At 44.1% G+C, this 70,368-nt stretch overlaps 7 protein-coding genes across 9 annotated transcripts in view; 4 read left to right on the forward strand and 3 right to left on the reverse strand.

Moving 5' to 3' along the window:
- The first annotated feature begins 6,673 nt into the window (after positions 1–6,673).
- On the forward strand, positions 6,674–13,444 carry LOC311116744 (recoverin-like). The gene is made up of 3 exons (XM_084157445.1): positions 6,674–7,205; positions 11,480–11,591; positions 13,000–13,444. Exons 1-3 carry the CDS (start codon positions 6,825–6,827, stop codon positions 13,086–13,088), a joined length of 582 nt encoding a protein of 193 aa, XP_084013571.1. The 5' UTR covers positions 6,674–6,824; the 3' UTR covers positions 13,089–13,444.
- A 6,340-nt stretch (positions 13,445–19,784) lies between these two features.
- LOC311108979 (germ cell-specific gene 1-like protein) lies at positions 19,785–23,624 on the reverse strand (the record flags this gene model as incomplete). Its single annotated transcript, XM_084151760.1, has 6 exons — positions 19,785–20,163; positions 20,267–20,378; positions 20,607–20,759; positions 21,136–21,183; positions 21,268–21,450; positions 23,429–23,624. The coding sequence occupies 6 exons, from the start codon at positions 23,622–23,624 to the stop codon at positions 19,785–19,787; spliced, it is 1,071 nt and encodes a 356-aa protein (XP_084007886.1).
- A 2,924-nt stretch (positions 23,625–26,548) lies between these two features.
- LOC311112399 (ubiquitin-like protein ATG12) lies at positions 26,549–29,852 on the reverse strand (the record flags this gene model as incomplete). Its single annotated transcript, XM_084155507.1, has 4 exons — positions 26,549–26,773; positions 27,543–27,605; positions 29,008–29,144; positions 29,750–29,852. The coding sequence occupies 4 exons, from the start codon at positions 29,850–29,852 to the stop codon at positions 26,714–26,716; spliced, it is 363 nt and encodes a 120-aa protein (XP_084011633.1). The 3' UTR covers positions 26,549–26,713.
- Positions 29,853–29,915: 63 nt separating this feature from the next.
- On the forward strand, positions 29,916–32,152 carry LOC311112390 (isochorismatase domain-containing protein 2-like). Its single transcript, XM_084155498.1, has 7 exons — positions 29,916–30,071; positions 30,251–30,346; positions 30,780–30,904; positions 31,084–31,296; positions 31,476–31,546; positions 31,676–31,793; positions 31,991–32,152. Coding segments are annotated over exons 2-7 (594 nt in total). The 5' UTR covers positions 29,916–30,071; positions 30,251–30,345; the 3' UTR covers positions 32,057–32,152.
- Positions 32,153–33,080: 928 nt separating this feature from the next.
- On the forward strand, positions 33,081–37,285 carry LOC311112868 (forkhead box protein J2-like). Of its 2 annotated transcripts, none has more exons than XM_084156006.1 (9): positions 33,081–33,346; positions 33,587–34,033; positions 34,142–34,216; positions 34,450–34,683; positions 34,780–35,212; positions 35,333–35,473; positions 35,641–35,742; positions 35,881–36,231; positions 36,767–37,285. In XM_084156006.1, the coding sequence occupies exons 2-9, from the start codon at positions 33,713–33,715 to the stop codon at positions 36,868–36,870; spliced, it is 1,761 nt and encodes a 586-aa protein (XP_084012132.1). In that variant the 5' UTR covers positions 33,081–33,346; positions 33,587–33,712; the 3' UTR covers positions 36,871–37,285. The 2 variants fall into 2 exon arrangements, with proteins under 2 accessions (XP_084012132.1, XP_084012133.1); XM_084156007.1 differs by having other exon boundaries at positions 33,263–33,346; positions 33,590–34,033; positions 36,767–36,960.
- Positions 37,286–37,433: 148 nt separating this feature from the next.
- On the reverse strand, positions 37,434–51,722 carry LOC311127018 (epsin-1-like). Of its 2 annotated transcripts, XM_084158756.1 has the most exons (13): positions 51,681–51,722; positions 49,384–49,505; positions 48,708–48,810; positions 47,592–47,750; positions 45,278–45,406; positions 44,772–44,892; positions 44,354–44,514; positions 42,803–42,874; positions 41,372–41,455; positions 40,535–40,829; positions 39,830–39,988; positions 39,398–39,631; positions 37,434–39,258 (listed from the first exon to the last, which is right to left on the reverse strand). In XM_084158756.1, the coding sequence occupies exons 3-13, from the start codon at positions 48,774–48,776 to the stop codon at positions 38,801–38,803; spliced, it is 1,941 nt and encodes a 646-aa protein (XP_084014882.1). In that variant the 5' UTR covers positions 48,777–48,810; positions 49,384–49,505; positions 51,681–51,722; the 3' UTR covers positions 37,434–38,800. The 2 variants fall into 2 exon arrangements, with proteins under 2 accessions (XP_084014882.1, XP_084014881.1); XM_084158755.1 differs by lacking the exon at positions 49,384–49,505 and having other exon boundaries at positions 51,282–51,710.
- Positions 51,723–62,790: 11,068 nt separating this feature from the next.
- The window catches only part of LOC311107856 (serine/threonine-protein kinase SBK2-like), a gene marked incomplete at both ends in the record, with an annotated part of 7,783 nt that continues 205 nt past the window's right edge, over positions 62,791–70,368 (forward strand). The window contains 4 exons of the mRNA XM_084150422.1: positions 62,791–62,826; positions 67,036–67,180; positions 68,780–68,982; positions 69,773–70,368. The exon at positions 69,773–70,368 is cut by the window's right edge and continues 205 nt beyond it. Of these exons, the coding sequence (XP_084006548.1) occupies positions 62,791–62,826; positions 67,036–67,180; positions 68,780–68,982; positions 69,773–70,368 (980 nt within the window). The remainder of the gene's footprint in view (positions 62,827–67,035; positions 67,181–68,779; positions 68,983–69,772) is intronic.

Here is a 70,368-nt window from a genome sequence, read left to right on the forward strand (position 1 = left end):
AAATTGGACACCTTCTTACAAAGCAACTGTATTGATGACACAGAGGTTGTTGATTCTGCTCTTTACAAGTCGTTGATAGTCTACTCCCTTTTCGCCCCAAGTCTTTAGTGTCACATTCCTGATGGAAACAAAATAACACTAGAGCTTACATTAACATAAACACTGACAACACACTGGTGCTGGGTAAGTCTGAGGTGGAAATTCAGCATTAGAGCTGTTACTGTAACCGTTAGTTACAGCAGATGCCTTTACTATCACAAAAAGTGGGTATATCCAGGTCAGGAATCTAACACTGGGCCTGTGGGTATGTCCAGGTCAGGAATCTAACACTGGGCCTGTGGGTATCTCCAGGTCAGGAATCGAACACTGGGCCTGTGGGCAACTTCTATCTGGAGAAGCTCAGAGAATAAAGGTCAGAGGCCAGGGATTGTTTTTGTGAGGAGGGTGGTGTAGTAATTCTCTGAGTGATGGGGGTGATGGTAATTGGCTCAGACTGGAGCAGGGCGGGGTATTGGTAATGCAATAAACAAGCTCACTGGGTATATTTATAGAGAAGAGAAAATCCTCCTTTGACAGAGTTAGATAGGAACAGGTAAGAATCAGAAGTAAGGGTTCATTGGGAGAGGAGAAAGAGGGATGGTTATAGATGGCCTACAGTATAGGCATAGGAGGAACACATTGTCAACTCACACATCCACCTCAAAATAACAAAAGTTATCTCTGGCATACTGTTATTTTACCAACCTTTGTGATTATTGAAGCAATTTGGGTTCGTCCCAACCCAAATATGTAAAAGGTTGTTCTACAAAGAGTGCAGTTTATGTCCTTGTGACATCATGTGTACATTTTGATAAAAACACTCAATTTAACAATTGGGTTACATACTGCTGTAACTAAACTAAACCATGGTTAAAAATTTCAATAGTAATGTGTTTTCATTCAAATAAATTAGTTGTTTTCTCTGAAAATCCCAATTTTGGCATGTCCCACGTCATGTTTTTCCGACTTCTAGGAAGATTTTAACCCAATTAACCCCAACATTTCCCCAAGTTTTCACCATCATTGTAAAGTCCTGGTTATTTTGATGCTTTGACAAAGTCATTTCAGAAGATTATTATTTATTTAATGTGATTAGTGAATAATTTACATTTATCCTCCATTATAAGGTCAACCCTGTTACGTGAACTGAACTCTTGTTTTAATATGGTGAAACTATTCATTTTTTTATTCAAAGAAACATTGAACATTATATAGTCAAATCATAGTGTAAAAGCAGATGAGCTGGTTCTACTCTGTTTGGCCATTTTCTGGTGTTTTGTGGTGGAAAACTGAGCGAGTTGAGCATAACACATCAACCCTCTTACCCATAGATAAGCTATATTTTTTTTGTGAAGCTTGCATTCAATTGCCCCTCACTATTGCACAAAACAAGCTTCCATTCCCCATGTCACAAGCGGAGTTATGGCTGATTTAAGAAAAAAATCGTTAGGGTAGGACATGTAAACCTCTATATGGTGTTCCAATAGCGAAGTTGCATGGGATATGGTTAGAAGGAGCATGGTGTCTGCAACGCTAGAGTTGGACTTGTGGAGTTGTTACCCATTCGTCACATAGTGGATGTGTGGGTTAATTGTAAGTCCATTTGGACAATTGCTTACCTTATTACTTATAGCACAGGCACAAATAAATGTGTGAGGAGGAAAGGGGGTAGGAGAAGGACACAAACTACACTACCACAAGAAAAATAGAGACTCCGGCGGACCTGCTCTAACTTGGAGGCAAGGCCCTGGCTACTTTTCAGCTGGCTTTTACAGTGCATTCGGAAAGTATTCAGACCTCTTGACTTTTTCCACATTTTGTTATGTTACAGCCTTATTCTGAAATTGATTAAATTGTTTTTTTCCCTCATCAATCTACACATAATACCCCATAATGACAAAGCAAAAATAGTTTTTTATACATTTTGGCAAATTACAGCCTTGAGTCTTCTTGGGTATGACGCTACGAGCTTGGCACACCTGTATTTGGGGAGTTTCTCCCATTCTTCTCTGCAGATCCTCTCACGGCTCTGGAGCAGGTTTTCATCAAGGATCTCTCTGTAATTTGCTCCGTTCATCTTTCCCTCGATCCTGCCTCTGAAAGACATCCCCACAGCATGATGTTGCCACCACCATGCTTCACCGTCGGGATGGTGCCAGGTTTCCTCCAGATGTGACGTTTGGCATTCAGGCCAAAGAGTTCAATCTTGTTTTCATCAGACCAGAGAATCTTGTTTGTTATGGTCTGAGAGCCCTTTAGGTGCCTTTTGGCAAACTCCAAGCGGGCTGTCATGTGCCTTTTACTGAGGAGTGGCTTCCGTCTGGCCACTCTACCATAAAGGCCTGATCGTTGGAGTGCTGCAGAGTTGGTTGTCCTTCTGGAAGATTCTCCCATCTCTACAGAGGAACTCTGGAGATCTGTCAGAGTGACCATTGGGTTCTTGGTCACCTCCCTGACCAAGGCCCTTCTCCCCCGATTGTTCAGCCACCTCTAGGAAGAGTCTTGGTGGTTCCAAACTTCTTCCATTTAAGAATGATGGAGGCCACTGTGTTCTTGGGGACCTTCAATGCTGCAGAATTTTTTTGGTACCCTTCCCCAGATCTGTGCCTTGACGCAATTTGCTCTGACATGCACTGGCAACTGTGGGACCTTATATAGACAGGTGTGTGCCTTTCCAAATCATGTCCAATGAATTGAATTTACCACAGGTGGACTCCAATCAAGTTGTAGAAACATCTCAAGGATGATCAATGGATGCAGGATGCACCTGACCTCAATTTTGATTCTAATAGCAAAGGGTCTGAATACTTATGTAAATAAGGTATCTGTTTTTTTGTTTTAATACATTTGAAAAAATTCTAAAAACCTGCTTTCGCTTTGTCATTATGAGGTATTGTGTGTAGATTGATGAGGATTTGTATTTATTTAATCAATTTTAGAATATGGCTGTAACGTAATAAAATGTGGAAAAAGTCAAGGGGTCTGAATACTTTACCAATGCACGGTACATAACAATGGCTAACTGTGAACTTTAACACCTTCTCACAAAGCAACAGTCTTGAATGATGCAGAGGTTGTTGATTCTAGTCTTAAGTGTCACACTCCTGAGTGGTATACTATGAAGCAAGCTAGATCTAGGGTTTTCTAAAGCTAGCCAGCTTCAGTTAGCTTCACATTCCAGCTCAGGCTTTATCTGTACTGCGATGGTGAATATGTCTCGTCCGCCTGCTGCTAACTCTAGCAGGCTTGTAACTGTGTTTGCATGTCACACATGACTAGTCGAACGCCAAACCCTTTATTGAGACAATGCTGACATCAATGCATGGGCGAAGTGCCATATTTTCATTTGTGCCGAAATCTAAATTCATCAGGCTGTGGTGTGAAATAGGCTTGTTGAAGTGCAGTCTTTATTTTATTACCTATCATTAATGCAGTCTTTGGTGTGCTTATCAATGCACGAGAACCTTTTTTCCCACTGCTATCGATTAAATAATTTTATTGTCATACAAATGTTTACTGTGCATGAAATTTCAAATGCACTCTGTCAGTACTAAATGTGTAATTTGATAGGTATTTTAACATTAAAAAATTGTAACAAAAAACTTTTGATTAAATATTTTGTTAAAATCAGTCATCTTCCTCAAATGAAGGGGATGATGACGCAATCATTGCGAGAGGGAGGGAATCTGATTTAATTGGTACTCAACTCGCAGCTCAGACGCATCATTCAGGAGAAATAGAGTTAGCCTGCACCGGAGCAGGTTAGTTTTGAAGGATTTGTTGCCATAGAAATGTACCTGGCTAAAAGTTGAGCCACTTTCGTGGTACCGGTTATCCCGAGTTGAACTCAGAGTTGACCAAAGTTACCTAGATAACGCCTCAAACCTGATTCGTAGTATAGGGCTCTGATGGAAACACAATAACACTAGACCCCACATTAACATAAAACACTGACGGCCCACTGGTGAGAGGGTAAGTCTCAATGCAAAAGCACCATAAGGGACTTACAGTGCGTTACAGCAATACTTCTGTCAAAACAAACACTAAGAGACTTAGGTTTACACTGTAGAGACAAAACAAAGGCATGATGAGAGACAAGCTAGAGAGAGGAGGAGTTTGAGATAAACATCTAGGAGCCGAGCTTCCTGGAAAATGATGTGCAGGATGGAGAGAAAGGGACAAGGTGGAGGAGACAGAGGGGACAGAAGGGAAGGGGACAAGGTGGAAGAGACAGAGGGGACAGAAGGGAAGGAGACAAGGTGGAGGACAGGAAGCAGAGAAGGTGTACAGAGGGGAAGGATGAGGGGACAGAATAAAACAAGTGAAGGGGACAGGAGCAGGGAGGAGATGGATAGGATGGAGTAGCAGAGAACGAAAGGGGAAGAGGTGAAGGAAGGAAGGGGACAGAGAGGTGAAGGAGGGAAGGGGACAGAGACAGAGAGGTGAAGGAGGGAAGGGGACAGAGACAGAGAGGTGAAGGAGGGAAGGGGACAGAGACAGAGAGGTGAAGGAGGAAAGGGACAGAGACAGAGAGGTGAAGGAGGAAAGGGACAGAGACAGAGAGGTGAAGGAGGAAAGGGACAGAAACAGAGAGGTGAAGGAGGAAAGGGACAGAAACAGAGAGGTGAAGGAGAAAAGGGACAGAAACAGAGAGGTGAAGGAGAAAAGGGGGCAGAGACGAGGTGAAGGAGGGAAGTTGGGCAGAGACGGGGTGAAGGAGACAGAGACGGAGAGGTGACGGAGGGAAGGGGACAGAGACAGAGAGGTGAAGGAGGGAAGGGGACAGAGACGGGGTGAAGGAGGGAAGGGGACAGAGATGGGGTGAAGGAGGGAAGGGGACAGAGACGGGGTGAAGGAGGGAAGGGGACAGAGACAGAGAGGTGAAGGAGGGAAGGGGACAGAGACGGGGTGAAGGAGGAAGGGGACAGAGATGGGGTGAAGGAGGGAAGGGGACAGAGACGGGGTGAAGGAGGGAAGTTGGGCAGAGACGGGGTGAAGGAGACAGAGACGGCGAGGTGAAGGAGGGAAGGGGACAGAGACAGAGGTGAAGGAGGGAAGGGGACAGAGACAGAGAGGTGAAGGAGGGAAGGGGACAGAGACGGGGTGAAGGAGGGAAGGGGACAGAGATGGGGTGAAGGAGGGAAGGGGACAGAGACGGGGTGAAGGAGGGAAGGGGACAGAGACGGGGTGAAGGAGGGAAGGGGACAGAGACGGGGTGAAGGAGGGAAGGGGACAGAGACGGGGTGAAGGAGGGAAGGGGACAGAGACGGGGTGAAGGAGGGAAGGGGACAGAGACAGGGTGAAGGAGGGAAGGGGACAGAGACGGGGTGAAGGAGACAGAGACGTGAAGGAGGGAAGGGGACAGAGACGGAGAGGTGAAGGAGGGAAGGGGACAGAGACAGGGTGTAGGAGGGAAGGGGACAGAGACGGGGTGAAGGAGGGAAGGGGACAGAGACGGGGTGAAGGAGACAGAGACGTGAAGGAGGGAAGGGGACAGAGACGGAGAGGTGAAGGAGGGAAGGGGACAGAGACGGGGTGAAGGAGGGAAGGGGACAGACGGGGTGAAGGAGGGAAGGGGACAGAGACAGGGTGAAGGAGACAGAGACAGAGAGGTGAAGGAGGGAAGGGGACAGAGACGGGGTGAAGGAGGGAAGGGGACAGAGACGGGGTGAAGGAGGGAAGGGGAGAGAGAGGTGAAGGAGGGAAGGAGACAGAGACGGAGAGGTGAAGGAAGGAAGTGGCCAGGGGCAGAGCTGAACTTCCTATAAAAGGCCTGGACAGACCTGTACAGATGGCTGGTTTAGAATTAGAAGGACCTGCTCAGCTAAACCCATTTAAGTGCCTTTACTAGAACATAGAGACCCAAAACCTTAATCAACTACCGCTTACTTGAATAGTCTTAAAATAGAGAATAGTCATTTACTAGTGTGACAAATCAGACTTTTGTCCTCCACCATGATGTTTGAAACCGGTGTGAGACTTATTTTTTGCTTTACATCAGACTATAAACTGGTTCAGACAACTTCAGCTTTTGCTCAACACATGAATACAGCACTCGTTGTTACAACTAACAATCTTATACGGTGTCTGTATTGGGTCTAGGGTCCAGTGTTTCACCTGGCTAGGTCATGTGGTAACCAAGCAAAGACAAATCCTTTCAAATAAATCCTGCATTGATTTCAATTGGGCAAGATTAGGATTTGGCTATTATTGAGAATGATAACAGGGCCTTGGCAAGAGAGATGGTTTGGCAAAAGATAAAATGGAAACTACGAAGTTAATTTGAGTGAAAAGCTCAGCCACCTTAAATCCTGCATTAACTTAATTAACTCAGTCGCCAAAGGTAGCAGTCTAATTCCACCCCCCTCATCCCTCCCTCTATCTATCTATCTACGTCACCCATCAGAATGACATCAGTCCATCCCTAACACATCACTTCATACTCTCTCTACTGCTGACACGGGTAGGTCATGTCTCTTTGCTCTGCCTCCCTCTCTGTTCTTTCTCCCTGATAGTGAAGGGTTTTGTTGATGTATGGTTCCTAGTGGTACACTGGGTAACACTCCAGTCATTGTAGAGATCTGATTGTGCTGTGCTTGTTGGACAATATCTATTTGTAACTATTTCAGGAATCATTTGGACTGGACAGCTGAGTCAACGGAAGGAAAGGAAGAGCCACAGTACCAGAGGATTTTACCCAAACAAAAGACGGATCAGTGACTCAAAAAGGCCCTACTTCAGAGAGCCTTCGACAATAACAGAGAGACACAGTACAGTCTACTACGATGGGGAACGCCAAGAGTAGTGCTATTTCAAAGGAGATCCTGGAGGACCTGAAGCTCAACACCAAGTTCACGGAGAACGAGCTGTGCCAGTGGTACGAGAACTTCCAGAAGCAGTGTCCCACTGGACGCATATCGCCAGAGGAGTTCGAGAGGATCTACGAGCGCTTCTTCCCCGATAGCGAAGCCAAGACCTACGCTCAGCATGTGTTCCGTTCGTTCGACACCAACGAGGACGGCACTCTGGACTTCAAGGAATACATCATTGCACTGCACATGACCTCCAGCGGGAAGACGACGAGGAAGCTGGAGTGGGCCTTCTCACTATTCGACGTGGACAAGAACGGATACATCACCAAGACAGAAGTGGAAGTCATCTGCCAGGTGAGTGATCAAGAAAAGATTCTAACCCTTAACTATTAAGGGGCAAGAGAAGATATCCAACCCCAAACCACTGGGTACGGGAACCTTCTTACAACAATCAATGATGGTGAGGATAATTTTGAAGATGGGACAAGGAGGAATTGTGGATATAGGCATACAAAGGAGCAGATTTTTCTAGCATTTACAGTATGTAGCATGGGAAAAGTGGGTCACCTACAAATTGACAACAAAAAAAACAAGCCATAACATTTTGTGATGCTTTTTTAGGAGAACAAATGGTGGTCTTCTGGGAATATGACTTTTCTCAAATGTAGGTCCTGTCTATATATTATATATCATCAGAAATCAGTCTGTGGTCAAAAGTGATCGTCTTTTCCTCGGTATGTAGGTCCCAGTCCTAATCATCAATTAGCTAATGTAGAGCTCTTGCCCATTTCAGCCACCCAATCCTTCCTGATAATCCACGAGATTAATGATTTAGCATCCAGAAAATGTAGGCAACTGTACTTACTGTGGTCCCCATGTTTCTGTACTTATTCAGGGGCTAAAGTATGTAGTCTGTAGATAATCAACTAAGTAACACATCCCCAGTTATGGCTGCGTTTAGACAGGCAGCCCAATTCTGATATTTTTTTCACTAATTGGTCTTTTGACCAATCAGATCAGCTCTGAAAAAGAGCTGACGTGAAAAGATCTAATGTGATTGGTCAAAAGAACAATTAGTGTAAAAAAGGTTATAATTGGGCTGCCTGTGTGAACACAGCCCATGTTGCCTAGAACAGGGTTTCTCAATTTAACCCACTGTATGCAGTTTATTTTTTTGCTTACCAATTACTCCCATTAACAAGGCTTAGTTGAATTGGCAGACCACCATTTGTCTCAAAATAGTATTTCTAAAATAGTTTACTCTCAACGTCATTTAGCTCATTGGTTCTAAGCTGAGTTATTAATTAGTATCTTAGGCAGCGTTTACACAGGCAGTCCAATTCTGATCTTTTTCCCACTAATTTGTCTTTTGACCAAACGCATCAGATCTTTTCACAGCAGATCTTTTTCAGAGCTGATTTGATTGGTTGAAAGACCAATTAGTGGAAAAAATATCAGAATTGGGCTGCTTGTGTAAACGCAGCCGAAGTGATGCCGAGCTGGAGTGAAATCCAGCATACCCAGTGGGTGCCCTGGCCCTGGCCCAGAATCAATGTTGAACAACACTGGCCAAGACCAACAGTCATTTCCATTAGCCTTTTTCTATCCCAGCTGATAGATAAGTAGAAGTGTAGCAGTGGCTGTGGGAACGGTGCAGTTGGAGGGAGGGATGGAGGCGGGAGGGAGGGATGGAGAGGTAAATAGTGTCCAGTACCTTTGCCCTGAGGTGAGCCTGCGTCTGTCTGTCTGTCCCTGGCAGATTGCCAATGAGCATGTATTGCACCACCCCTCCCCCAGTGTTAGTGTACCGTACTGGCACCAAAATGTGTTTATTCTCTGTCAAGATTATAATTGTCAGGGCAACGGGGAACTGGCTGTACTATATAGGCTGTACTGAATAGCCTGCCAAGCCAACCCTCCTCTGGTAAAAGTTGGCTTTAGGCACAGATCTAGGATCATTTCACCCAATTCCAATCTTGGATTAGGCCTAGGGGGTAAAACACTAAATTAACCTTAGGAAATACTCAGCCTAAACCAAACAGGGCAGAGGGAGGGAGGGAGGGAGGGAGGGGGGGAAGAAAAAGGAGGAGGACATCTTGGCGATAATCCACGTTAATCTGGGTGTTTTAAGTGTGAGAGATGAGTGGTTCCTGTCTCTATGTGGGACAAAGCTTTAAGGCCTGACTCTAAAGTGCACAGTCACTCCCATTCCCATTCTGTTACACTCAGATGGCCCCCGATTGACTATTGACTTTATTGTGGATAATTTACACCATAGGTCTATAATCTGTTATTACAGTAGATTTATTAGATTTTGATTGTCATTGCAAAATCACATAATTTTGAAATAGCACTTGATTGGCTAAATAACCCATGATATGTGTGCAATACAAACTGCAGGTCATTCCTTTATGCAGGTGCCTTCACCTGCCTTACAAACCAAAAGAGCAGTAACTGCCTGCTTTATCACGTGGACAAATATCCTGCCTCCACTGTGTTGTGTTTGCAGTAACTGGAAAAAGTTACAGTGAAACCAAGGGAAAAAAGCAGTAACTGCAATCACTCAAGTCAGTTACTGTGTTTTACCTTGGCTTCACTGAGCTTTGGGCTGCAGTTACTGCTACAGTACATGACACTGTATGACATACAAATACACTAAATAGCCAAAGGTATGTGGACACGTGCTCGTCAAACATCTCATTCCAAAATCATGGGCATTAATATGGAGTTGGACCCCCCTTTTGCTGCTATAACAGCCTCCACGCTTCTGGGAAGGCTTTCAACTAGATGTTGGAACATTGCTGCGGGGAATTGCTTTCATTCAGCCACAAGAGCATTAGTGAGGTCGGGCACTGATGTTGGTGCTCGATGGGGTTGAAGTCAGGGCTCTGTGCAAGCCAGTCGATTTCTTCCACACTGATCTTGACAAACCATTTCTGTATGGACCTCGCTATGTGCACAGGGGCATTGTCATGCTGAAACAGGAAAGGGCCTTCCCCAAACTGTTGCCACAAAGTTGGAAGCACAGAATCGTCTAGAATGTCATTGTATGCTGTAGCGTTATGATTTCCCTTCACTGGAACTAAGGGGCCTCGCCCGAACCATGAAAAATAGCCCCAGGCCATTATTCCTCCATCACTCCAGAGTCCAATGGCGGCGAGCTTTACACCACTCCAGCCGATGCTTGGCATTGCGCATGGTGATCTTAGGCTTGTGTGCGGCTGCTCGGCCATGGAAACCCATTTCATGAAGCTTCCGACAAACAGTTATTGTGCTGACGTTGCTTCCAGAGGCAGTTTTGAACTCGGTAGTGAGTGTTGCAAAATTTTTACATGCTACATGCTTCAGCACTCAGCAGTCCCGTTCTGTGAGCTTGCGTGGCCTACCACTTCGCGGCTGAGCCCTTGTTGCTCCTAGACGTTTGCACTTCACAATAACAGCACTTACAGTTGACCGGGGCAGCTCTACAGGGCAGACATTTTACGAACTGACTTGTTGGAAAAGTGGCATCCTATGACGGTGCCACGTTAAAAGTTACTGAGCTCTTCAGTACGGGCCATTCTACTGCCAATGTTTGTCTATAGAGATTGCATGGCTCTGTGCTCGATTTTATACACCTGTCAGCAACAGGTGTGGCTGAAATAGCCGAATCCACTAATTTGAAGGGGTGACCACATTCTTTTGGCCATGTAGTGTGTCTATGAACAAGTTTGTGTAAAAAATGAATTGTCATGGAAACATATTCCAGTGGGCGTACCAAGCAAGAAGTAAATCTATGAACACAAGTTTGTGTAAAAAATGAATTGTCATGGAAACGTATTCCAGGCAAGAAGGCTGAACCCTGTCTAGGGCCAAAGGTAATGTCAGAGGTCAGGGTCAATATGAATACAAAATAACCTCATAGTAAGACAACATATAACCACAACTCCAATTATCTGCCTACAATTAATTTAGGCAATTTAAAGTCATTTTTCTCAGTTTCACTCTATAAGCAGTTACTGCTCTTTTGCTTGGTAGGGCAGAACACATCTCTGACTATCTCAGAGAGCTGAATATGATGTGTCCCAGGAAGTTTTCTAAACATCCATTCAATAAAGTAGGTCAAACGTTTATCTTTAAATAGTTTATCTTTAAATAATGTGGGCAATTGATGTAGTTCCATATATAATGTAAGTGAAAGTGAATCTTAGAAAAGACAAGACAAGCTAACTTGTAAATAATGACGCACAGGAGTGGTCAAATGGGTTTCTCTAGTGGTCAAGTTGGTTCCCTTCAGACGTGTTGTAAAAAACATGTATTGGGATGCCCAACACACACACAGACCCATGTTAAGGCTATGATGAGAGGCTGCAGGCACCAACTAAGTGATACATGTGAACTGTAGCAGATCATATGCCATATACAGTATTCTGAACTTGTAGATATGTAAAAGAAGTCTTTGCAATCTTCCTTTATCTGTTCCCCTACTCTCTCTCTCTCTCTCTCTCTCTCTCTCCTCTCTCTCTCCTGTCGATCTCGCTCTCTCTCTCTCTCTCTCTCTCTCTCTCTCTCTCTCTCTCTCTCTCTCTCTCTCTCTCTCTCTCTCTCTCTCTCTCTTCTCTCTCTCTCTCTCTCTCTCTCTCTCTCAGGCCATCTTTAACCTAATCCCCAAGGAAGATCTGCCCAAGTTACCGGCCGACGAGAATACACCAGAGAAGAGAGCCAACAAACTGTGGGGATTCTTTGAGAAACCAGACAACGGTAAGAGACAAACAAACACGCATGCACGCACACACACACACACACACACACACACACACAGGTTCACAGCAGGTTGTTGTGACTTGTGTTGTTGTGGTAATGAAAGGAAAGGTTTTATGTCATTATGTTCTTTGCTCAGCAGCTGTTTCTCCTGTAGGACGTCCGTCCAGCGTACACAGATTACGTTCTTCACCATGTGATCTCTTACAGGAGAGTTGCCCTTTGGTTTAAGGACATACACCCACCACCCACCTGGGGATTCATTCCCTACCAAAACATTGCTTTTTCCACAGAAAATGTTTAATCTTATTGAGCCAAATGCAAAGACATACAGTATGTACTGTTGAAGAACTACTGACAAATGGTATGTACAGTACACATACAGTACAGTGTGGTACACAACAATCCCCCTGAGGAAGATTACAGGGTCAAACACTAATCAGCTGTGAAGTAGTAGGCTACATTTTACAACTTCTCTCTCTCTCTGTCTCCCTATATTTATTTTTCTCTCTCTCTCTCTCTCTCTCTCTCTCTCTCTCTCTCTCTCTCTCTCTCTCTCTCTCTCCCTTTATTTATTTATTTATTTATTTCTCTCTCTCTCTCTCTCTCTCTCTCTCTCTCTCTCTCTCTCTCTCTCTCTCTCTCTCTCTCAATTCAACTCAATTTAAGGGTTTTATTGGCATGGGAAACATGTTTACATTGCCATAGCAAGTGAAATGGATAAACAAAAGTGAAATAAACAATAAAAAGTGAACAGTAAATATTACACTCACACAAGTTCCAAAAGAATAAAGACATTTCAAATGTCATATTATGTCTGAATACGGTGTTGTAATGATGTGCAAATAGTTAAAGTACAAAAGGGAAAATAAATAAATATGGGTTGTATTTACAATGGTGTTTGTTCTTCACTGGTTGCCCTTTTCTTGTGGCAACAGGTCACAAATCTTGCTGCTGTGATTGCACACTGTGGTATTTCACCCAATAGATATGGGAGTTGATCAAAATTGGGTTTGTTTTCCAATTCTTTGTGGATCTGTGTAATCTGAGGGAAATATGTGTCTCTAATATGGTCATACATTTGGCAGGAGGTTAGGAAGTGCAGCTCAGTTTCAACCTCATTTTGTGGGCAGTGTGCACATAACCTGTCTTCTCTTGAGAGCCAGGTCTGTCTACGGTGACCTTTCTCAATAGCAAGGCTATGCTCACTGAGTCTGTCCATAGTCAAAGCTTTCCTTAATTTTGGGTCAGTCACGGTGCCAATGTGCACTCTCTGTTTAGGGCCAAATAGCATTCTAGTTTGCTCTGTTTTTTTGTTAATTATTTCCAATGTCTCTCTCTCTCTCTCTGTCTCTCTTTTGCTCTCTGTCTCTGTCTCTCACTCGCTGTCTCTCTCGCGCTCTCTCAGACCGGTTGGCGGAGGGAGAGTTCATCAAGGGGGTGACCGAGAACGAAAACGCCATGCGTCTCATCCACTACGAACCCATCACTGACTAGTCATCCCTTCTTCTTTACCTCTTCCTCCCTCACACACTCTTTCTTCTCCTCATCCTCTATCACTGTCATTGTATTCTAATGTTCTGTCTTTCCCTTCTGTGTAAATACTCTTGTATGGCGGTGTCTTAATTGTCTTCACTGTACCTTCTGATAAAGTAGGGGTTTATGTTGGTTAAAGTATACATGTCTGTCTGTGCATGTATTTTTATTGGATTGAGGCTGTTTTATGACCCAAGGGGATAAATATGAAGGTAGACGGCCGCTATTGTAATTAGTATGTGATGCAATATAAACACTACAGAATAATTGAGGCACAAATATACAGTGGGGAGAACAAGTATTTGATACACTGCCGATTTTGCAGGTTTTCCTACTTACAAAGCATGTAGTGGTCTGTAATTTTTTATCATAGGTACACTTCAACTGTGAGAGACGGAATCTAAAACAAAAATCCAGAAAATCACATTGTATGATTTGTAAATAATTAATTTGCATTTTATTGCATGACATAAGTATTTGATCACCTACCAACCAGTAAGAATTCCGGCTCTCACAGACCTGTTAGTTTTTCTTTAAGAAGCCCTCCTGTTCTCCACTCATTACCTGTATTAACTGCACCTGTTTGAACTCGTTACCTGTATAAAAGACACCTGTCCACACACTCAATCAAACAGACTCCAACCTCTCCACAATGGCCAAGACCAGAGAGCTGTGTAAGGACATCAGGGATAAAATTGTAGACCTGCACAAGGCTGGGATGGGCTACAGGACAATAGGCAAGCAGCTTGGTGAGAAGGCAATAACTGTTGGCGCAATTATTAGAAAATGGAAAAAGTTCAAGATGACGGTCAATCACCCTCGGTCTGGGGCTCCATGCAAGATGTCACCTTGTGGGGCATCAATGATCATGAGGAAGGTGAGGGATCAGCCCAGAACTACACGGCAGGACCTGGTCAATGACCTGAAGAGAGCTGGGACCACAGTCTCAAAGAAAACCATTAGTAACACACTACGCCGTCATGGATTAAAATCCTGCAGCGCACGCAAGGTCCCCCTGCTCAAGCCAGCGCATGTCCAGGCCCGTCTGAAGTCTGCCAATGACCATCTGGATGATCCAGTGGAGGAATGGGAGAAGGTCATGTGGTCTGATGAGACAAAAATTGAGCTTTTTGGTCTAAACTCCACTCGCCGTGTTTGGAGGAAGAAGAAGGATGAGTACAACCCCAAGAACACCATCCCAACCGTGAAGCATGGAGGTGGAAACATCATTCTTTGGGGATGCTTTTCTGCAAAGGGGACAGGACAACTGCACCGTATTGAGGGGAGGATGGATGGGGCCATGTATCGCGAGATCTTGGCCAACAACCTCCTTCCCTCAGTAAGAGCATTGAAGATGGGTCGTGGCTGGGTCTTCCAGCATGACAACGACCCGAAACACACAGCCAGGGCAACTAAGGAGTGGCTCCGTAAGAAGCATCTCAAGGTCCTGGAGTGGCCTAGCCAGTCTCCAGACCTTAACCCAATAGAAAATCTTTGGAGGGAGCTGAAAGGATCTGGAGAAGGTCTGTATGGAGGAGTGGGCCAAAATCCCTGCTGCAGTGTGTGCAAACCTGGTCAAGACCTACAGGAAACGTATGATCTCTGTAATTGCAAACAAAGGTTTCTGTACCAAATATTAAGTTCTGCTTTTCTGATGTATCAAATACTTATGTCATGCAATAAAATGCAAATTAATTACTTAAAAATCAGACAATGTGATTTTCTGGATTTCTGTTTTAGATTCCGTCTCTCACAGTTGAAGTGTACCTATGATAAAAAATTACAGACCTCTACATGCATTGTAAGTAGGAAAACCTGCAAAATCGGCAGTGTATCAAATACTTGTTCTCCCCACTGTATTTATTTCTTTCTTTGTATATTGATACAACATTCCTGCTAAATGCTGTTTTCCTATCGGATTGAAGTTAAAATGGCTTTTTGGTACTCTAAGCTGATTGTGAAAAAGTAATGGTTGTCTAGTGTTTTGCACTGTCCTGAATACACATGTACTTGATCATTTGTTAATTGTTCATTCTATAAATTGAATTATTCTAAGAAGCTCTAAATGGTGTCGCTGTTGAAGGAACACTTGAAGTGTGCAAATGTGATAAACGATAACAGTTTGGACACAGGTATTTAGGAAAAGGAACTGAAAATCTGTAGAATATCAAACCTTTTTCTACATTAGGAATTTGCATGGTTGTGATGCTGGCTTTTAGATTTTTATCCTACAATTGTCTTATTGTTTTTAGTCAAAGAGCTGTACACTGCATATGGTGGATTAAAGTTTTTGTCATAAATTCTGTGTATAGCAAATAATTGTGTGTGTGTGTCCTTTATCTCCCACAAATTAGTGTGTGACCTAAAAAGAGTCTGTTTTCAGTAAGAATAGTAGGGTTTCTATATGGTTCCTATTGTCCAAACAGTGACTTTGTGTATTCAAATATGTGATTCACAAACAAAGGACAAGGGTCTTATGTTTTTGATCATATTTACACATGGTCAGTTAATCCCGGATTTTCTGACACCATGAACATACATGCTGTGTGTGTATTATAATGTATTATACATGCCTGTGCGTGCAAAAGTGTGTCCGTGTTCCTATATTTCTTTCCAAGGCTGTTTCTTGACCCCCACATCCTCCTCCCCCTCCCTCCTTACTCCTCCCTTCCCTCCTCAGTTGTTCCCTCCTTCTCTCCATCCAACTCGGGATTACTGTCATAATCTTCTGTTCAACATCGGAAAGCAGACAGAAACAAATTCTCTGTAATCTTTCCATCTCTATCGCTCTTTCAATCTCTCTCTTATTTGTCTGTCTATCTGCAGGGGAATTCTCTGACTTGTGTCCTCATGTCCAATGCTTGCGTATTGATTAACTAATAGCTCATTTACAGTGTCTTACACACATAGTGGTGGTCAGCCCCTAATATTGAGCCCCCCCCCCCCCCTTTTGTCTTCAGAACAGTCTCAATTCATCAGGGCATGGACTCCACAAGGTGTCAAAAGCGCTCCACATTGATGCTGACCCATGTTGACTCCAATGCTTCCCACAGTTGTGTCAAGTTGGCTGGATGTCCTTTGGGTGGTGGACCATTCTTGATACACACGGGAAACTATTGGGGGGGGGGGTGTAACAACAGAGAGATCTACAGTAGAGCTACCACAGAGAGATAGAGAAATACAGAGAGATCTACAGTAGCTACCACAGAGAGATAGAGAAATATAATTAATTTTGTAATTGATTATGGTGACTTGTTGTATGTGCATGCAGCCTCCTCTGTCTTACAGAGACTGGACTCTGTTTATCATGCATAATTGCACTTTATTACAAATACCAAGTCATTCACCCACCATTGCACCTTGTACCAAATGGTGGATTGGACATCATTTCAAATGCACACAAAGCTAAATTTGTATGTGTTCATCTACAAAGCCCTTTTGGGTAAACTCCCTCTTTACCTCTGTAGTCTGGTCTCCTTCAACACAAGCAGTCACCATACCCAGTCTGCTAGGTGGTTGCTACTTAAAGTCCCCAGGACATTTACAGCATTACGCAAGACTGCCTTCTTGTCTTGTGCACCAGAAGCATGGAATAGTCTACAATCCACGCTTCATCTACAGTACCAGTCAAACGTTTGGTCACACCCACTCATTCAAGGGTTTTTCTACATTGTAGAATAATAGTGAAGACATCAAAACTATGAAATAACACATATGGAATCATGTAGTAACCAAAAAATTGTTAAACAAATGAAAATATATTTTATATTTCGATTGAGTAGCCACCCTTTTCCTTGATGACAGCTTTGCACACTCTTGGCATTCTCTCAACCAGCTTCATGAGGTAGTCACCTGGAATGCATTTCAATTAACAGGTGTGCCTTGTTAAAAGTTAATTTGTGAAATGTCTTTCCTTCTTAATGCATTTGAGCCAATCTGTTGTGTTGTGACAAGGTAGGGGTGGTATACAGAAGATAGCCCTATTTGGAAAAATACCAAGTCCATATTATGGCAAGAACAGCTCAAATAAGCAAAGAGAAATCACAGTCCATCATTACTTTAAGACATGAAGATCAGTCAATCCGGAGAATTTCAAGAACTTTGAAAGTTTCTTCAAGTGCAGTCGCAAAAACCATAAAGCGCTATGATGAAACTGGTTCTCATGAGGACCGCCACAGGAATGGAAGACTCAGAGTATGCAGAGGATAAGTTCATTAGAGTTACCAGCCTCACAAATTGCAACCCAAATAAATGCTTCACAGAGTTCAAGTAACAGACACATCTCAACATCAACTGTTCAGAGGAGACTACGTGAATCAGGCTTTTATGGTCGAATTGCTGCAAAGAAACCACTACTAAAGGACACTGATAAGAAGAAGAGACTTGCATTGGCCAAGAAACACAAGCAATGGACATTAGACCTGTGGAAATCTGTCCTTTGGTCTGATGAGTCCAAATTTGAGATTTTTGGTTCCAACCGCCATGGCTTTGTGAGATGCAGAGTAGGTGAACAGATGATCTCCGCATGTGTGGTTCCCACCGTGAAGCATGGAGGAAGAGGTGTGATGGTGCTTTGCTCGTGACACTGTCAGTGATTTATTTAGAATTCAAGGCACACTTATCCAGCACGGATACCACAGCATTCTGCAGCGATACGCCATCCCATCTGGTTTGCGCTTAGTTGGACTATCATTTGTTTTTCAACAGGACAATGACCCAACACACCTCCAGGCTGTGTAAGGGCTATTTGACCAAAAAGGAGAGTGATGGAGTGCTGCATCAGATGACCTGGCCTCCACAATCATCCGACCTTAACCCAACTGAGATGGTTTGGGATGAGTTGGGCCGCAGAGTGAAGGAAAAGCAGCCAACAAGTGCTCAGCTGTCATCAAGGCAAAGGGTGGCTACTTTGAAGAATCTTGTTTAACACTTTTTTGGTTACAACATGATTCCAAATGTGTTATTTCATAGTTTTGATGTCTTCACTATTATTCTACAATGTAGAAAATAGTAAAAATAAAGAAAAACCCTTGAACAAATAGGTGTGTCCAAACTTTTGACTGGTACTGTAGATATGTTAGTGCCAGTGAATGAATTTAAAATGTTGATGGGAGACTATGTTACAGAGGAGTGTAAATGCTTGTTTTAGGCTGGATCATGTTGTTGAATTGTATTGTATTGTTGTATGTTTTAATTCTGTAATGTATTGATTGTTACTGCCTTCTTGGCCAGGTATCCCTTGAAAAAGAGACTCTGGGTCTCAATTGACTTTTCCTGGTTAAATAAAGGTTAAATAAATACAATAAAATAAAATACAGAGCGATCTACAGTAGCTACCACAGACAGAGAAATACAGAGAGATCTACAGTAGCTACCACAGAGAGATAGAGAAATACAGAGAGATCTACAGTAGAGCTAGCACAGAGAGATAGAGAAATACAGAGAGATCTACAGTAGCTACCACAGAGAGATAGAGAAATACAGAGAGATCTACAGTAGAGCTAGCACAGAGAGAGAGATAAATACAGAGAGATCTACAGTAGAGCTACCACAGAGAGATAGAGAAATACAGAGAGATCTACAGTAGAGCTAGCACAGAGAGATAGAGAAATACAGAGAGATCTACAGTAGAGCTACCACAGAGAGATAGAGAAATACAGAGAGATCTACAGTAGCTACCACAGAGAGATAGAGAAATACAGAGAGATCTACAGTAGAGCTACCACAGAGAGATATATAAATACAGAGAGATCTACAGTAGAGCTACCACAGAGAGATAGAGAAATACAGAGAGATCTACAGTAGAGCTAGCACAGAGAGATAGAGAAATGCAGATATGGTCTATGTCTCCTATAGGAGAGGAGGGGGAAGGAGGGCTGGGAGTGCATGAATAACATCAGTTCCACTTCAGATGGACACAGAGATTATTGTTTATTTTACAGGTTCAGAACGGGACCCATTCAGACAAAGTGAAAAGCATGTTTTACAAAGGTCAGAAAGTATTGGATACTTATGGTAAAACTATTTCCAACATGGATACATTTACATACATGTATACTGTATAACAATCCCTTACCATTAGGCACTATTGTATTAATTAATGACAATTTGAGGAGTGTTAGCACAAACCATGTATGTCAAGGTGATCTCTGTTAAATGTCAATGTGGGGATACTGTAGCTCTTACAGCCAACACAGTTCCTGTGTCCAATGTCCATCAAGTTCTGCTCTTACAGCCAACACAGTTCCTGTGTCCAATGTCCATCAAGTTCTGCTCTTACAGCCAACACAGTTCCTGTGTCCAATGTCCATCAAGTTCTGCTTCTTCCCCACAAGCAGTGCAAGATAATTATATCAGAATTCCCTCTCTCTCATATCTTATGTCAGAACTATTCCCCTCCCACTTTCTCAGTCTCACTCTTTCTCTGTCTCACTCTTTCTCTGTCTCACTCTTTCTCTGTCTCACTCTTTCTCTGTCTCACTCTTTCTCTGTCTCACTCTTTCTCTGTCTCACTCTTTCTCTGTCTCTGTCTCACTCTGTCACTGTCTCTGTCTCACTCTTTCCATTTTGAGAGCTCAAGCTGCATATACAGTACCTGTAATGTGACTACATTACCCATAGTCCTCCTCTGGTCTCTTTAGCCCCACCCATCTCTTATTAACAGGGCGAATCAGCTCTTTCCCTCTCCATGGCCTCCTCCATCTCATCCATCTCTCTCTCACAGTCCTCACAGCCCTCCGGCCCACACCCCCCTACCAACACCAGAGTTGGTACATCCCCGTTCCCCACCCCCATCACGGTCCCGTCAGGCGCCCACGCCACGTCAATCATCCCTTCCGGGCACTGCAATAGGCCACGGACAGAGTAGAGCCCGCCCCCGGGCACCACCTCGTCATAGGGAGGGGCGTGGCTGGCGGCGCGGGCCTCCTCCAATCGGAGCCTCTGTTTGTGGCGCAGCTCGATGATGGTCTTGGTGTAAGAGTTGAGGGTGAAGACTGCAGCTCCCATACAACAGCTGAAGGAGATCCACGCCAAGCTGAGGAGAGACCACAGAGAGAGAGGGAGGGGTCATTAGAGAGAGAGTCATATGAAAGAAGGGTCTCTACTATTCACTACTAGGAGTGTGAATGAATACCCACGCGAATGACCAGCCGTAGTCCCAGGTCTGAGGCCTCCAGTCTTTAGGGCCAACAATGACGGTCATCTGGAACACTGTGGTGTACATCATGTGGGCCACCATCCCCATCAGACCTGGAGGGGGGAGAGAGAAAAGCATTGATTTACTGTTTCATTGATGAATTAATTCAACATCTTGGCTAGAGGATGGGAGAGGCAGACAGAGATAAAGAGGTGAAGTCTGGAGGTGTAGAAAAGGATATGAACAAGAGAAGTGCTCAAGAGAAGTGCTCCAGAGGAAGATGCAGTAAAGACAACGGAGGGAGGGAGGTTAAGGAGAAATTGAAGGAGTGGAGGCGTTACCTGACAGTACGGTGCAGATGGCAGCATAGGCGTTGATTTTGAGAGCGTGTATCTCCTTATGGGAACACAACAGCTCCAGCCACATCAACAGAAAGCCCATTCCCAATAGACCAATGTAAGTGAACTCAGATATCACCGATAGCCATAACACACCTGCAGACACACACACATTTGTTTTACTATCCTTGTGGGGACCAAACAATTGATTCCCATTCAAAATCCTATTTTCCCTAACTCCTAACCCTAAACCTTTGACCTAATCCTAACCTTAACCTCAAAACCCTAACTGTAACCCTAGACCTAACCCCTAAGCCTAAAATAGCCCTTTTCCTTGTCCCCACTTGTCTGAACGTCCCCACTTGTCCAAATGTTCCTTGTTTTACTATCGTTGTGAAGACATCTGGTCCCCACAAGGATAGTAAAACCATACCACACAAACACACATGTATCAATGGGACGCCCATCCTCAACATGTAAAACTAGACACCACAGGCAGCGAGAGAGAGAGAGAGAGAGAGAGCGGACAAACCTTGTGTTTCACCAGGAGTCAGCTCAATAAAGCTGCGACACTTCTCACCTAGAGGAAAGAATTGGAACAATATTAGCGGTTTACAACTTTTTGTGAGAGAGAAAAGTAAAGAGCACTTGTAGCCTTTCTCACCATCAATGTGTTTCTCACAGCTCTCCCAGAAGCCAGTGTGGAAGTATCTGAAGGTGTACTTGTCCTCTCCTGTCTCCCAGATGTAGTGAACAGCATTGTCTAGCTGTCTCTTGCGGATCTTAGCCAGTTCATCTCTCCTCTGCGGGGACAGGGTTCTATTGTACGGGTTCTGAGTTGGGCTCTCTGAGGAGAGTAGAATATTATATTTCCTCTGTGGGGACAGGGTTCTGTTGTATGGGTTCTGATTTGGGCTCTCTGAGAGTAGAATATAATATTTCCTCTGTGGGGACAGGGTTCTGTTGTATGGGTTCTGATTTGGGCTCTCAGAGTAGAATATTCTCTTGGTATCCATCTGATGACAGTGGAAAAATATATTTTTGTTCACCTCCCTAACGTCCATATTTGTTCTACACAACACATACCTGAACATTCTGAGTAAAACCCAGATGTCTTCCTCTTATCCTTTCTAAGAAGTGACCCACTGGGCACACACTGGTTGAATCAACGTTGATGTGAAATAGACGTTGAATTAACGCCTATGCCCAGTAGGGATTGATTGAAATCTCATCCCATTTCTTGTGAATGACACTGGGTCAGCATATCACTCCTATCTTTGTAGTAAGACTCACATTAAATGTAATCCCTCTAAATGGATTTACTCCCAAATCTATACCCCATTGTCTACAACACTAAGGTTTTTATAACATAACTCAGACAGGATCAGCGACATGTGTTACTAAGTGTGTGTGTGTATTTGTGTATTCACATGCATGTGTGTGAGCGTAGGTGTGTATTCACGTGCATGTGTGTGAGCGTGGGTGTGTATTCACGTGCATGTGTGTGAGCATGGATGTGTATTCACGTGCATGTGTGTGAGCGTGGGTGTGTATTCACGTGCATGTTTGTGAGCGTGGATGTGTATTCACGTGCATGTTTGTGAGCGTGGATGTGGATGTGTATTCACGTGCATGTGTGTGAGCGTGGGTGTGTATTCACGTGCATGTGTGTGAGCATGGATGTGTATTCACGTGCATGTGTGTGAGCGTGGGTGTGTATTCACATGCATGTTTGTGAGTGTAGGTGTGTATTCACATGCATGTGTGTGAGCGTGGGTGTGTATTCACATGCATGTGTGTGAGCGTGGGTGTGGATTCACGTGCATGTTTGTGAGCGTGGGTGTGTATTCACGTGCATGTGTGTGAGCGTTGGTGTGTATTCACGTTCATGTGTGTGAGCGTGGGTGTGGATTCACGTACATGTGTGTGAGCGTGGTGTGTGGATTCACGTGCATGTGTGTGAGCGTGGGTGTGTATTCACGTGCATGTGTGTGAGCGTGTGCGTCAGGTGAGCCTCTTGCTGTGGTTAGAGGTGCTGGGCTCTGGCCAGAGTACATACTGTACACGACAGCTACAGCTCTCTAACTGGATTAATGTATGGTTATAGAGCTGTTAATCTCAATCTCACTGGATTATGCACAATACAGACCAGGGAGCAGAGAGGACAGAACAAAACACCAGGATTAATTTGCATTCCTCACACCCAGCAGATTACAGCTCAGAGCAAAGTTGTTTTCAATGAGGGATGTGGAGGCAGGTTTGGGGGGGGGGGGGGGGGGGGGTAGATTACATATGTACAGTATCATAAACCTTGGGACAATAGGGGAAGAGGCCACATAAGTGTGCCAGAATGTACTGCTGGGAAGACAAAAATGACAACTTCTTTGAAAACAGTTGGTTTGGCGTAAAAAATTCAGAATGGTGTCTTTTGGGTGTTTGGCCATGTGGGAACACTTGGATGAGGGTTGTGATTGGGTTTCAACTGTCAGAAGACAGTATGTCATAATTGGCTGGCAGATGTCACCATGTTGTTGAAGTTGTGTAATGCTTATGTTAAACACTGTCCTGCTACTCATCTAACACTCAGATGGGTACTTCAACCAAATTCATGCAGTTCAGACTCCCTTGTACATCCAAACTTTTAGATAATAGCTTAGGGCTGGTAGGATCCGTAGGGCTGACTAGTGATGACAGTAACAGGATATACATATGATCACAGCGAGGGGTGGGTCAATAAGTTAGGATGACACTCTGGAACTGGGTGTATTGAGAGTGCCACAGGAAATGACATCACAATTACATAGGTGACAGTTACGTAGGCATACCTGTGGTGTAGGGTTCACTGTTGTTCTGACCACAGTTCCTCATCTTGACTGGAGACAGGCAGAGAGGCTTGACCACCTTGTGAGTCCCTTCACACCAGTAGGAGGTGCAGAGAGCCAGGATGGACAGGGCCAGAGCCAGAGTGGTCAGGGACAGGGACAGCAGGGAGCGGGACCGACGAGACATGTTCTCCAACATGGCCACACAGGGAGAGGGGGAGAGAAGGTCAAGAAGGAGGGATAGGGCGGGAGGAGATGAAGTGTGTAGAGACACAGGGCAGGGGAAGGAGAAGAAGAGGATGGTGAAAGACAGATGGACAAAGGGAGGAAGATGGGATATAATTATCAACAGCAGTATGTGAGGATGAGGTTGTTGTTGGTGATGTAGAGGATGATGAAGAAGATGATGACAGTTCTGGTGATTGATTGAAATCAGTGAAAGAGCGTTTCAACAAGAAAGAACAGAGTAAAAAAAAACAAGAGAAGATAAAAACAATGTAGAGAAAATATTAGAAAAAGTATACAAAGGGAAACAAAATTAGAGAGAGAAGGGGAAAGAGAGAGAGTTGGATAAGATTGTTTCAAGTTAAAAGAGGGATGGGAAATAACAGATGGACAAATTTAGCGGAGGAGAGGGGTCATACCAGGAGAAAAGAAAGGGATGGGAGGAGGACACGTCTGTCCGACCAGGACTAAAAGTTTATGCTGTTATAGATCCCTATGGCTCTTCTCTCTAACCATTCAACAGTAATGGGAGTCAATAGATCACTAGCCCCTAGCCGCATCTCATCATAAACCTTAGATAGCTATCGGATATGCTATCTAGATCTCTGTCGCCTAACTTTTCACTCTAGTCCTACAGTGGGAGGATAGTGAGTTTTGATCATACAGACTTGATACAGATACTATTAGATCCAGCCCTATGATGTATCATCAGATGGAGAGATATCATTGGAATACATTTTGCTTTGGCATACAAGTGTTTTCCGTATGATCACATCTTAGGGCAGATACAGTATATCTTACTCATTGTAATGCTCAGGGTGACGGGTCATACAGGTCCAAGAGTTCCATGTGTGTTTGCAGATGGTTATGGAGGTATTAGTAATCCATACCGTTCTGTGACCCGCACCACGTTAACTTTCTACTTCCTGATTAAGAGGTTCTGGCCTGCCTCAACCTCTCATGGCATCCTCCTCACGACTTAAAGTAGAGGAGGAAATTATTAGTTAAGCCTCTGATCTAAATCATTTTTCTGGTAATCCATGTTAATCTGCTCTAATCTGTTTGTGTTAGGTGTGTTGGAGTGTGAAACCCACTCTGGCTCTCTCTCACACTGCTCGCGATCCCTGCACTGTTAACACAGGATAGATTAACCAGTTAGTATGACTGCCGATCACTGTAATATCACTAGAATCTTTATGTCAGTCCCAGTGGCATAGCCACAGGAAGTAGGGGTGCTGAGGGTGCTACAGCACCCCTAGAAAAATCACAATAAAAAAGTAGTGCACTGGGCCTTTACTAGTTCTGTATTAGCGGACCGATATAGCTGTAAGTCGCTTTGGATAAAAGCGTCTGCTAAATGGCATATTATTATTATTATTATTATTATTATAGCCGTCTGTAGCGCGGGCAAAAAAAAAAAAACAGCACCCCCAAACTACTTCCCGCGGCTACAGATTTACAGGTATTGTTTACATAGGAAAACCCAGTTCAAGTGTAATACCCAACACATTCTGTAACAGTCAATAAACTGAAATCCATTGGCATAACAAATGGCCAATGAATCAACAATTCAAAATGCAAAACACTAAATGACCTACTGTACGTTAAAAACCCAGTGCCATTTCGCTACACCTGTATTTCGCTACACCCGCAATAACATCTGCTAAATATGTGTATGCGACCAATAAAATGTGATTTTCACTATAATCCTCTTCTCCTCTGTTACCTACAGCATTATCATCATTCTCTTTCTGTCATTTCAGTTGTCTTTTTTTTTTTTACAGAAAGACTGGACAGTACAAGATATATAAACAACCATACAGAGCACATCAGGAAGTACATCATTCTTTTTCTCCATTTCAAACTCTTAACAGCTTATTCAGTTCTAGGAACTACTAATTCTTAGCCTGAAATTTGGCAACAAATCAAAACTGCATCGTTGCCTCACTACAGAAGAAACAGAAGTCAATTTTTTTCTAAATACTCTCAAGATAACTTCCATCACTAAAATGCAATATTTCTACTGCTATCTTTTGCTGACATTTATTTTCCTCTATCACAATCTTTCTTTCCAATGTCCCTATTTTTCCCTCAGTCCTCTCTGATATGCTGAGAGACATTTACGTTAACCAAGCAATTACTTTGCACAAATTTTCCAGCATTTTTGTCATCCCTGGATTAACCCAAGTAGTCTCTGCTCTACTCCTCTCGCTGACTAATACCTCTGTCAGAATGAGCAGTTGTGACCCTTACCTCTCCAGCAGTATGCTCCTCTCTCTTTATCCTCCTTTCCCACTCTCTCTCATGCTCCAGGATGAGTGCGAGTCCCCCGCCACACTCCTCCTTTTTCTGTCTTTCTTGGGAATTTGTGTCACAGACCCATCCCGAATCCATGTAATCCCTCTAAATCCATCTGTTACTGTACTTTCTCCCATATCAGTCTCCCTCCATCCTATGTGGTACCCCCTCTGCCATTCTTGACTAACCCCAGCTCAACTTTCACCTTCTCTTGGCACCATCCCATGTCATTATAGTGTTTGTGTTTAAATTGATGCAAAGTGTTAATCATCTCAATCTGTGTGGGGTTATATTTAGTGTAAGTATCCTAGCCCGACGGGCTATGCCCCTGCTCAAATCAAAACTGCATCGTTGCCTCACTACAGAAGAAACAGAAGTCATTTTTTCTAAATACTCTCAAGATAACTTCCATCACTACAATGCAATATTTCTACTGCCATCTTTTGCTGACATTTATTTTCCTCTATTTTCTTCCATCACAATCTTTCTTTCCTATCCTCAGTGCCATAACACTACAAAGCCAAATCCTGAGTCCACAGAGTGAGTTTTCATTTTCCTATTCATGTCTAGAACTGTCTGGAGACAACCCAGGGGACAGAGTGAGTTTACTTTATATAGTCACAATTTATTTACATTGGGTTATGTACAGCAAAACACAAACAAGAAATGAGCAATGACAACATTAGTTTTGACAAGGAAGGAGTAAAAACAATATTGTGTGTATGCGTGTGCGTGAGTTTGAAGTGAAAAAGGCAAAAAAAACTGTTAACCCCAGGCTTGAGATTTACAGTAATGTAGAACCAGCTTCCCATCGCTGCCAAAACACTGAAAAACAGAGAGGGTAAGAGTTACTATTTTAGAAAAATAGGAAAAGGGAGCTGGAGTTTTTAGCAGGTCTTTAATAGGAACGGTCAAGGCCATGGGTCAAGATGGGGTCAAGTGGACACCAATACCCTGACCGTTTGACTCGGAGAACTGTGCCTTTACCATTTACCCCAGTGTTAACAGGTCTGAGTAGAATTAGACAGTAAGTCATATGTGATGCTGGCTCCATCATGCAGGCTTGCAATGAGCTTAGTGGAGCTTCTGCCAAACATCTATACAGTTCCTTCTTATCTGCAAACACTGAAGGGGTAGCCTAGGGCTAGAAGTTATTTTGTAACCAAATTCTCAGAATCACCTCACACCTTTTCTCATGCAGTCACGTTTTTGCCACGTGTATTCTGTTACAGACACCTTAATGCATACTTTGAAATTATATTATGAGCTAAACATAAAAAGTAAAAAAATATATAAAAACATTAGATTACTAATGTTACTAGCCTCTCAATGGCTAATACATAGCATCAGCAATCCAGGGTTTATATTCATCATTGATGAGTACTCAAGACCTGTATTGACATAACACATACAGTAGTGTACTGGCCCCAGGGAACAGTAGTCACTGTGAGGATAAGAACAGTTCCGTCTCACAGGGAACTGCTCACTTAGACCTCCCTCTGGTGGGCAACTAACTCACCACAGGACAAATAAATAACAGAAAAACTGCATTTCCCAAGGCCTCCAGAAATGATTTCAAATGAAAAGTACTCACTTCAAACAGGACTCCTACTTCCTGATCAGGCGAGGGAGAGAATGACTGGTTGACGTAAATGAACTGTGTGTGGAGAGAGAGAGAGAGAGAGAGAGAGAGAGAGAGAGAGAGAGAGAGAGAGAGAGCAATGGGTGTTAAGAATCATAGAACAAGCTGACGCACTATAGTCACAGGTGAAAGGGTAAAGTGGGTGCATATCAAGGGGCCAGGGTTTCGGTCAGAAATAACACTTTCCACTGTGCTCAGAGGGCAGTAAATTACGTTGAAAACAACGGTCGGCCATCTTGGATGCTTTCTCCAGTTCATACCTCAGTCACAGACAGAAGGGGTAACCCAGACATGTCACAGGGGCTATAAAGCTGAAGCATCTGTTTAGATCGTTTTCTCACCACCAAATATGGTAGTGAGAGGAAGTCCAGTCGCGGGTAGTGGGAGAGGATGGAACTAGGTGAAACTGGGCCGACATTCTGCTAATTTTCTCATCAATTAAATATCTGATCTCAATAAAAAAATTCTGTTCCCAAAACTAGAATATGTTACGAACACAGTGCACTAGGTTTTATAGACTTGACGCTTTGCCAAAGTAAAGTAGGTCATAATACCCATAAAACCTAGAGGTCAAACAGGGAAATGGTTCCAATAATTTTTTCCATTCATTTTTCCCATAGGGGATTTTAGAAACACTTAAATGAAGGTCTGTGTTTCGTGTGGCTTACTCTGGCGTGACGTTTTGATAACCATGTCAATCTCTCTCAGACAAGGTGACTTATCAATATATTAGCCTCTATTTATTCTCAGATTTGAATATGCAAATGTACATCAAAGTACACATCATGCAATACTACAAATCCCTGCAAGCTCCTGCACTTCATCTCTAGCTGGCACCTTTGCTAACAGGTACATTTTAAGAAATGTTGCCAATTTATTAATTACTACATTTAGCTAACATTAAATAGTTAATCCAGAGATTCTTACCTTTGCCTCGATTCGTCAGCCTTGTCAAGATCAACATGGCATTTGTCGTTCTTTATGATAGCCACATTAGCAGTCAATTAGCATTTCATTTGTTGGGGGTAAATACTGGCGAATATATTGATAAAAGTCACCTTGTCCGAGGGAAGTTTACACGGTTATCAAAACTTCACGCCAGGGTAAGCCTACACGAAACACAGCCCTTATTTTAAGTGTTTCTAAAATTCCCTATGGGAAAAATGAATGGTGGAAAAACAATTGGAACCATTTCCCTGTTTGACCGCTAGGTTTTATGGGTATAATGACTCATACTTTGGTACTTTATAGGATCTTGCTAGCTCATCCTTGGCTTTATTTGCTCCCACTGTAAAACGACACAGATTAACTATCTTGGGTTAGTTATACATTTATTTGCCTCATTGGTGCATATACCGGAGGTCGAAGGGAAGGAGACAAGAGACAACTATTGAGAAGCACACACAGAATAACTCACCAGCTGTTCATTGGCCTCCATCTTGAGGAATCGAGAGATGAACTGAGAGAGCGATTGCACTGTCCTCCCTTTCTCTACCGACCATTTCTTCGTCTTCATGATGGGGGTGTCTCCTACTGCCTTCAACAACACATCAACTAGGGAGAGAAGAAGGAAGAGAGAGAATACATATATTTTTTGCATTGCATAACGATAGACTACTAGACTAAAGTGAATGCCCTGATCAGTGTTATTAGCCACATAACCTAATTTTGCAACCTAAACTATCATAGGTTTCCAGCTATGTTATAGTTAGATGGAAAAGGTAGGTAGATCTTGGACTGTGGGATTATTTCCACCATGACACAGGCTGTAACGTCTGAAAATTGATTTAGGCATGTTCTATGTTTGATGCAGTAAGAAAGAAAAAAAATGATGTATCAGCCTTAAAAATTTTTTTGATAATGTGTTAAAGTAAGCGGTAAACTTCATTTGACTGCATCTTTTACAGCATGCTAGAATGAAATGCTAGCTAAACGTTAGCCATTCAGCCAGTACCTGCCCTCTTTAAAATGTATGGACATTCCTGATCAACCATTCGCTGTTTACAAAATTGTTTCAATTCTATTGACTGAGACAACTGTCAATCAACCTCTTCCAGGTCACATTTGCGGAAGTGTAAACAGTAAATTTGCTTGTAAACAGAAAGCATGATATCTTACTGTACATTTAACTGTGAGTCAAACACTCGCTCATAACTAACTTTTTTTCTTCTCGTCTGCCGTCCCCGAGTCTTCCGTAGGCTGTTGTGGGGTTGAAGGCTCATCTTTTTGCGTTTCTGTAGGGGACTCAGCATTGTCAGACATCCTCAGCTGTCCTTATCATGAGTGTGTGCACTAGATTCTGAAGCACACTCGTTATGGGGAAAAGGCTGCATGCTATTGGCCGAAACAAATGTCAATGCTCAATGCATCTCATTCGATTGGTTTATTGGATGTGAGGGGCGTTTTAGGGTAATTTGTGTACAGCGGTCGAAGTTGAAAGTTGATCTCATGTTTATTTTCACCTAGACGTGAATTTATGAGGTGTGTTGTGAATGCAATTATTTCTGTCTCTCTGTTTAGACAATATATTTTACAGCTTGATCTAGCAATCATTGTCTAATTCTATGACAGTCTCGGTCTTTTATTTCGCATGCTGAATGTTGGTTGTGTACTGTATGTGTAACCTAATTTGCTCTGTCAAAAATCAAAAAATGTCCTAGATTTTGCTAATAAGGAGGTGGCGTCATCTGTCCAGCAGCTGTAGAAAGTTGGACCTTCAAGTTCAACCATTCCACACGTCGAACCCCCACTCAACAGTACGTTTGATCCTTTTGCCTTTTCTTTACTAATTTAATGCTTATTTACTTTATTTTGAAAGGCATTCCTGGACATGCATTCCTTTACAGTTGACATACATTGAAAACATTACAGTGAAATATAAAAATCTGCATTGACAAATCTGCACAAGCTGCAATATCTATGTGTACAAGGTTGACATACAAATTCCCTGTGAGCATGCCTACAGTACACATACAAATACAGCTTGACATTGAAATAATGACATGCATTGAATCCTCTTGTTGTCTCGTCTGTGTCTATAGAGTTGAATAAACAAATGTTGAGAGTTGAGAACATGATTTTGCTGTCATGAATGTTTGCTGTCACAGTCCTCTGAATCTGATCCATTGAGCACCCTTTTGATATAGTACTTCTAGTCTATTCTAGTCTCACTACATATTGCTCTCTCAGTGGCAGGGATTGGCAGACTGTCAACAAAGGGCTCAGTGCTCTTACTGTGTGACATGCAGGAGAAGTTCAGACCCAACATCTTCCAGTTCACCAACATCGTCAGCAACGCAGCCAGACTGCTACAGGTAGACACACACACACACACACACACACACACACACACACACACACACACACACACACACACACACACACACACACATATTCATACAGCTCATTACAAGTTAAAGTTTGTTGCCACCCACATAGCATTCAATACAAATTCAATGTGTCTCTCCCTCTCCTTCCCTCTCCCCCAACCCAGGCAGCCCGTGTTCTGGGCATCCCCTCCATAGTGACAGAGCAGTACCCTAAAGGCCTGGGTCCCACGGTGCCTGAGCTGGGGGCTGGCGACCTGGCAGCCCACGCCAAGACCAAGTTCACCATGATGATAGAGCCAGTGGAGAATGAGCTCAAAGCCCTGGGAGACCCCAAGATAGCCATCCTCTGTGGGATAGAGACACAGGCCTGCATCGCGGTGAGACCACAGGGTCAGATATGACTGGAATTGGTCCCTAAGCCCAGATCTGTGATCAGTTTTTCCCTACCCTACCTGAATCTGGAGCCTTGTTCAGACTGACCCTTGGGAACAAGTTCATAATTAATTGAATGTACTGTAAATAGGGCTCATCTATCTGTTCTTCTCCCACTAATTAGTGCACAACCTTTGACCTGCTGGAGAAGGGTATGGAGGTCCATATCGTGGCTGATGCCGTCTCATCCAGAAGGTACTACTGTGTTCCCTACTATTTCTCTTCAATATGACAATACTATTTTTCTTCAATTACTCACATTTTCACTGGTTAAACATTTCTGGTGCTGAGATATTATTTTCCCTTCTCTATTTCCGTCTCCAGTCAGACAGACCGGTTGTTTGCCCTGTCCCGGTTGAGGCAGAGTGGAGCCTTCCTGACCACAACAGAGGCCGTCCTTCTACAGCTAGTACAAGATGCCAAACACCCCAACTTTAGAGAGGTACTGTACCATGTCGCCTCCACCTTTCAGAATACACACACCACCTATTGTCTTATCAGTTAGTGTTGTGATTACACAATGTCACTCAGCCTGTTACATGTTAATTACATAGGTTATTACACAAGTCGTTACTCTTGTATAAGCCTATGTAATGTAAATAGTGTCCAGCAGTGGATTAATCATGTTTCCTTCCACAGATCCAGAAGCTGTTGGTCCAGCCATCCCCTGACACAGCCCTGCTAGCCTTCTTCAGCTCTCTGTAGAGAAGACAAGCTTCTTCCTGTTATCTGTGAATGCATCTGAAACACTGTGTGAACACAAGTACGGAAATAAAACCATGCTGCTGTTTTCCATGCTGACTGCTGAATGTTGATCATTTTTTAAATGGTGTTAGAAGGGGGAATGGAGAAGGGAGCGTATACAGGAGCCCTTGTATGACATCATATTACTTTTGTGAGTTTTGCTTTGCTCTGTGTATGCTGGGAGGCTTACATCTTTCCTACTCCAAATCACATTTTATTTGTCACATGCTTCGTAAACAATAGGTGTAGACTAACAGTGAAATGCTTACTTACAGGCCCTTCCTAACAATGCAGAGACATAAAATAATGAAATAGTAGAAAAATGATAACACAAGGAATAAATACACAATGAGTAATGATAACTTCACTATATACACAGGGTATCAGTACCGAATCGATCTGCAGGAGTACGAGGTAATTGAGGTAAATATGTAAATAAAGGTAGGGATAAAGTGACTAGGCAACAGGATAGATAATAAACAGTAACAGCAGTGTATGTGATGAGTCAAGAGTTAGTGCAAAAAGGGTCAATGCATATATTCCAGGTAGCTATTGGTTAAGTATTTAACTATTTAGCAGTCTCATAGCTTGAGGTATAAGCTGTTCAGGTTCCAGACTTGGTGCATCGGTACTGCTTGCCATGCGGTAGCAGAGAGAACAGTCTATGACTTGGGAGGCTGGAGTCTTTGACAATTTTTAGGGCTTTCCTCTGACACTTCCACTCCACCTTCTACAGTCCACAGGGGAGAGATGAGACAGAGGACTAGGTAAAAATTCATAAATTACCCTATAGACACAGAAATAAGGTCAGTTTTGTATTTTCCACTCTAACAGCCCACGGAATGAAGTTATGGTAATCTAATCCTAGAACTGTGGCAACTTCCTCAAGCAGACAAGGGGTGTAGACAACCCTTGAGAGGCGGAGGAAGAGAATCTGATGTCACAGAGAGGGAGGAGTGAATGACCTCATTCAAGGGCAGACTGAAAGGGAGGGGAAGAAGAGAGAGGGAGAGAAAAAGGAAGCAGAGTCTGCTATACGTTTTTTTTCTTCTCCACACTGAAACAAACTTTCAAAAAGAGAAAAGACGATAAGAGTGCTGGTGAGGATCAATCGATTGGGAATGAGAGAGCGAGATAAAGAAAGAGGGAGGAATAACACTAACCTGACACTCAGAGTCGTGCACAACTGATGAGAACATCAAATATTACGTGTTTGAGGCCTTGGGGCCTTCAGTGACCAAGGAGGGAGAGGTAAGTCAGTCACTCTTACTGCTAACTAAATAGAAAACTCTAAACAAACACTTGAAGTGCTATGACACATAGCAAAGTCAGTCTCTATTGTGAGTGTTATATTTCCATTGAAACGCAACATATGACATGTAAACAACACCATCTAAAACTGCAGTGCTGATGACAGTATTGCATTACTGTGGTGAATCTTACTATAATGTTGTTCTATAGAACTGTTCTTATACATCTTATATTCTACAGCAGGTGGGCACTTCTGGTCCTGGAGGGCTTCACTGTGTGCAGGCTTTTGTTCCAACTCTCAGTGCCCTGAGAGAGAGAGAGAGAGAGAGAGAGAGAGAGAGAGAGAGAGAGAGAGAGAGAGAGAGCATGTCTTCTAACTTGGACTCCAGTCTAACCAGCATAGACTGGCTCCCCCAGCTGGGAATCAGCTCACTGCGATCAGGAAGAGAGAGAGGAGAAGAGGGGGAGAGAAAGAAAGAGAGAGGGAGGGAGAGAAGTGATCTTCCTCCCCCCATCCCTGCCCCCTTTCTTTCCTCTGGATCCAAAGCCAAGCCCCCTCACAGCTACGCAACCCTCATCGCCATGGCGATAGGGGCCGCCCCCGGCAGGAAGTTGAGTTTGAATGACATCTACATGTGGATCAGTGACATGTTCCCCTACTACAGCAGATCTGGCAGGGGATGGAAGGTGCAGTAATCAGAAATACTCCAACCACTCCATGTCCAAACTGTCCAAAGTCGAGTGTCCAAAAATTGTGTTAATGCAATACATGTTCATGCTTATTTTGCCTCCCAGAACTCCATCCGCCATAACCTGTCCCTCAATAAATGCTTCCGGAAGGTTCCTCGACCCCAAAGTGACCCTGGGAAGGTGAGTCATTCTAAAAACATTCAAACAGGGCCACATTGATGCCACATGTGAAGACGTTAGTGGCCAGTACACTCAGTGATCCACTGTTCTCTGTGAAATACAATACCTAGGCTAGAAATAGATAAAAGTATGATATTTCAAAATATACTGAATATATTACAGTTTCATACTTTTTTGTACTTTTGTAGTAATACCTCTAAATTGTGAGAACCCTCCACCTCTTGTGTTTCCAGGGTTCCTATTGGATGATGGACGGCCCCTCAGAGCCCAATCCGCTGAGAGGAACCAAGCGTCCGTTTCCAGCTGAAGAGGAGGAGGGGTCCATCCAGGTCCCCCATGTCTCAGTGATGCTGGCAGAGAAACAGCATTCACCCCAGACAGACCATTATACGCCTTTAGCATCGCCACAGGGACCTAGTCAACAACTATCACCCCACCAACATTCACTATCCCCCCCACCCTGCAAGGTAGAGTAAGTTCAGTCCCAACAAATGTATCCAGTAGATTGATAGAGATTACAACCAAATAACAAGCTGTTGTTGTCTATCACCTTGATTCCACAGCAACGGCCACCCTATATGCAGTCCCCTGTCTCCTCTCTCCCTGTCCCCCATGCGACTGTCTCCCCATCTACTGCACCTGCTACTCTCCCCTCTCTTTCTGTTCCTCACTCTCTCCCATCTCTTTCTATCCCTCACTCTCTCCCATCTCTTTCTTTCCCTCACTCTCTCCCCTCTCTTTCTACCTCTCACTCTATTGTCCCCTCTTCTGTCTCTCCTCAAACTCTCCCTTCTTCTTCTGTTCCCTCTCTCTCTGTTCCCGCTTTCTCTGTTCCCTCTCTTTCTGTCCCATCTCTTTCTGTTGCCCCTACCTACGCCTCGTCTCACTCCTGTGATCCCCATCTCCATTTCTCCTTCTCTGATCTGAACCTGCCAGACCTCTACACCTCCTTCCAGTCCCTCTGCAGAAGCGTCAGGGAGAGAGTGGCCTCGCAATGTACGTTCTCTCTCACTTTCTAAATTAGTGTTTTTATAGGTATCTCTCTGTGCTGTCAGAGAATGTGTGTATGTGAGTGTTTAACTCTCTCTCTCTCTCTCTCTCTCTCTCTCTCTGTAGCGGACGTGGGTCCCTTATTTATGTTGACCAATGACAGTACCCCACTGCACACCCCAACCCTCCCCCCTCTCTCCCCTCGTCCTGTACCCTCTGTAGCGCCCGGGCCTCCTCCTGAGGCAGACAGACTGTCTCACAGCAGTGGTGATTATAACAACTCAATACTTGAACACTCAACACCTGAACACCTTAGCACTTCAAAAACCTATTCAACTGTGTCTGTAGGCTTGTCACTGCACTATGTGAATATGATACAGTAACTAAGTCTTTGACAAACTATGCCACCCCTCTCTCTCTGTTTATCTCTGTAGTGGTGCCAGCAGACTGGTTCAGTACTACAGACACTCTGAAGGAGAGCTTTAGGATCGCCAGCAGTCTGGACTGGGCCAACATTGACCTCACTAGCCACCCAGGTCACTTAACAAACAACATGATTATTATAGATGAATGCTACCCATTATTTCTACATTATGTCAATGTGATAACTATTTTTGTCAATCTTCCTCTTCCTCCCTGCTATTCTTTTCCCCCATCCTCCCTCTCTCCTCCAGACCTCCTGGAGAGCATGCGCCAGGCCGAGCTCTGTGATTGGGCGCTGGAGCCGACGCTCTTCACTTCGCTCTGTGATTCGCTGAACCGTTTCTTCACTCAGAAGGGCCTGATTGGCTCCTCCTCTGGTAACAACTCCCCATTGGCCCACGGTGCCCCTCAATCTCTGCTCCTCCCACCCCTTACTCACAACACCCCCACCCTGGCCAGCCTGACTCACCCCTCTCCCCTGGCCTACCCCCCTCTGGTCCCCCCTTCCAGCAGTGGGCAGCCCCCCAGGAGGCCCCTCCACCCCCAAACCCAGAGTCTACAGAGGCCCCACCTGACCCAGCCCGGAGCCCCTCAGACCAATGGTGAGACCTCAGCCATGGTCACAAGGCGCCTTTCTAAACTAGTTACACAGTACTTTAGCTCTACAACTTCCAGTACACAGTAGTGGTGTTTTGGCAAGTTTTTTTGTTGCAAAGCCTATTTTTGTTTGTTTTACAAAAAGTAATATTTTCTATCAGTGTAAAGCTTTGCTTCGCTCAATGGTACAGGTTGGGGTTATTTAGTCAAATATAGTAGGCATGCTACAGTGCATCACTCTGATGTAATCAAATGGCTTCCTGTTTCCTTGCCTTTGTTGGCCTCAATACCACTAATGTAACAGGGACAGGGCTGGGTTGGTAAGGTGGAAAGTCCACCCCAGTCACCTCGTGATGTCACATTGTGAAGGAGATGAGGAAACGGGAAGTGATAATAGGGAAGTGAACATTAAACTGCTTTGAAAGGGACTTGAGTTGTACTCCTTGTAATAGTTTGAGGTCTGTGCAGTACTTTCCTAGTCAACAAAGAAGGCTTATGATAGTGTCTTCCTCTCTTCTCTCCACTCTCTCTCTCACATAGCTGGGATCCAACTTCAACCTAAACCCCGTCCCCCTATGAAACATCTCCATAACAACAGCGAGGAGATCCAAGATGACTTTGACTGGGACTCTCTGATCGCCTGACACAGAGTGGATTCTGTTTGCCCCACGATTCCATTCAGGAAGCCTACTGGATCAGTGTTGCCCGCTGGCACAGATCTAGGATCAGCTTATTCTCCCCCAAAAACAAACCTGGACCACTGGGAGGAAACATGCAAAACTGAACTTAGATCAGTATCTAGGGGAAACTTCCTCCTACTCCGAGGGGGCTCACATACAAAACACTACACCCTATATTCAGCTGCCTCACCACACACACCGACACTACTCTTGACAGTGAGGATGGTCATTGGTACATTGATTATGACTGAATGCTGTATGCTTATTTGCTGCAATTGTATCCCCATCATCTGGAAGTCTTCACAGAAGCTTCTGGACATGCATATATCCTCCAACTGACAGAGGAGACATCACGTTAATAAAATATTATAAAAATGAATTATTGTCCCAGTTTTTCCCTGTCCAACAGCATTGGCACATCAAACACACAGTACACCAAACAGATAGATTTGTAACGTAAGGCGACATACCCTTTGTGGATTTGTTTTATTTCTTAAATTTCTTTATTTTTTTTTCATTTTCATTTTCAAATGTGAATGTTCACAGTTAACACCACACAAAATGACCTTACCCGATAAAAGAGAGATCTTTTAGTTGATATAAAATAACAATCAATTCATCAAACTCAATTAAAAGAAACAGCATGGAGCATGTTATCAAGTCCCCTGTTGTTTAAGTTTTTTTTCTTTCATTCATTGAATTAATCGTATTTTTTTAAAAGAAGCATCTGTAGCGCTCCCCCCGTAGGAGTGAGGGATAAACCGAAAGCCAGTCATGCCGAGAGAAACACCTGCAGACTAGGCATCCTGTATGAAAGAGTGAGAAAGACTAATGCTTCTGATTAATACAACAAATGTGTGAAATAAAATTGGCAGAAAAATGTGACCCTTATAATACCTCATTTGAAATCCCAACATCACATAGCATCGATATAAGTGACAATTTTTAAAAACAAAAAAAATAGATTTTGTATCTTGCCTTCTGAATCACAAATAAGCGAGGATGCAGAATGAATGGAGACAGACACATTGACACACACTCATTCTCTTCCACACAACACATTTGCACAACACATTCCATCTCTCCTCAACCAATAAGATGCCTTCTTTTGATTTCAATGACAATCAGTAAGAAAAATAAGCATTTGGTTTAATGGCATAATTGCGTACATTTTTTTTCCTTGTTTATTCATTCCCAGGAGCAAAAAAATAAAGAAATGACATTAAACATTAAATTAAAAATAGAACAGCTATTGAATGATTTGACTATATTGTGCCTGAACTGTTAACATAAGCTTTTTCAGTCCAAATCTTGTTCAGGACTTTATCCTCCTTCATGCACTCTTTTCATTTCAGTGTTCATCCTTTCTTTTCTTCTACAGATAGAGAGAGGAAGCGGCAGGTACAGGAGTTTGTTTCTGTTTCAGTTTGTTAGTGGCTATGTCCCCTCTCTCTCTCGGTCAGTGCAATAATACAATATTATATCAGAGTGACATTACTGATGAAGCCTAACTCTCAAACACCCACACATTTATTTCAGAAAGGACTGAAAGAAACTAACACACATTAAAACTAAATAAAAATAAATAAACGTCTATTTCCCTCCCGCTACATCCCACTGAAATGAAAGGAACCAAAATAAAGAAGATTTATTTGTTGTTGAAATTCATCTGAGCTAGGAGAAAAATACATGTAAATGCTTCTGAAAGAAAATAACAAAATTTGATTTTCTTTTTTTTCTTTAAATATATAGATGTACACATGTTTCTTTTTGGAAACATAAATTGTTTGTGTTGAAGGAGGATCGCTCTGGGGGGAGGGGCAGTAGATGAGCCAGGGGGCGGGGCAGGGCCTGGATTGGGTGTTGAAGAGGAAGGGGGAGTGCCGAAACATTCTCAAAGAAGAAAAGGATTGGTGCTGGCGCCCGTCACTCCTGCCCCGCCCACTGCTCCCCCAGCCCCCATCACTCCAGCCGCCCCCGTAGGCCCCCCAAAATTCAGCTGTGGGGGCGGTGCCACACCGGGCCCCATGAAGTGAGAGGACCCAGGAGGACCCATGGGCGAGAGGCCGCCGTAGGGGGACATTCCCATGGGGCTCTGCATCATGCCCATCCCCAAGCCTGGTGCTCCCATTCCCATAGGCCCCATGCCCATGCCAGGGTATGCCATGGCAATGGGCGGTACAGGGCTGGTGCGGAGGCCGCTGAGCCCCAGTGTGGAGGGCTGTGGGGAGATGGAGGACATGGGGGCGGCCGCGCCAAACGGGTTGGAGGTGGGGGGTGGCGTCGGGGAAACCCCCCTGCTGGAGATTGTGCTGCCCGGGGTTACAGCCATGCCAGGAGCTGAAGACGAGGCTGGAGAGGAGAGAATACTTCAATCAATCTACTTTCCTTTCATTTCTTACAAACACATTTGTCACAAAGTGCTTAAAAATATGTGTGTGTGTGTGTGTGTGTGTGTTCATGTGTTTATGTGTGTGTATTTTATCAGTACCTGTGGTCTGGAGGAAGGGATTGTGTGTTGAGGAGGAGATTGATGGAGGTGGTGGTTGTTTAGGTTTGGGTTTAGAAGACACCAGTGAGTCCAAGTCCACCAGCGATGCGTTGGGCCCCAGGAACGACTCGGGGGTCTTACGGACAGGAAGTGAAGAACACAGAGATGTGAGGTCAAAGGGCACCGGAGAACCCGCACTGTCGCCCGTTAACTGACCTCGCAGTTCTGGGTGTCCTACAGAGAGAGAGGGAGGGAAGGAGAGAGAGAGCGTGAAGGTGAACATTGATTAGACACCACAGCATTATACCATTATTACTGAGGGAGGATGGAATGCAAGGTGGGTGAATGGGGGGGTCAGTGAGCATCTCATCCACGTGTCCGTGCCATTATGTGTGTGTGTGTGTGTGTGTGTGTCAGTGTGTGTGGATGTACCTGTGCCGTTAGTGTGTTTGGCGGAGTCGCTCCATGGGTCAGAGGTGATGATGGGGTCAACCCCGTCCCCAGCCCAGGGGTCTATTGGCCCCCCAAAAGAGGAGGAGGTGGAGAGGGGCACAGAGGGGCCCCAGGGGTCGACACTGGGGGGGGTCACAGCTATGGGGGAGGGAGACACACAGGGGTTTGGGTCACATACAACACCAGGGTCAGGGTCAATACTATTTCAAGTCTGTCAATTCAAAAGATGAATTGGAATTCCCATTCAAGATTTCAAAAGTGCCATTTATTTTCAATGAGGATTGTTAATCTCTTGAACTGAACAGGAATGGAACCCATCCCGGCACAACACCGTACAATATACAGGGAACAAGGAGCTGGGCTGGATCCCAATAGTCCAATATGGCTTCCTTTCTCTCATTTATATGTACTGATATGGAAGAGCTGGACAGCCAGTCTTTTCACTTGAAAGGAGGTAAGAACGGACAGAGATCTTTTATTGAAACCAGAGATATCCCTGACTGAGATATGGAGGGTCACATTCCAAATGATCTAAACATGCTGGTCATTTGAAGAGCATTGGAAAATAGACCAAATGTATTGATGTCCATCCAGACTGTGTAGGTAGGGGTGTGGGACGAGGAGACGGAATGAGAGTAACAGGTGTAGACGAGGCCAGGGGAGTAAAGGTCAGAGGTCACTAACCTGAGGGTCCCCAGGGGTCAACTGAGTTGACTCTTGAGGAGGCCGTCTCTCCCCAGGGGTCTGGCTTGGGGGCTATCGTTGGGGGAGCTGTCCCTCCACTAGCCCATGGGTCTACGTTGGGCGGTGAGGCGGGCGACGAGGTGCCCCAAGGGTCTGCGGGGGCCAGGCCCCAGGGGCCAGAGGCAGAGGGGGCTGGGAGGGGGACTGTGGGAGGGGGTGAGGGGCCGGCAGAGCCCCCAGAGGCAGCAGCAGGAGCCCCCCAGGGGTCCACAGCACTCAGCTCCATTAACGCACTCTGGGAGAGGATAGTACACAGGTTATAACACACACTGATGTTGTAGGACAGACACCAAGATAAGTCAATGAGCTCAAGGCTAGTATAGTCTCTGTCTCTCATACACACAAAATGAAAACCACAGAGCATACGCTCAGTTAACATACACACACAGAAGGGATAGATCAACTAGTACCGGAACGGGAGAGAGCGAATGGTGTTTCTTGTTTCTCAACCTGTGGTCTGGGGACCAGCACCGGTCCGTTGGGTATTGATGTTGCTGACCGGTCACTGAGATAATTGGCAAACTCATTCAGTGCTCAAGCACAACTTTTAATTTAAAAAGCTTACGAATACCTGATAGGGTTCAGAAACACTTCTGGTGTAGGCCTTCACTACCTTAGCTTTCAGTTTTCTCCACTCACTCAACACACACAGAACGCACAGGTGAGAGACACAACTACAGCAGGTAACACCAGGAGAGAGAATGAGGAACAGAGTGGTACTGTCTAAAGAGTGTGTAGCCCCCATCCATCCCTCCCCTATGGCTGGCGTACACACACCTCCTCTGGCTTGGCCTTCTGCATCCTGCTCTCCTCGATGGCCATCTGCAGTCTCAGGTCGTCCCCCCTGCGCAGCCTCTCCTCCTGCCAATCACATACAGCTGTGATGTCATCACCTGCGACAAGCGCTCGGGCAGGACAGCCCATAGGCACAGATCTAGGTTCAGCTTACTACCTCCAAATTGTAGCCAAAGCCATTTGGGGAGAAAATGCTAAACTGACATTAGATCAGTGTCTAGGGAGCAACTTAATTTTACTCCCACAGGAAGCATATCTGACCCTGATGCAAAGCTCCAGGAGAGATGCTGCCTTTAGTGACTGCTCTCAGATCAGCTCTCCTCAACCCACGTTAGGGAGTTGGAAAACATTCTCCCTTCCTTGAAGAAATCAAAAACTGATTCTAGACCAGCCGCTATGGGCAGCTTCCAACTTCACCATCTGAAGAAACTGTTCAGGGTCCCAGCCACAGTGGACATGGACTGTCTGCCAGGGCTCTCTATTCAACCACTACCTGTATCCAGCAGTGTTCATGGGCAGACAAACCAACAGTCCTCTTCTTGTGCTTCTACAAGGAAGTTGACATTCTACAATGACGTCGGGATTCTAGAATGACATTGTGGTCCTAGAATGACATCAGGATTCTAGAATGACATTGAGGTTTTATCTATAATTAAGAATTACATTCGCACACACTGTATATATATTTTCTGTTGTATTTTTGACTTTATGTTTTGTTTACCCCATATGTAACTGTGTTGTTGTTTTTAAATCGCACTGCTTTGCTTTATCTTGGCCAGGTCGCAGTTGTAAATGAGAACTTGTTCTCAACTGGCTTACCTGGTTAAATAAAGGTTAAATAAAAATAAATAAATTGAGACAAAAGAAAGGAAACCGGGATAAAACAACCTGTCTTTATATTTAGGTAGAGTGTTGGTTTGCCTTACCCTCTAAACTTCTGAATACCGGCGTTGGTTGAATACTGCCCTCCAATTTGCAGAGTGCTGGCACTGGAAGATGCCTTTAACTGAGTGAGTTTAAGTATGTCATTGTGTGTGTAGTTTGAGGCATGCTTTGAGAACAGAGTAATTTGCAATGGAAGAATAAAATGGTAGTAATCACTCATTCAGAAACTGCTACGGGTTAAATTGAGTCATTCCAATTATGAAGTCTTCGCCATGCATAATCTTACACAGATGAAATCATAGGAGAGCTATTTTTAAAACTACTTATTTCCTTCTTACCCGCTTATATTATTAACCCATTGACATTTGTGTGTTTGGAATTAATGAAACAACAGATAATTCCTATGAATATCATTCATTTTGATTGGGATTAAGACTCGATGGAGTGACCGCCGGCTGGGTAGACAGATTGACAGATAGATAGGTAGATGATGATCGGTCGGTCAGGTGGTGACCTTTGCCCCCTGACCTGTTCTTGTACTTCCTTGCTGAGTGTGAGTGCATAGCGGAGCTCTGCGTCCTCCAGAGGGGCCACAGTAGTCTGGGGGTCAGGGGTCAGAGGGTAAAGGTGAGTGAATGGAAACACACATTGTCCTGGATTAACCTTGCTATGCCCGGATACTTCTGTTATGGACTGTAGATAAGTGTCATCATATAAACTCAGCAAAAAAAGAAACATCCTCTCACTGTCAACTGCGTTTATTTTCAGCAAACTTAACATATATTTGTATGAACATAACAAGATTCAACAACTGAGACATAAACTGAACATGTTCCACAGACAGTCCCCTGTAGCTCAGTTGGTAGAGCATGGCGCTTGCAACGCCAGGGTTGTGGGTTCGTTTCCCACGGGGGGCCAGTATGAAAATGTATGCACTCACTAACTGTAAGTCGCTCTGGATAAGAGCGTCTGCTAAATGACAAAAAAAAAAATGTAAAAATGTGACATTCCTGTCTTGCAGGAAATCATGCACAGAACGAGCAGTATGGCTGGTGGCATTGTCATGCTGGAGGGTCATGTCAGGATGAGCCTGCAAGAAGGGTACCACATGAGGGAGGAGGATGTCTTCCCTGTAACGCACAGCGTTGAGATTGCCTGCAATGACAACAAGCTCAGTCCGATGATGCTGCGACACACCGCCCCAGACCATGATGGACCCTCCACCTCCAAATCGATCCCGCTCCAGAGTACAGGCCTCGGTGTACCGCTCATTCCTGAGACAAAACCGCGACTCGTCAGTGAAGAGCACTTTCTGCCAGTCCTGTCTGGTCCAGCGACGGTGGGTTTGTGCCCATAGGCGACGTTGTTGCCGGTGATGTCTGGTGAGGACCTGCCTTACAACAGGCCTACAAGCCCTCAGTCCAGCCTCTCTCCGCCTATTGCAGATAGTTTGAGCACTGATGGAGGGATTTTGCGTTCCTGGTGTAACTCAGGCAGTTGTTGTTGCCATCCTGTACCTGTCCCGCAGGTGTGATGTTCGGATGTACCGATCCTGTGCAGGTGTTGTTACACGTGGTCTGCCACTGCGAGGACGATCAGCTGTCCATCCTGTCTCCCTGTAGCGCTGTCTTAGGCGTCTCACAGCACGGACATTGCAATTTATTGCCCTGGCCACATCTGCAGTCCTCATGCCTCCTTGCAGCATGCCTAAGGCACGTTCACGCAGATGAGCAGGGACCCTGGACATCTTTCTTTTGACATGTTCATTAATTGTTTAATGTTCATTGAACAAGCATGGGAAACAGTGTTTAAACACTTTACAATGAAGATCTGTGAAGTTATTTGGATTTTTACGAATTATCTTTGAAAGACAGGGTCCTGAAAATGGGACGTTTCTTTTTTTGCTGAGTTTATATGAGTATATATTCTATGTATAGTGGTTGTAGGGTGTACAGTGCATATATCCTATACAAATCAACCCGTTTATCAAACCATTGGACCTCAGGTTAACAGTGTGGTTGGCCAGCGGGGCTCAGCCTACCCTCCACCAGCTCCAGGTTGGCTGGCTGTACTGTATACCTGTTCCGCCTCCTCCTTGCTCATGGCCAGGGCCAGCTGCAGCTGAAGGTCCTCCTCTCCGGAGCTCTGTGGCCACGCCTGCTCTGGGTCCGCCCCTCCAGAGTGAGAGCCCTGAGACAGAGCTCCACCCCCCAGACCTGGAGCTGAGGGGGCCGAAGAGGCTGGGGGACGGGATGAGGGGACCGGAGGACAGGGAAAGGTGGGGAAAGATAATATTATTGTTTGAATCATGGCATAGTTAGAGCTGGGCAGGAACAAAAGCCTGCAAACACCACATGCATCTCTCCAGGATCAGGGCAACTCTGCATCACAGCAGACAACTTAAAACTACATTTCTGTCTATGGTTTGCTTTCCTCCTTAATCCCTTTCAGAACCCCTGGTGGCTGGTGCAGGCTGGGTAACGTAGTTGTCTCTCACCACTGGTGGTCTGTGCCATCTTTTCTTTGGTCTTGAGTGCATGGATCCTCTCCTCTCGTAGTCTCTCCTCGTCCTTCAGCAGTGTTACCAGCTGTTTGGCCTTCTCCCGCACATTCACCCCCTGACACACACACACATGCAGGTAAAAGCACATGCGTACATACAACACTCAGTGCACAACCTTCATAACAACGCAGCTGTGTCCCTGAATTCTAACAGTTGATAAATGTCAGTTATTTACCTGCAAACTAAGTGCTACATCCTACATTCCTGTTTTCAGTTTTTCCATTTCCATGCAGTGTTTTCCCTGTGACCTGCTCTATTGTTCTCCAGCCATTACCAGCCCATAAACATGTTACTGTTGGCTTTTCACTCCGTGTTTGTATAAGAGGTCACAGTGAAAACATTGTAAAAAGTCCTTGAATGAGAGGCGAGTGGTGATTCTGTACCAGTATGTGATTGGGAACGTGTGTGTGTGTACGCGTGTGTGCATGCGCGCGTCGTACCTGGTCCTTGCCGTCTCTGTCGATGAACTGGAAGTCCTTGAGAGTCTGGACAGCGTAGATGTTCTCTCTGCACTGCTGAGCCACGCGCTCTGAACCCGTCTTTATGAGGTACTCCATGAGAGTCATAGCCTGGAGAACACACAGTACAGTAGAAACCATAGAGATCCTATTAAATTACTAGAGAAGCTATGTCATAAACCCTCAAAGTTCCAGAATGGGACGAGAATGGCAGCCGTAGATGCGGTAAAGAGGTCAATCAAACTCGACCAAAACAATGGAATTGCCATGGAAACTAGTGTGAGAAAGGGCAGTGAAGGAAGATCCTGAATCTCCTCATTGCCCCCCAGCAAAATTAGCCTTCATTTAGGCTACTGTTTATATGTGTATTTCACACTATGTTGAGGTACAAATCTGAGTATAATGCTTTTATGGATGTCAACCCCAATACAGGTTCATGTCATCGTTATATACACACAAAAGTATGTGGACACCCATTCAAATGAGTGGATTCTGCTATTTCAGCCACACCCGTTGCTGACAGGTGTATAAAACCGAGCACACAGCCATCCAATCTCCATGGACAAACATTGGCAGTAGAATGGCCTTACTGAAGAGCTCAGTGACTTCAACGTGGCACCGTCATAGCATGCCACCTTTCGAACAAGTCACTTCGTCAAATTCCTGACCTGCGAGAGCTGCCCTGGTCAACTGTAAGTGCTGTTATTGTGAAGTGGAAACGTCTAGGCGCAACAACTGCTCAGCCACGAAGTGGTAGACCACACAAACTCACAGAACGGGACCGCCAAGTGTTGAAGCGCGCAGTGCGAAAAAATTGTCTGTCCTCGGCAACACTCACTACCGAGTTCCAAACTGCCTCTGGAAGCAACGTCAGCACAATAACTGTTTGTCGGAAGCTTCATGAAATGGGTTTCCATGGCCGAGCAGCCGCACACAAGCCTAAGATCACCATGTGCAATGCCAAGCGTTGGTTGGAGTGGTGTAAAGCTCGCCGCCATTGGACTCTGGAGTAGTGGAAATGCCTTCTCTGGAGTGATGAATAACGCTTCATCATCTGGCAGTCCGACGGACGAATCTGGGTTTGGCGGATACCAGGTATGTTGTGTAGCTATGCTACCAGCTTATATGAACGGGAGTTCGCATTTAGCAGTCAACATCTTCTAAACCTGAAAAGGAACTACATCTAAATGTTATGCAGTCAAATCAGACTTTAGTAACCACATTGTGAGCCTGTTACAATACATCAACCATGACGGATTTGACGAATATCCACTTTGTTAGATCAGATATATTTTACATTTTAGTCATTTAGCAGACGCTCTTATCCAGAGCGACTTACATGAGCAATTAGGGTTAAGTGCCTTGCTCAAGAGCACATCGACAGATTTTTCACCTAGTTGGCTCAGGGATTAGAACCAGTGACCTTTCGTTACTGGCACAACGCTCTTAACCACTAAACTACCTGCCGCCCCGGCAGTTAATTTGAAAAATTCATGGAATCATTGATTCCACTAAAACTGACTGGCTAGATAACAAGCATAATGTACAGATAATCTTCAAATTCAATGTTTTACACAATATCTTATTACTGGCTGACCTACTCCCTGACCAAAATGGCTGATATTTTATACTGTCATAAGAAGCCTTATGTCACAGATAGAACAATGAGACAGATATTTCACAGGATGTATAAATGTGAAGCATCCGTTTGGCGTTTCCACTCACATATGGTAGTGAGAGGAAGCCCAGTGTCCAGCAATGGCAGACATTCTGCTCATTTTCTCATCGATAAAACAACGGATCTCAATACAGTTCTGTTCCCAAAACTAAAATATGTTACGAACAGAGTGAACTAAGTTTTGTAGACTTTACCCTTTGATAAAGTATTACAAATGTGCGTTGTTTAGAAACAGTGCAAAGGCGAATTGAGTTATTGCAAATATACAAATGCATGCTAGAACACGCCAATAGGATCTCGCTAGCTCGTGCTTGGCTCTGCCCACCTCCTTGCTTGTTCTGCCCACTATGACACATTTATTCCCATTTGAAACGACGGACTGTGTTTTATCTTGCTTTAGTTATAAAAATCTTTGGTTATGTCCATTCTAGTATTCTAATTCCTATTTCTATGTGCACACATACAACAGTGAGAGTAAGTGTGTGTGAGCAGACAAACGAGACAGACAGACAGACTACATGTCACCCGTTCTTGTTATGGTCAATATTGAACAAACATTCGCACAACTTTCCTTTTCACTTCCTCTCTCACCACCCCATACCACCCACACAAGCAAACCTTGTAGACGTGTCTCCAGTTCTTGCCGTGGTCGTTGAGGCGTTTCCACACCATGCTCATGATCTCAGAGAAGGCCACCACGTTGTAGGTCAGGTCTGCTATCTCTGACATCAGAGAGCTGCTGGGGCCCCATGGGTCATTGGACGTCGCCTCCCGCACCTGGAGACAGGGACAGGGGGGGGGGAAACCGGGGACAAGGGGGGGAAAGACCGGGGACAAGGGGGGGAAAGACCAGGAACAAAGAGGGGGGGAAAGACCAGGGATAAGGGGGGGGGAAAGACCAGGGACAAGGGGGGGGGGGGAGACCAGGGACAAGGGGGGGGGGGGGAAGACCAGGGACAAGGGGGGGAAAGACCAGGGACAAGGGGGGGCAAAGACCAAGGACAAGGGGGGGGGGGAGACCAAGGACAAGGGGGGGAAAGACCAAGGACAAGGGGGGGAAAGACCAGGGACAAGGGGGGGAGGAGACCAGGGACGGGGGGGGAACATGGAACATCAGAAAAACTTGAAAGCAGTCAACATTGAACAATCTAAGGTGTGATTTAGTGATCAATTAATTGATTAATCAACTGGTAGTTTATATCAAGACAACAGACTATTCATTCCCTTGGCAAGCTCAAGCAAACAAAACATATTACGATATGAACCTCACGACTAAACATGTAAAAACAGACAAAACAATTATGCAAAGTACTTTAATCAAATGAACCCCTGATAAGTCCACAGCCGTGATCGTAGGTCACCTTAACTGATCATCTCTCCTGCTCTCAGAGGTGTGGAGATGAGGTGTGAGAATACACAGGCTGGATAGAACCATCATGATGAATGGATAACATGATTACATTCACCCAGATAGAGAGAGGAGGTGATGCAGGGAGTACACAGTGGAATGTATTATTTGAAAAGTACCAATAGATAAGAGAGGAGAGGAAGAAAGAGCTGGAGAGGGAGGAAGCAGAGGAGGAGGATGAGGTGAGATAGCCTTGAAAGAAGTGATGAGGAAAGGAGGAAGAGGACAATGGGAAACGGAGAAGAATAACATTTTTAAAAGATGTGTAGGTGGAAAAATGGTCGGAGAGGAAGAGAGAAAAGAAAGGGGGAAGAGGACGAGCGAACCTTGATCTCGGCCTCTGAGAAGTTGTGGACAATGTTCTTCATTTGTCGCCGTAGCGATGAGGTCGACATGGCAACCGTCTGGCTGTCGGGTTCCACTGAAAATCTGACCCACACAGAGAAAGAGAGAGAGACAGTGGTTGTAAAACAGTTAATACAACAAAACAAATAGCAGCCAGGGCAAAGTGTACAGTGAGTTAATACAGAGAGAGAGCGGCAGAGAGAGGAGGAGAGTAGCCTAACTCAGAGAGGAGGAGGAGAGTAGCCTAACTCAGAGAGGAGGAGGAGAGTAGCCTAACTCAGAGAGGAGGAGGAGAGTAGCCTAACTCAGAGAGGAGGAGGAGAGTAGCCTAACTCAGAGAGGAGGAGGAGAGTAGCCTAACTCAGAGAGGAGGAGGAGAGTAGCCTAACTCAGAGAGGAGGAGGAGAGTAGCCTAACTCAGAGAGGAGGAGAGTAGCCTAACTCAGAGAGGAGGAGAGTAGCCTAACTCAGAGAAGAAGAAACGAGTAGAGAAGAAGAAACGAGTAGAGAAAAAGAAAAGCAGCAAGATAGAGAGAGTCATCAAGATGAACAGGCAGACATTGCGTGAATGAGAAAAGCTAAACCAGCAATCAAACTGAGTGGACATAGTGCTCCTTTATGTCAACAGAGAGAGAAATTCAGCACACACACACTCACTCTCTCAATCGGTCTCTCTCTTTCCGGCTCCACTCGTTTACAGAGCGCTCTGTCTCAGGCTGTCCATCTCTCCTCACAGAGACATTGAGTCCCAAAACCACAGATTTGGGGTGATAAAAAACCTGTGGAGCGAGAGATGACAACACTAATCTTACCGGTATGTGTTGAGGGCCCCAAAGTGAAAACCCTGAGCTTCTCCTCACCCCAAACACAACGTAGGCTAGGCTATGTATGGGCTAGGCAGGGTTTAATTGGAATTAGGCATAGTGTTTTGGGCAGGGGCGCAGCAGTCTTGACGTTCTTGTCCACACATACAGTACCAGGACAGGCATGGTTGACACATCTATGAAAAACTCAAGGGCCCCTACTTTAGTTTTGATTCACTATCTGACCCACTTAATGCTGTCAGATGGGCATGGCCATCGCATGCAGGCTTGAACAGTGTCACTATTTGACGTCATTGAACTACATGTTAGTACTCTGTGGGCTGTTTAACAATGCTGTGGCATGAATAATCCCAGTGGGCTTCATTCACTTCTCTTTTTGACCTGCACTGTTGGAGCTCAGAGCTTACGAATTTCACTGTGCCCTGCATTTACATCTGTGACCCTGTGTATGTGACTAATAAACTAATCTAATAAGTAGGTACAACATATTCCTATATGACTTTACCATCTCCTCTGCCAAAATTGTTCCAGTGCTGCTGAATAACCCTAGCACAGTGTGGCCGACCAGACTAATAAGGAGTGGAAGACGACAGGTTGTACTAATAGGAGACTAGGTTGCATAACACAGCAGAGAGAGAACCATTCCAAAAGTCAGTTTAGAGATTACTGGAGCAACGTTCCAAAGTTCATGCATCTACCAAGACTGAATGTAGATAAGGGACAAGCTTAGCCCATATCTCTCACAATTCAACACATCAACAGGGTTCAGGCCAATTCTACATAAATTGAGGAAATTATCTGAAATTCCAATTCAAGAATTGAGAAATGCTCCTGTGCTTAATTTAAATGTCAACGACCTCAACCCTACACATCATAATGTGGAGCACTGCATTAGCTAAGCTCCCTATTAATAGTTCAACTTGACAGTACAATAACATAGCTACATGCAACACCTGGACATCTCCTGTCCTGTTGCATGTAGCTATGTTATTGTACTGTCAAGTTCAACTATTGATAAGGAGCTTAGCTAATGCAGTGCTCCACATTATGATGTGTAGGGTTGAGGTCATTGACATTTAAATATTCAGGACAGCCTACAGTGGAATAAGTATCAGAACTTGCTTGGAGTTTCACTGACACTTTACCTAGACATAAAATGTGGATTCAACGGCAGATGCATCATTGGCAAGCAAACCCCAACATGCAATACACATGCAACTAGCTAGCTGAAGCCAGACAAACTTAGCTAGTTGGCTGAGTCTAATATTAGCTAGCTAACAAACTATTGAACTAGCTAGCAAGCCAAAGCTATGGCGCTAGTACTAGCCCATATTTGTCTTAACGCCAGAAAAACAAGGGCGGTGTAACGATCAAGACAATGTCAGAACTGTGGCCTCTACGCTCGTTCCCACTTCCTAGTCGCTATCAGACAGTCACACACCCTCCTGAGCCAGAGACCCCCACCCAGTTAGCATGCTAACCAGTTATCATCTCTCACAACAGTCTACATAGCGATTCAACACCAATGCAAACATTACTACAGGAAATACTTGAACTACTACTGCCAAAGAACAAAATGGGAAGTGTAATGAACTTGATTGGCAAACTTAGAAGGCCATCCAAACCAGATAAAAGGGGTCACTAACAAATTAGTTGGCTAGCTAGGCTGGCTAACGTTAGCTATCTGGTACCACCCTCCCAGCTATCAGCTGGAAAACGTTAGCCACTTACCGTTAACTCCTCTTCTCCTTGGCTCTCTCAGTCGCAATCACTTTTAACGTTTTACAATTATGGTGGGGGTTAAGGGGAAAGCGTGAGAGAGAAAGCCGACTACCTAAATATTGGTATTCCTGTCACGACACTGAATGAAACATTGCCATTTACCTAGCTAGGTAGCTGATGTAGCCGATAGTACAAACATATGAGATAACGTTGAACCCTGTTGCTAGCTGGCTAGCTGCTCAAGTGGCAACAGAATACGAGTGGTATTTATGATCTGATCGAGTGACACCACCATCCTTAACATAAAACCGATGGTTATGGAACGTTCACTATGTCAATATTACTTATAATATTTAATAACTGTTGACAATATACCATAATGAACATCTAGATTAAGTCTATACTGACCCTGTTGTAGCTCGAATGGTACAAGGAGATGGCGGAACTTCCGGTTCCGTTCCCGACTACAGGAAAGACCGCACCCCTTTGCACGCTCCCATCATTTAATATTTATCAAATGGGCGAGGCTACACAGTCAGTATGCATAAAATAGTCCGAATTTGATCTCAAATTCTAACCTATTGCATTGTCTGGATGGGAATTTAGGGCTATTTATCACATTTATAAATAAGCTTTATACTGTAACATAATGTCAAACTAACCATTGCTATTGATTGTTTTGTATACAGGAACATGTCAAGTGTAGCCTATAAAAGCACCCCTCAGTGTTGAGCAAAGTTGCCAATATTCAAAATGTGTATTTTGTTAAAGGGGAAATCTGCAGTTGCTACATAGATTTTTTGACATATGATATGTACCCATTCATTCTTGAAGAATATAACTTCAAAATGCCTCATGAACATAGTTCAACTGTAGTATCCCATCAGAACCAAAAATATAAGCTTGTTTTACTCCAATATTTGTAAACAAAGTAAATGTAGACAAACACTGAATAGCCCCAAAACATGGTTAAAACTATAATGTTGATATCATGGATGCTTTAACCTCTACGGGATCAGTGTCCCATACACGGGACAGTTGAGCTAACGTGCTCTAATGTGAATAGTATGACTGTTGTAAGTAACAGTAAACTTTCCAGGACATAGACATGTCTTATATGGGCAGAAAGCTGTCCAATTTACAGTAGCTATTACAGTGAAAAAATACCATGCTATTGTTTGAGGAGAGTGCACAACAACAATACTTACATTCAGTAATCTTGCTCTGATTTGTCATCCTAAGGGTCCCAGAGATAAAATGTAGCAAAGTTTCGTTTGGTAAAATCCATTTATATATTCAAATGTAGGAACTGGTTTCTACAGTTTGAACCCCTGCTGTCTCTGGCTCCACACCCACCCTGCCCAGCCATCTAGATGTGTGAAAGTTAGTGTATAAGCTAATGATCCATCATGTATGACATTCCTTGGAGTGTGTAAACTTGCATCCATCCTATGAATTTGAGAGTGGTTACATTTCTCCAGACCCATCCTTCAGATTTTTACCGAAACAGTGGTGGGGATGCACTTTGTTATTGTTTCAACTGCGGATTTCCCCTTTAAGTTATGCCACTGCAGTAATGCCATTTTTTTCCTTTATTTTTTTCAGTTGATTCCAGTTGGTTTCATGTGCTTCCAGATGCTTTGGGGGTGAAAGCATTAGGCCTAATTGAAACTGCCCTCTAAGGTGAATGTCTGTTGATATTAATATTAGCTGTTTGTGTGAATGCTGTGGCTAACTGGGCTGTGGCTAACTGTTCTTTTCTTTCATTCAGTAGTTTTGTTTGTCACTGTTTTGGTTTTCTGAGATTTTGGTCAGTTTTGTGTAGAGGCCGAATGATTTAGGTTTTTTGGGTCGGATAAGATTAAATTTTTGTGGGGGACAAAACATACTGATATATCTGCCGATATATTGTTTTACAGCCTGGAAATCATCATAAACTGCCATCCCTTAAGAGCAATTGTCAAAGAAATATGCTTCAAAATGTTGATTTCTTGCATTGTGACAATAATGACACATCATGAGAATGGCCGCAAGTGTTCAGATAATCATGAGATTCCCTTTTTTCATTCTATTTATTGAATATCGGTTATCGGTGGAATTATCGGCCGATATCGATATATTGGTAAAGGTCCAATATCAGCCGACAATATCGGTGAACCGATATATCGGTGAACCGATATATCGGTCAGGCTCTACTTTTGTGTAACTTGGTCATCAATAATTCTAGTCCTGTGAAAGCAGCACTTACTTATGCACCAATGTCAGTTCTATTCAGTGGAAGTGTGATCTAAGAAGCCTTTTGTGTAATTGTGTTAATGTGCTTTGATTTTATCCTGTTTGTATATATGGTGTATATAAAACCTAAATCTCTTAATAAACTTAGCTTGTCTTTTATATCTGACTCCTGACTGTTTCCAAATGGGCCTAGAAACCGTGATATGAAAATATGTTCAAATATGAATATACTTTAATAATATAAGCATATTTCAAAACTTATATTTCAAGGCATTTATCAAATATGACAGGATAAAATACCGGCCAACACAACACAAATTACCAAATTGATATATTACTAAGGGACAGTAAACAACAAATCATTGAGATTTGTCTGACATTGATTTCAAGAGGGTTAGGCTTGTGCTGTGTGTCGGTTGATGTTACTGCAGGCCTACCTCCTAAATTTAGCAGCAAAACCAGTAGAAGATATTCAGCTATAAATAAAATCACCTCCTATTGTTACGTTCCCCAGTTTCTGTGTTGTGGTTTGTGTATTTTCATGTATGTATTTCAGGAAATGGGTTCCTGAAATTCCCCAACAAGCAGCTGATTGGTCGATGAACATTGATGATTGGAGAGCTGACCCCGCTCCCTCGTCAGGACGCACCTGTCTCCAATTACCAACTCCTTCTGAAGCTATATAAGAGTTCTGTTGCGCAGAAGGGGGGAACCAGAATGGCTGAGAGTTATAGCATGTTGGTTGTTGCTAAGACATTTGGTGTGTAGTTGTTGCTGTGAGAACCAATTGTAATGTTTTGTGTTAGTTTGTTGCTCAGAGAGTTTCTTTAATGTCCTGAGTTCGTTTTTTTTCTCAGGTTTTGTTGTGAACCAGTTTGTGCAATTTTGTTTCATTTGTTCCCAAGGGGGGGAAGGGGAAGGCACCTAGGGAGTGCTTAGGCAAGAGGCCCGCGGGCATACATTACCCGTAGAAGTTAACTGTCTATGCACACTAGGAAAGATCTGGGCGGACCATCCCTTGTATTTTGGTTAGTGCACCAGGTGGTGCTAGTTAAGTAAGTAGTGGGTTGGCAGGTAAGGTAGGAGAGGAGGCTTTGATATTTACTTTCTTTGCTTTGGTTCCGTCCAGCCCCTTTTCCCCAAACTTACCGTGCGAAGGAATACATTCCCTGTTAATGGTATTCTCTGCCTTTTGTCATCCTTACTCACACCTACAGTCCCATACCTCTTTCACAACACGGAGAGTTGAGTTGTAGCAGGGTGTTGCGTTCCCTCTTCCGAGAGGAGTGCGTAACACCTATAAATCATCTCGTTATGAATGGAACTATTCCTCTCATCCACATTCTTCACATTCAGATTCACACAGAAGTGTGTTATGTAATTTTATTGTTGCTCTGGTTTCTGCTGGTATGAATAGTAATCATAAACACCTCTCCATTTTCCCCTGCGCTGACTGTCCATCAACACAAAGCATCTATCCTGTCCTCCTCAGGCATGAGTCCCTGTTCATGTGCATATCATTATGAATTCTATAAAACATTATCACAATAAAAGAGAATAATCTTCCAACAGGCACAATTCCGCAAACGCTGTGACGTCCACCGGCATCAATCACTAACATTTGTATTATACATTTGTAGAGCTCTTTTTATAAATACACTTGTCACAAGTGCCTTACAGCAACTGACAGGAGTACAGTCAGACAGTAATGTCCGGAGATCATGTTTCCCAGTTCCTAACTCCAGAACCTCAACCTACAACCCTAACCCAACAGGAAACCTCTGAGCCTGGGACATTGTGTGTCTGGGACATGGGCATGTCTGCCGTGGGCGGCTGTGTATATTGCCATCAATTACACTGCTGTAGCACATAGCGTCCACACAGAGGTAACCTCTAGCCTATTTTACAGAGATGTATAGTATAACGTCAGAACCCAGTTGAACTATATTAATGCATGGTGGCCAACAGATCAGACCATTATATATCTCTGGGACCATTATAAGAGCTGCTATACAGTGAGGGAAAAAAGTATTTGATCCCCTGCTGATTTTGTACGTTTGCCCACTGACAAAGAAATTATCAGTCTATAATTTTAATGGTAGGTTTATTTGAACAGTGAGAGACAGAATAACAAACAAAAAATCCAGAAAAACACATGTAAAAAATGTTATAAATTGGTTTGCATTTTAAAGAGGGAAATAAGTATTTGACCCCCTCTCAATCAGAAAGATTTCTGGCTCCCAGGTGTCTTTTATACAGGTAACGAGCTGAGATTAGGAGCACACTCTTAAAGGGAGTGCTCCTAATCTCAGCTTGTTACCTGTATAAAATACACCTGTCCACAGAAGCAATCAATCAATCAGATTCCAAACTCTCCACCATGGCCAAGACCAAAGAGCTCTCTGAGGATGTCAGGGACAAGATTGTAGACCTACACAAGGCTGGAATGGGCTACAAGACCATCGGCAAGCAGCTTGGTGAGAAGGTGACAACAGTTGGTGCGATTATTCGCAAATGGAAGAAACACAAAATAACTGTCAATCTCCTTCGGCCTGGGGCTCCATGCAAGATCTCACCTCGTGGAGTTGCAATGACAATGAGAACGGTGAGGAATCAGCCCAGAACTACACGGGAGAATCTTGTCAATGATCTTAATGCAGCTGGGACCATAGTCACCAAGAAAACAATTGGTAACACACTACGCCGTGAAGGACTGAAATCCTGCAGTGCCCGCAAGGTCCCCCTGCTCAAGAAAGCACATATACAGGCCCGTCTGAAGTTTGCCAATGAACATCTGAATGATTCAGAGGAGAACTGGGTGAAAGTGTTGTGGTCAGATGAGACCAAAATCGAGCTCTTTGGCATCAACTCAACTTGCCGTGTTTGGAGGAGGAGGAATGCTGCCTATGACCCCAAGAACACCATCCCCACCGTCAAACATGGAGGTGGAAACATTATGCTTTGGGGGTGATTTTCTGCTAAGGGGACAGGACAACTTCACCGCATCAAAGGGATGATGGACGGGGCCATGTACCGTCAAATCTTGGGTGAGAACCTCCTTCCCTCAGCCAGGGCATTGAAAATGGGTCGTGGATGGGTATTCCAGCATGACAATGACCCAAAACACACGGCCAAGGCAACAAAGGAGTGGCTCAAGAAGGAGCACATTAAGGTCCTGGAGTGGTCTAGCCAGTCTCCAGACCTTAATCCCATAGAAAATCTGTGGAGGGAGCTGAAGGTTCGAGTTGCCAAACGTCAGGCTCAAAACCTTAATGACTTGGACAAGATCAGCAAAGAGGAGTGGGACAAAATCCCTCCTGAGATGTGTGCAAACCTGGTGGCCAACTACAAGAAACATCTGACCTCTGTGATTGCCAACAAGGGTTTTGCCACCAAGTACTAAGTCATGTTTTGCAGAGGGGTCAAATACTTATTTCCCTCATTAAAATGCAAATCAATTTATAACATTTTTGACATGCGTTTTTTTGGATTTTGTTGTTGTTATTCTGTCTCTCACTGTTCAAATAAACCTACCATTAAAATGATTGACTGATCATGTCTTTGTCAGTGGGCAAACGAAATCAGCAGGGGATCAAATACTTTTTTCCCTCACTGTACATGTTGGTTACAACTCTTCCTTTTATCCACTATCTACACTGAACAAAAATATAAACACATCCTGTAAAGTGTTGGTCCCAAGTTTCATGAGCTGAAATCAAAGATCGCAGAAATTATTTATCACACATTTTTTGTTTCCATCCATTTACATTTTAGTCATTTAGCAGATGCTCTTATCCAGAGCGACTTACAATTAATGAGTGCATACATTTTCATACTGGCCCCCCGTGGGAAACGAACCCACAACCCTGGCACTGCAAGCGCCATGCTCTACCAACTGAGCTACAGGGGACTGTTAGTGAGCATTTCTCCTTTGCCAAGATAATCCATCCACCTGACAGGTGTGGCATATCAAGAAGCTCATTAAACAGCATGATCATTAAACAGGTGCTTCTTGTGCTGGGGACAATAAAAGGCCACTCTAAAATGTGCAGTTTTGTCACACAACACAATGCCACAGATGAGGGAGAGTGCAATTGGCATGCTGACTGCAGGAATGTCCACCAGAGCTGTTTCCAGAGAATTGAATGTTCTGAGACAAAGCTGAAAATGTCCCAGTTCTTCTATTGCCTGCATACTCACCAGACATGTGCCCCATTGAGCATGTTTGGGATGCTCTGGATCGACGTGTACAACAGCGTGTTCCAGTTCCAGCCAATATGCAGCAACTTCGCACAGCCATTGAAGAGGAGTGGGACTACCTTCCACACGCCACAATCAACAGCCTGATCAACTCTATGTGAAGGAGATGTGTCGCGCTGCATGAGGCAAATGGTGGTCACACCAGATACTGAATGGTTTTCTGATCCACACCCCTACCTTTTTTTTAAGGTATCTGTGACCAACAGATGCATATCTGTATTCCCAGTCATGTGAAATACAAAAATTAGGGCCTAATGAATTTATTTCAATTGACTGATTTCCTTATATGAACTGTAACTCAGTCAAATGTTTGAAATAGTTGCAAGTTGCGTTTATATTTTTGCATATTTATCGTTACATCTTATCCTCTCTCTCTCACCGCCGTAACTCCTGACACTTTGTTTGATCCCCTACTTGTGTTGAAAAGAGGGTTTCCATAGGGACCATTAATAGCTTGTATGGGGGAAACCTGAGGTGCAGCAGGCTTCCATGAACTTGACCAATATAAACATTGCCACAAATACTACCGGAGTCACAGACAACAAAACTCCCCGGGCGCTCCCTCTCTCTCTCTCTCTCTCTCTCTCTCTCTCTCTCTCTCTCTCTCTCTCACTCTCTCTCTCTCTCTCTCTCTCTCTCTCTCTCTCTCTCTCTCTCTCTCTCTCTCTCTCTCTCTCTCTCTCTCTCTCTCTCTCTCTCTCTCTCTCTCTCTCTCTCTCTATCTCTCTCTGTCTCTCCCTCCACCCTACGCTCTGTCAGGATTGCTGGGGACACTTGAGAGGGTGTGGGTCCCACACTGATCAGACAGGCACATAGGAAAACACACAAATATGCTTTGGTGTTTCAAATTACTAGAGTTTATGCTAGAGTTGCATAGTATATACTGTATTAGTATTTCTCAAAAGGTTGGTTGGTTACTCTTGGGTCATGCCCTAAGATTGGACTGTGTTAGGGAGATTTTATTTTACATTATTTGATGGATCTCATGATAGTTAAAACAAGTAGGCCACAATATATAACAAATGCTAACCATTACTTTTAATGCAAAATTGATTAAATGCAAACATAAAGTAGTTCTTATTCTGCCACTACCAAGAATTGCAGAATGACAGGGGACAGATGAACCTGTTACACAAGTGGCACAATGCTGTCATTACAATTATGCGGTGTGCGTGTTTGTGTGAAATCAAATCAAATGAAAGCAGAGTAGGCCGGGTGTCCATTCATAGGTAGTGATGAGACATGATCCTGGTGGAGTGGTGGCAGGTTGTTACAGCAGGTGCATGGGTAGTGCCCCCCCCCCCCCGCCCCCGCCCGTCAGGCCACTCAGCAGCTGTAGTAACCTGAGTGTGTATGGGTGCTTGTTATAACAGCCTGTGTTTTAGTAACACAACACACAGAGAGAGAGCCCTGGGCAATAATAGTACAGTAGTATGTAGTATCAGGGGAAATCTGAGTAGACAGAAAGAGAAGGAGGGTGTCGGGGGAGAGAGATGCAGAACAGGGCCCAGTTCGTTGGCACCAAGCGGGGAAAAGGAGTTGGCATGTAGACGGCACTGTGGTATTAAGCTGTTTGGTAAGGTAAAGTTTCAGCTGTTAGCTTTGTCACTCACAGATGAAAGGGGACAGCCAGACGTGGTTTTGAGGGCTTACCGAAAATATATGTTTTTTTATGATGAAAAATAGATGACTAATGCATTAGGCTTTTCTAAACTTTGTAGCTGAATAAGAGTTCAGAGAAAAAGAGAAAAAGAGGAAATTGTTTTTTTAAATAGATTTTGATGCACAACACTTGATTTCACTTCACTGCCTGAGAGAGCAGGAGGCAGAAAGACAGAGTGTATGTGTCTGAGAGAGAGAGAGAGAGAGAGAGAGAGAGAGAGAGAGAGAGAGAGAGAGAGAGAGAGAGAGAGAGAGAGTAAGAGAAAGATAGTGAGGGAGAGACGAGAGAACAGAGATATGTTGGGTAATAGGGGATTTACTACAACATGCAGATTGGCAGGAGATGTCATTGGAAGCTAAACTCCATCAGATGCAGTGATGGTGGAAACAGCTTGTTAGCTCATTCAGACCATCCTAATCCACCATGTCTGTTGATTAGATACGGAATCCAAACACTGTGGAAGGAATTCACGGAGTAAGGGCGAGAAAGCCAGAGGGGAGAACAGAGGATGGGGAGGGGTGGTTGTGTATGGGAGGAGAGAGACAGGGAGGGAGTAAGAGAGAGAGGGAGAAGAGTAAGAGAGAGCGAGAGAGAGCGAGAGAGAGAGAGAGAGAGAGAGAGAGAGAGAGAGAGAGAGGGAACACAACGAATGGGTTACAGGGTTAATGTAGACAGACAGACTGACAGATTGGGCACATTTGGACATTAACACTGATGCTGAGAGGGCGGGGGGGGGGGGGGGGGGGGGTGGCTAGGGACACGTGGAGAGAGTGAGAGGGTTGGAATACCTTACAACTATGGTACATGCATATTTGCTGGAAAAATAAGTGGGGGAACTTAGAGCGAGAGAGAGAGTGTGTGTTAGAGACAGAGAGAGAGGGAGAGAGGAGGGGGAGAGTGGGAGGAGGGGGATAGAGAGAGGGGAGGAGAGAGAGAGTGAGTGAAGTGGTGGTCTCCCAGGGAGAGAGACACGGTCAGTACCAAGGTCCCTGAGGGATAGGAAGGTAGATATACCTCAGTGTCTGCTATAAAAACTACCAGCGCATGGACCTGCCGAGACAAAGCAACAATAACAGCTCCGATATAGATCTCCTATAGAGCTAAAGAGTAGATCACCAGTGAAAGACAATAGTTAGGGACAGAACAGAACAGTAGCAGATCAACAGCAGACCCACACAGGGTCAGGAGGGTGTTGAAGTCAATTTAGATGCTGATGAGGACCCAGACAAGCTGAACACAGACAGACGTGCACATTTGAGAAAACTCTACAATGACAGTAAGTTAAACTTTCTTTAAAATTCAGCTATTGTTGTCCTTATGCAAATTGTATGGAAAGTGACATGTGTGTCATATGTTTTAATTTCCACCATATCAACTGCAGAGAAATTCCATCGCAAAATAGTCATAAAGACACGAAGACAACTATGTGATTTTTTTATACAGCCAATGTCAAATGTCTTCCTCACCCCACCATATCGACAGGAGGCTGATATGACATTGCAATATAGTCATATAAACATATAATCTGTGTTTTTACCAGTAGATTCATGATTTCTTGTTTAAAATGTAAAAATGTTTAATTGTGTTCTTGTTTGACACGCATTTCGCTGCACCCGCTATAACATCTTCGGAACTGTGTACGCGACCAATAAACTTTGATTTGCTTTTGATTTTATGTAGTTATTCTGCTGTCAGATGTTGCATTGTACTTAGTTTGTTTTTGGGGTCACATTCTATGGACAATGGAATTATGTTTATGGGTCTGTAAATACAGTACATTGACCTGCTACATCAACTGACACGATCCGACTAGGTGGAAGATCTGTCGAAAGATTGCTCCAGGGTCGCCATCAATAATGGCTGATGCCTGGCCGTGACCCCACTCTGCAATATAGACATAAGTGTCTTCATATGGGGGCATTCAGTTGGGGCTGTCAGTGGTTGCCATGGGCACGGGTCCAGAAAGAAGCACATTGTAGAGAGGCTTTTCAGCTTCCAGTGTTTATGTCTTTACTGGTTTTACTTGTCTTTAAATCTGTTAATAGCGTTAGTATTCCGACAGCTCATAATACTGTCATAGAGGCCAGTATTTCAATTACAGCTAGCTCTTATCGACAGGGGGATTCGTTGACCAATAAGGGATTAATTAATAATCACCTCAGGTTACAAGGACACAGTGAATGTCAGGTGGGTGAGACTGGGGCAAATGTCTTCCACCTGCTGCAGCAACAACGCAATTGGTGTTAATTGGGAAAAGTCATTGGACATTGTGATCAGTGCTAGCCGGGGGTCAATTTCATTTAAATTAAGAGTGAATTCAATCAATCAATTGAAAAGTCCTCATAGAAGATAATTTGGTCAACGTTCAATTCCTTCTCTGAATTGACATGGAAATGATCCAATTCCTGATTGTGATCCAAAGGAGTTAATATTTTCTGTGCTTTCAGATTAAATTGGGTTGAGGGAAATAATGACCTTTGACCCAATGTAGCCTATGTTAGAAATCTGTCTTTTATATTTTCTCCAGTGTGCCCAGCAGCAGCAGCAGCAGATTCAGACTGGTTGGACCCTGCTGGCGTATTCTTGGCTTCATATCAAATGTTTGGCGTTGTTTAGTGACAAGACACAGACAGTTCAGATAGTCCACTAAAATAAAACTCCACTTACTCAAAGCCAGCTCACGGATAGATTAACTGAGCATTTGATCAGATGGAAGATTTTGCAGCTGCTGTATAAACAGGGGAACACAAAGTTAAAACATGTAACTGCTGTTTTTTACACTTGTTCCTAAGAATATATTTTTTTTACTCTGTAATGTAAAGGTGCAAACTTATAACCTTTGCGAATGCTTAGTAAATCAATACTTTTGTCAGTTACTTCCCAAAGTATGTTACTCCCAACTCAAGCTAATAAAGCTGTTAGAGCATTGGGCCAGTAAACGAACGGTTTCTAGTTCGAATCCCCGATCTGACTAGGTGGAAAATCTGTCGATCTGCCCTTGAGCAAGGCACTTAACCCTAATTGTTCCAGGGTCGCTGTCAATAATGGTTGATGCCTGACACTCTCTGAGGGTGTCTCAGGGGGAGTGAGATATGCAAAAAACACATTTCCATTTCACACCATACACTTGTAAGCACCCCCTATTTGATTTGACATTTTGACGCTCTATTATGCAACAAATATATGTGGTATATAAGGTCGAATTTATAAATATACCATGGTGCTATTATAGCTTAATCCATTGTGTTACGCAAACAGTCTTTACATCCCTCACTCATTTGCTGGGGTGTTACTATAGGCGGGGAGGGGGTCCTATTTTAACGAGGTCAGCAGATGTATATAGGGGCTCATACTGATGATATGATAGACACAGGGAACAGAGGGGACAGTGGGAATGTACATACAGCATATTCTGGTTGCTCCAATGTGACACTCATCCGATCTCCCATCTCATCATTTTCTCACATTTTATGGTAATCCCTGAGGTAGCTGGACATCCTGTAGCAGTACATTTTATGGTGACACTGAGCCCTATCCACCCAAGCATACATACAGTGGGGAGAACAAGTATTTGATACACTGCCGATTTTGCAGGTTTTCCTACTTACAAAGCATGTAGAGGTCTATAATTTTTATCATAGATACACTTCAACTGTGAGAGACGGAATCTAAAACAAAAATCCAGAGAATCACATTGTATGTTTTTTAAGTAATTAATTTGCATGTTATTGCATGACATAAGTATTTGATGCATCATACGTTTCCTGTAGGTCTTGACCAGGTTTGCACACACTGCAGCAGGGATTTTGGCCCACTCCTCCACACAGAGCTTCTCCAGATCCTTCAGGTTTCGGGGCTGTCGCTGGGCAATACGGACTTTCAGCTCCCTGGAAAGATTTTATATTGGGTTCAGGTCTGGAGACTGGCTAGGCCACTCCAGGACCTTGAGATGCTTCTTACGGAGCCACTCCTTAGTTGCCCTGGCTGTGTGTTTTGGGTCGTTGTCATGCTGGAAGACCCAGCCACGACCCATCTTCAATGCTCTTACTGAGGGAAGGAGGTTGTTGGCCAAGATCTCGCGATACATGGCCCCATCCATCCTCCCCTCAATACGGTGCAGTCGTCCTGTCCCCTTTGCAGAAAAGCATCCCCAAAGAATGATGTTTCCACCTCCATGCTTCACGGTTGGGATGGTGTTCTTGTGGTTGTACGCATCCTTCTTCTTCTTCCAAACACGGCGAGTGGAGTTTAGACCAAAAATATATATTTTTGTCTCATCAGACCACATGACCTTCTCCCATTCCTCCTCTGGATCATCCAGATGGTCATTGGCAAACTTCAGACGGGCCTGGACATGCGCTGGCTTGAGCAGGGGGACCTTGCGTGCGCTGCAGGATTTTAATCCATGACGGCGTAGTGTGTTACTAATGGTTTTCTTTGAGACTGTGGTCCCAGCTCTCTTCAGGTCATTGACCAGGTCCTGCCATGTAGTTCTGGGCTGATCCCTCACCTTCCTCATGATCATTGATACCCCACGAGGTGAGATCTTGCATGGAGCCCCAGACCGAGGATGATTGACCGTCATCTTGAACTTCTTCCATTTTCTAAAAATTGCGCCAACAGTTGTTGCCTTCTCACCAAGCTGCTTGCCTATTGTCCTGTAGCCCATCCCAGCCTTGTGCAGGTCTACAATTGTATCCCTGATGTCCTTACACAGCTCTCTGGCCTTGGCCATTGTGGAGAGGTTGGAGTCTCAAATCAAATCAAATCAAATTTTATTGGCCACATGCGCCGAATACAACAGGTGCAGACATTACAGTGAAATGCTTACTTACAGCCCTTAACCAACAGTGCATTTATTTTTAATAAAAAAGTAAAATAAAACAACAACAAAAAAGTGTTGAGAAAAAAAGAGCAGAAGTAAAATAAAATAACAGTAGGGAGGCTATATATACAGGGGGGTACCGGTGCAGAGTCAATGTGCGGGGGCACCGGCTAGTTGAGGTAGTTGAAGTAATATGTACATGTGGGTAGAGTTAAAGTGACTATGCATAAATAATTAACAGAGTAGCAGCAGCGTAAAAAGATGGGGTGGGGGGGCAGTGCAAATAGTCCGGGTAGCCATGATTAGCTGTTCAGGAGTCTTATGGCTTGGGGGTAGAAGCTGTTGAGAAGTCTTTTGGACCTAGACTTGGCACTCCGGTACCGCTTGCCAAGCAGTAGCAGAGAGAACAGTCTATGACTAGGGTGGCTGGAGTCTTTGACAATTTTGAGGGCCTTCCTCTGACACCGCCTGGTATAGAGGTCCTGGATGGCAGGAAGCTTGGCCCCAGTGATGTAATGGGCCGTTCGCACTACCCTCTGTAGTGCCTTGCGGTCGGAGGCCGAGCAGTTGCCATACCAGGCGGTGATGCAACCAGTCAGGATGCTCTCGATGGTGCAGCTGTAGAATTTTTTGAGGATCTGAGGACCCATGCCGAATCTTTTCAGTCTCCTGAGGGGGAATAGGCTTTGTCGTGCCCTCTTCACGACTGTCTTGGTGTGTTTGGACCATGATAGTTCGTTGGTGATGTGGACACCAAGGAACTTGAAGCTCTCAACCTGTTCCACTACAGCCCCGTCGATGAGAATGGGGGCGTGCTCAGTCCTCTTTTTTTTCCTGTAGTCCACAATCATCTCCTTTGTCTTGGTCACGTTGAGGGAGAGGTTGTTATCCTGGCACCACACGGCCAGGTCTCTGACCTCCTCCTTATAGGCTGTCTCATCGTTGTCGGTGATCAGGCCTACCACTGTTGTGTCGTCAGCAAACTTAATGATGGTGTTGGAGACGTGCCTGGCCATGCAGTCATGGGTGAACAGGGAGTACAGGAGGGGACTGAGCACGCACACCTGAGGGGCCCCCGTGTTGAGGATCAGTGTGGCAGATGTGTTGTTACCTACCCTTACCACCTGGGGGCGGCCCATCAGGAAGTCCAGGATCCAGTTGCAGAGGGAGGTGTTTAGTCCCAGGACTGCTGAGCTGTAGTCAATGAATAGCATTCTCACGTAGGTGTTCCTCTTGTCCAGGTGGGAAAGGGCAGTGTGGAGTGCAATAGAGATTGCATCATCTGTGGATCTGTTGGGGCGGTATGCAAATTGGAGTGGGTCTAAGGTTTCTGGGATAATGGTGTTGATGTGAGCCATGACCAGCCTTTCAAAGCACTTCATGGCTACAGACGTCAGTGCTACGGGTCGGTAGTCATTTAGGCAGGTTATCTTAGTGTCCTTGGGCACGGGGACTATGGTGGTCTGCTTGAAACATGTTGGTATTACAGACTCAGTCAGGGACATGTTGAAAATGTCAGTGAAGACACTTGCCAGTTGGTCAGCACATGCTCGGAGTACACGTCCTGGTAATCCGTCTGGCCCTGCGGCCTTGTGAATGTTGACCTGCTTAAAAGTCTTACTCACATCGGCTACGGAGAGCGTGATCCCATAGTCATCCGGAACAGCTGGTGCTCTCATGCATGCTTCAGTGTTGCTTGCCTCGAAGCGAGCATAGAAGTGGTTTAGCTCGTCTGGTAGGCTTGTGTCACTGGGAAGCTCGCGGAGTCTGTTTGATTGAGTGTGTGGACAGGTATCTTTTATACAGGTAACGAGTTCAAACAGGTGCAGTTAACACAGGTAATGAGTGGAGAACATGAGGGCTTCTTAAAGAAAAACTAACAGGTCTGTGAGAGCCGGAAATCTTACTGGTTAGTAGGTGATCAAATACTTATGTCATGCAATAAAATGCAAATTAATTACTTAAAAATCATACAATGTGATTTTCTGGATTTTTGTTTTAGATTCCGTCTCTCACAGTTGAAGTGTACCTATGATAAAATGTACAGACCTCTACATGCTTTGTAAGTAGGAAAACCTGAAAAATCGGCAGTGTATCAAATACTTGTTCTCCCCACTGATCAATCAGTCAATCATTCAATTGACCAATCAAAATGTATTTATATTGCATTTGTCATAAAGTGCTTAGTATTTATTCCCACTGCTCGTTTACCATTTTCAGTGTTGGTTGGTTATGCACCATGCAGCACTGTAGCCTACAAGCCTAGTCAATTCCTGCTAGTGTAACAAGACATGGGCAATGAAACATTACATTTACATTTACGTCATTTAGCAGACGCTCTTATCCAGAGCGACTTACAAATTGGTGCATTCACCTTATGATAGCCAGTGGGACAACCACTTTACAATTTTTTTTTTCTTATAATTTTTTTTTCTTATAATTTTTGTTGTTAATTTTTCTTTTCTTTAAAACAAAATATATTTCTTATTTTACATTTTTTTAGAGTATATGTTTAATTTTCATTTGTTTTCTATATATATATTGTTGTTGTTTTTTTATTTTTGTTGTTAATTTATTTTTATGTGTTTAATTTTTTTATTTATTATTATTATTATTATTATTATTATTATTATTATTATTATTTATATATATATATATTTTTTTACATTTTTGTGGGGGTGGGGTGGGGGGGGGGGGGTAGAAGGATTATTTTTATAACATCAACTCCTTATAGAAAATATTCTCCCTGTTTGACCATGTTTCCTTGTTCTCTCTGTCAGGCTGCAGCTCAGGAACTGGACGAGCTATGTTTCCTCTCAGCCCAGTCCATGTCCACCCTGGAGACCTCCGACCACTTCCAGATGGTCAAGCTGCTGGGAGAGGGATCCTACGGCAAGGTCATGCTGGCCGTCCACAAGAAGAGAGGTCAGTAAAGCACCAGAGATCACTGTAGTGGTCCCTAACCCTGGTCATGGAGAGTTATGGGGTGGGCAGGCGTTATAAATTATGCCTTCCTGTATTATACTTATGCTAAAACATGTATTATTTTCTACTGAGCCATTTACTTTATGTTCGTATTCTTATCTTTTATTATTTCTCATTGTTGTTGCATTGTCGAGAATGAACCTGCCAGTAAGCATTTTGTTGGACGTGTATATCATGTGTATCTTGTACATCCAACTAATAAAACTTGAAACTTGTTCTAGTGAAATATGGGTCTGAAGAGGGTTACAGTTCAGAGGATAAAACTACATGTGAACAGTGGGTGGTTTATTTGTCCAACATGAGGGTAGAGGTGTTTTTATATAGTGTCAACTTAACCTTTAGCATGAGTATTGCTGTTATGAAGTGCTTTACTACATTCTTGGGGATACGGTTGCTGTGGGGTGTCCTCAGGGGAGAACAACTGCCCCTTTTCATTGAAACCAAGCAGGGTTGGATAGGTTACTTTCTAAATGTAATACGTAACAGTTACAAGTTACCTGTCCAAAATTGTAATCACTAACTTTTGGATTACCCAAACTCAGTTATCTGATTACTTTCCCCTTAAGAGGCGTTAAAAGAAGACAAAAATTATCCTTCAAACACATTTGGTGTGTCATCATAGAGGTCTCTGACCTTTGGTCAGACTCGCTCAGGTGGAACAAACTTAAACGTACGCCTTTTTTCAATGCTGAATTGAATGTCATTGACAAAACAGAAAGGTGTCATAAAGTATTTTTTCGCAAACATCCTTTCTGAATTTAAAAATAATCCAAGAAGTAATCATCTAGTTTTTCAAAAGTATCTATAATCTAATTAGAATATTTATTAGTAAAAAAAAAATTGTAATCGGATTACATGTAACTGATTACATGTATTCAGTTACTCTCCAACCCTGAAACGACAGAAGTTCAAGGCCGACCGCAGTACTGCAGGCATTGTTAGCCAAAAATGGGATCCCCCACTATAGTGAATGGAAAAATGTAAATCTTTGTGGTGAATCTTTGTGTAAATAAAACAACTTTCGAAGACAATCATGTTACCAAATATTGCTTCTATTATGTCCTTGAACAGATTATTTTAAAATCGCACACAGAAGAAGCTATAAGGATAATTTAGTTACTAACGGTAGCCTGCAGTACCCCGGTCGGCCTTCAACTTGAGTTACTACATGAGAGGAGGCAGCACTGAGCTAGCCTGCAACGTCACTTCCTGAAGTAGCTCAAACTGCGCATGAGACGCCATCTTATCCGACTTCATTTGGCTTCAATGCGCTTTTGAGTCTTCACATAGGAATGAATGCTGTCACGTGATCAATGGCTTTGTCCATTCATAAACAGACATTGGCTGTCCTCTATCTAAACCCCTGGGAATAGGGAGGTAATTTAGATATCCCCGGTGCTATATGGAATCTGCCAGGATGTTTTCATGTTTTCAATGCGGTCACAGTGTTGACAACATTATTTACTCTATAATTTATCTATTTATGTTTTGGTGCAGTATTTGGTTAGATTTGAATGTATTTATCTTCCTTTCCATCAGGCACTCCCATGGCTCTGAAGTTCTTCCCCCGTCAGTCCACATCCCTCTTCGCTTTCCTGCGTGAATACAACCTCTCCCTCTCTTATTGCACTCATCCCTCTCTCACCCGGGCCCTGGGCATCTTCTTCTCCACCCCCTGCTACTACGTCTTCGCCCAGCAGGCTGGTCTCTATGGAGACCTCTACAGTGTCATCGTGTCAGAGGTCAGTTAGAATCATAAATCTGTTAAAAGACTCTGAGTCAGTCATACATGAGAGGGTTTTCATTTCAATGTCAAAGCAATAAAAATAAGTGCACAACACAGACCCAGTATTGCAATTCCTCCGAGGTCTACCACCACCTCTACTGCCCCATATTACCCTGGTCCCAGTTGCCCTCTTCCCTCTGTCAGTGAGTACATGATAAAGACTTCAATGGAATCCCTCCTGTGGCTTCCACCTCGTCCCCTCTAGTGTCTCTTTGATTGTGTCGGTCTCTGCCAGTAACCTACAGTTTATACTCTATTTCTCTAAGTGGATGATAAGCTTGCATCATCTTCAAGACCCTGGTGCTTGCCTACGGAGCAGCAAGGGGAACTGCCTCTCCTTACCTTCAGGCTATGTTCAAACCCTACATCCCAACCCGACCACTCCGTTCTGCCACCTCTGGTCTCTTGGCCCTCCCACCCCTACAGGAGGGCAGCTCCCGCTCAGCCCAGGCCAAGCTCTTCTCTGTCCTGGAAGCCCAATGGTGGAACAAGCTTCCCCCTAAAGTCAGGACAGCGGAGTGCCTGCCTATCTTTTGAAAACATCTGAAACCCTACCTCGTTGAAGAGTATCTTAAATAACTCTCACAGTGCTCTTTTTGTGTGACCTATCTAGTAAACTAAACCTAGCAGCGGCCTAGGTTAAACCATGACCCAAAAGGAATCCAGGCCATACCATATATGAAACAATGATATACAGTATAATGTCGTTTCTCTTTCTCCCTCTATCTCTCTCTCTCTGTCTCCAGGTGGGTGTAGATGAAGAGTGTGTCCAGAGGGTAATGTCTCAGCTGAGTGGTGCCGTCTCACACCTCCACTCCATGGGCTTCGTCCACCGTGACATCAAACCAGAGAACATCTTCCTGTGTGACCACGCCTGTCGCTGGGTCAAACTGGGTGACTTCGGCCTGGCCCGCCCCACCGGCTGCACTGTCCGCGCTGTCTGGTACGACTCGCCCTTCTGCACGCCCGAGGTGGAGCAGGCCAAGGAGTCAGAGAAAGTGAGGGAGCAGAGAGAGGAGGATGGAGAGGAGGAGGAGAACATTTGGATCACAGTGGAGACCACTATAGACAGCTGGGCCCTGGGGGTGCTGGTCTACTGCCTGCTGACGGGATGCTTTCCCTGGGAAGAGACCACCCACGACGACCCCGCCTACCGGAGGTACAAGGAGTGGTACGACCGCGAGACGGAGAGGGAGGAAAGGAGCGAGGGACTGAGAGGGGAGGAGGAAGAAATTTGGTGCGAAGGTGAAAGAGAAAAGGACAATATCCTGAGCCTGGAGGAGAATCAGAAGTTGAACCCTGTGGCCCCACATTTTGAAGGCTTCAGCCCACTGCTGATGTC

Source organism: Coregonus lavaretus, assembly GCF_964263955.1.
Source record: "Coregonus lavaretus genome assembly, chromosome: 3".
Taxonomy (NCBI): Eukaryota; Metazoa; Chordata; class Actinopteri; order Salmoniformes; family Salmonidae; genus Coregonus; species Coregonus lavaretus.

Coding starts and splice junctions, on each gene's coding strand:
- LOC311112868 (XM_084156006.1), top strand. CDS start 33,713: ATGTCTTCTAACTTGGACTCCAGTCTAACCAGCATAGACTGGCTCCCC. Junction 35,213..35,332: donor GGAGAGAGTGGCCTCGCAAT/GTACGTTCTCTC, acceptor CTCTCTCTGTAG/CGGACGTGGGTCCCTTATTT. Junction 35,474..35,640: donor CAGACTGTCTCACAGCAGTG/GTGATTATAACA, acceptor TTATCTCTGTAG/TGGTGCCAGCAGACTGGTTC.
- LOC311116744 (XM_084157445.1), top strand. CDS start 6,825: ATGGGGAACGCCAAGAGTAGTGCTATTTCAAAGGAGATCCTGGAGGAC. Junction 7,206..11,479: donor AAGTGGAAGTCATCTGCCAG/GTGAGTGATCAA, acceptor TCTCTCTCTCAG/GCCATCTTTAACCTAATCCC. Junction 11,592..12,999: donor CTTTGAGAAACCAGACAACG/GTAAGAGACAAA, acceptor GCGCTCTCTCAG/ACCGGTTGGCGGAGGGAGAG.
- LOC311127018 (XM_084158756.1), bottom strand. CDS start 48,776: ATGTCGACCTCATCGCTACGGCGACAAATGAAGAACATTGTCCACAAC. Junction 40,830..41,371: donor AGAAGGCCAAGCCAGAGGAG/GTGTGTGTACGC, acceptor ATCCTCTCCCAG/AGTGCGTTAATGGAGCTGAG. Junction 39,259..39,397: donor TCCCTTCCTCCAGACCACAG/GTACTGATAAAA, acceptor TCTCCTCTCCAG/CCTCGTCTTCAGCTCCTGGC.
- LOC311112390 (XM_084155498.1), top strand. Junction 30,905..31,083: donor ACGCAGCCAGACTGCTACAG/GTAGACACACAC, acceptor CCCCCAACCCAG/GCAGCCCGTGTTCTGGGCAT. Junction 31,297..31,475: donor AGACACAGGCCTGCATCGCG/GTGAGACCACAG, acceptor CCCACTAATTAG/TGCACAACCTTTGACCTGCT.